This window comes from Taudactylus pleione, unplaced genomic scaffold, assembly GCF_031769625.1.
Source record: "Taudactylus pleione unplaced genomic scaffold, aTauple2 ptg001477l, whole genome shotgun sequence".
In the NCBI taxonomy this organism is placed as follows: domain Eukaryota; kingdom Metazoa; phylum Chordata; class Amphibia; order Anura; family Myobatrachidae; genus Taudactylus; species Taudactylus pleione.
Genome location: NW_028285875.1, coordinates 1,026,867 through 1,098,955, shown reverse-complemented (window position 1 = coordinate 1,098,955; position 72,089 = coordinate 1,026,867).

Here is a 72,089-nt window from a genome sequence, read left to right as displayed (position 1 = left end):
TCTTGCCCAGGTATCTCCGGCGTTTAGGTGTAGGTTGTGAGACCTCACTACCATCTGCCTCAGTTGCACTTTGGGAGGGATTTTGGTTCGGTGTTGGAGGAAAGACAGAATTGATTAATGTCAGGCTTTACAAATGTTTAATTACATTTTGACTTTATTCTAGTTCCCGACAATGGTGGAGGAGTGGAATACCATTGCAGAGGAATTTAAACGTGGATGGAACTTCCCGAACTATGGTGGAGCAATAGACGGGAAACTGCAAGCGCTAAAGAGGTCAGGGAGCAATATATGACCTACTGTACTTCAACGTTGTGGGGGCAGTACCGTGGAAGGACAGTATGCGTTAATGAACTATGGTTGGCAGTTGAACTTGTTAATTAATGTAGTGTATCAAAAACTAAATTGTACTTACTACTTCTTACTACTTCGCTGGAGGATGCTTGATCGTTTTCTAGGTTGTCCCCACCAGCGTCCTCAGTAACACTGTTAATCAGTAAGGCCTGTTACGGTCGCTGTGGCTCCTGCTCGTGCAGGAATTTAATGAGATCAAAATACCACAGTGTACTGAAGATTATATCAGCTGTCCCTGCTGCGGATGCCTGAGATTCGATTATTTTCTGATTTTCATGGACATAGACTGTTAAATTTTGTATTTTTCTCTTGACCCAATCTTGATCCGCCTATTCATGATAGCTCTTGCTTATTTTGAGAAGCGCCTGGACTACAACAGCTCTCTTGTGCTTGTTTCGATTATCAGCGCTTTTGATAGACCACAAACATTCATGCTGGTGCTACAGCTCAATAAATTCCGTAAGGAATTTCTTTTCAGATGAACTTGTCATTCCTGTTGAAAAAAACAAATTGATTGAAATATATTTGCAAATATTTGTACCCTTTTAATGTTTTAAAGTTTAGAATTAGTTTATATGTTTTATTTGTTTCAATAAAAATAATTCACTAAATGTACTATGTTTCATCATTTTTAATTTGAATTAAAAAAACTTTGCAGTTTATAATTATTTGTAAAGGGGGAATACAAGATTTGATTATATTCAGCTTTAAGCCCAGAGGTACAATGATGAACTTTTGTATTATAAACAATGATGGGCGTCTATGTTTTGGTCTAGACACATTGGTGCAGTGGCATGCATAGGTGGGTCAGGGATATAGACACATTGGTGGCACAGTGGCATAAGGGGCTGGCTGGCAACCTTTAGCCTGGGGGGCAAATGCGGCCCTGGCAGAGGAGTAGCGTGTAGCTAGGGTGCCCAAAGAACGTGCGTGCTACGGCACCCCCCCCTCAAGCGTTCCAGGGAGGAGGTGGGTCCATATGGGATTAATGTAAAGCAAAAATAAATATTAGGGGCAGCTCCCTGTCGTAGTGCCCATATGCAGTGCCCCCTGTGCCCCAGGAGAGGATCCCCTTATGCAGGCCTCCAGTAGTGCCCCCAGTAGTGATCCCCCTATGCAGTGCCCCTTATACAGTGCCCCCAGTAGTAGTCCCCCCTGTGCAGTGCCCCTTGTGTCCCCAGTAGTAAGCCCCTTATATAGTGTCCCCAATAGTGGTACCCCCTATGCAGTGCCCCTTATATAGTGCCCCCAGTAGCAGTCCACCCCCATGCAGTGCCCCCAATAGTGGTAACCCTTATGCAGTGCTCCTTAAATAGTGGCCCCAGCTGTAGTCTCCCCCCTATGCAGTACCCCCAGTATTGCCCTTTATATAGAGCCCCCAGCAGTGGTCCCTTGATGCAGTGCCCCCAGTGGTAGTCCCCTCTCCCCTATGTAGTGCCCCTAGTAGTAGTTCCCTCCCCCTATGCAGTGCCCCTAGTAATAGTCCCCTCCCCTTGTAGTGCCCCTATTAGTAGTCCCCCCTTGTAGTGCTCCCAGTAGTAGTAGCCCCCCCTTGTTGTGCCCCCAGTAGTAGTAGCCCCCCCTTGTTGTGCCCCCAGTAGCAGTAGTCCCCAGTAGTAGTCCCCCCCTTGTAGTGCCCCCAGTAGTAGTAGTCCCCCCTTGTAGTGCCCCCAGTAGTAGTAGTCTCCCCCTTGTAGTGCCCCCAGTAGTAGTAGTAGTCCCTAGTAGTATTCCTCCTCCTTGTAGTCCCCCCCTTGTAGAGCCCCCAGTAGTAGTAGTCCCCCCTTGTAGTGCCCCCAGTAGTAGTAGTAGTCCCTAGTAGTAGTATTCCTCCTCCTTGTAGTGCCCCCAGTAGTAGTAGTCCCCCCCTTGTAGTGCCCACAGTAGTAGTAGTCCCCCCCCTTCTAGTGCCCCCAGTAGTGGTCTCCCCCTCGTAGTGCCAGCCCCCCCCAGTAGACACACGTTATAAAAAATTTTTAAAAAACCCGCTTACCCGAATCCCCACTCCTGCTGCCGCCATCTGCTCCTCCGTCTGTCCTCCCGGGCCGTTTTATGTTAGAGACGTCATGATGTAATGACGCCTCTCCCATTACCCACTGTGGGAGCCGGAAGATGGAGCGGCTCCTGCAGTGGGCGCAGCAGCAGCTAATGAGAGTCTGTCAGACTCTAATTGGCTGCTGATCAAAACAAACACACAGCTGTCAGTGTAGCGCTGACCGAACTCGTCCGGTCAGTGCTACACACACGGCGCAGACTGTGTCAGAGACACAGACTGCCCGTGGCCAGCGGCCCGCATGGCTCTGCGGCCCGGGGGGCACATGGCACCCTGCCCCCCGGCCCAGCCCGCCACTGAGTGGCATGCATAGGTGGGTCAGGAGTATAGACACATGGGTGGCACAGTGGTATGCATATGTGGGTCAGGGGTATTGACACATGGGTGGCACAGTGGCATGCATAGACGGGTCGGGGGTATAGACACATTGGTGGCGCAGCAGCATGCAAAGGTAGGTCAGGGATATAGACACATTGGTGGCACAGTGGCATGCATAGGTGGGTCAGGGGTATAGACACATGGGTGGCATGCATAGATGGGTCAGGGGTATAGACACATTGGTGGTGCAGCAGCATGTGAAGCAGGGATGATGGTGTAGGGATGTACAGTATATACTCACCGCGATCACGTCAACTCCGGACAGAGGATCAAAAGAATGCTGCTTGTTCTCTTCTCCACGTCATGTGAAACAAAATGGCGGCGGGGAGTGCCCAAGGACATCCCAGATTGGAATCGGTATGAATTACCGCCGGACACAAGACCCCATGGTAAGTATCAACTAACCTAACCTAACCCCCCTAACCCTCCTTAGGGGTGCCTAACCCTAACCTTCCCCCCAGTGCCTAACCCTAATCTTCCCTCTAAGTGCCTAAACCTAACCCCCCCTTCCTGCTGCCTAACCCTAAGTCCCCCGGGGGGGTGCCTAACCCTAAGTCCCCCCCGGGGGTGCCTAACCCTAAATCCCTCCCGGGAGCCCTAACCCTCCCGCCCCCACGGCTGTCCACAGCAGCGCCTGGCATCACTTCGATCGGGATGCCGGGCACCAGTCTCCCAGCATCTGTAAAATGACAGGCGTCTAGATTTAGACGCCTGTCATTTAACCCTCGCCGGGCTAAAGCAGTCAGGAAGCTGGCTGTCGGGATTACGTCCACCATCTTCCCAACTGCATACCCCCAGATCTTACATCGGATTGCAGATGTACAAAGGCACATACAATGTGTGTCACATCGTACATGATTGGTTAGGATCTCTCTGCAAAACCATCTGATCTGCGATCCAACTAGACGGTGGGGACGCGCATTGGGGTCGCAGAACACACAAAAACCACCTTTTTTCATACAATTGGTCAGGATCACCTACAAACTGCATATTATGCAGGCAGGAGCGTAGCAAGATTTATATAGGCTCTATAGCAATATTTTTCCACAGCTCTCAAACTTGTAATCACACACAGCCATGCCTCCTCCCAGTAAGAAGAAACGGAGCCAGCTGGGCCAGTGACAGCAGCACACTGGTAAGAATAGAAATGCCGTACCTGGGTGCAGGGGAGGGCCAGCCCCCGGAGGCGGCCCGCGCCGTGTAGCACCCGCACCATGCATCCTAGTATGCTGACATACCATGCCTTTTATTGAAGTCAAATGGTCCTGTTCATATAACCAGTTGCACACTCACTTCCCATTTTGCTACATAACCAAATAGAGAAAATGTCTGGGGTGGGATTCATGAAGGATCGCAATGCATCCTGCCACTGTTCGCATGCATGCCGGCGTTAATTACGTCTGCAAAATCCCTCTGGCATCCTTCTGTGCACGAGCAGATGGACCGTGCGCTGAAGGGGGTGCTGGGAGGGATCCAATTGGAACCCCCTCTCAAATCACTCTGCGATTAGAAGCCCATAGGCTTCTATAAGATAATACCATCTGGAGATGGCATTACCCACCGCATCCAAGCCCCAGAAAACTGCATTTTCGGGGGTTTGCCTGCATTTCTTGCTTTGCTACATCCTGCCCCCTCAGCTGTTCTTAGGCCATACTAGTACATCAAGCATTACAGCTTGTACTGTATGCTGGCAGCTCACATTTCAGTTTAAAAATAACACAAAGAGTAAGCAAGTATCTTTCTTCAGGCTATGATTGCAGGTGATGATGTAATGAGGCAGCACCCACCGTGACAACAGGGAAAAGATAATACGATACACTTACACAACCAATGACGCATCGCTAGCTAAATAAATATCCCACAGTCTTGTATCCCGATGTAACACAAACACAGGATTTGACAACGATCAGCTGTGGGTACAGGCCAGAGTTTGGTCATTGAGTAGATTCCACCTAGATGTCTCATCATTATCAAAATAAACAAAAACATCAAAAGTCTAGTTATGTTTTGTAAGAGTGACACAATATGCTCCACAATGCTTAACTCTGTGGTTGCCGGACACCTACTGTACACACTCTGTATTCATGGCTGGTCTAACAGTATCAAGGGAAAAATCAAAGTCATTATTACATTTAAAATCAATGACATTTACACGACTCTTTGAAAGCAGATTTTTTTTACTTACATAGGCAACTTGAGGCTTACCGTTTAGAACTACAAGACCCAGCATACCTTTAGTGTTACACTGTATACAATTTTATGCTGTACAGTACACAGAACAGCAAGCAAGTTTCTTCTTCAGGGTCCATAGAGCTCCACAGGGAGACATTGGGGTGTAGGTGGGACCTGGAGGACCGGACACCAACAGCAAAGCTTTTCAATCCCAGGATGCTTCGGTCCTTCTCCCTATACCCAGTCCACAGCCTGAGGGCACTTCAGTTTCGTTGGTGTCCAACAAGGAGCTGGACCACCATTATAACAGGGGGCTGCCTTATGCAGCCCAAGCGTTTACTTTCATTTATTTAATTTTTATTTCTACCAGAAGGGTGAGCAGCACCAGACTGTCCTGCGGACGTCTGTGCTGCCACCCCATCACCCCTCCGTGGTGCCGTGACTCCAAGCCTGTGCTAGGTACTCCCGGCGGGGCTCCGAAGGGGACCCGCAGACTTCAGTCCGATATCCAGGGGACAGGTAAGGCGGAACCCCATTTGTGGGACCTGCATAATAGTGCAGTCTTGCCTCCGGTCTCCGGAGACATACCAGAGGCGCTGATGTGGACACTGGGGAGGCAGCGCACCACTCCACTAAACCACTGGGGCATAAACAAACTGGCGCAGAGGCATAATTAAGGCCAGGGGACCCGGTGGTTAACGTCATCCAGGGGAAAAAGGTGCTCTCCCTGCAGCCCCTCCTCCAGCTCAGGGCGCCGTTCCAATATCCTGGTATTCCCTGGACTGCTCCTCCTCCACCCTCCGCCTCCTCAGAGACACACGGCAGCCAATTTATGCAAGTAGATCTCCGGGAATTGCTGGGTCCAGTCTCCCTGTATACCTCTCCCAAGGGCCAGGTCATACAGCACTATTTCCTAGCAGCCCCTGTGGTCAGTGTAGTTTGTATTAGTGCCCATTGCAGAAAATTTGATTTTTCTTTCTGATTTGTATGATATGACGTCTTTAGCACTAACTTCTCCTTTTCTATACTGCCAGTTATAACTATCCCTTTCTTCTACTGTACCCTGTCATACTAAGGTATAGAGGGTCATTGTACCTCACATTTGTGAGGGCTATCACATACTTGACACCGCGTTGTACACTACATGGTGCCATATCTAACGTGGTTGCATGCGCCCTGGTATCTGATGTAGCGCTTTTGCGTATGCTTTGTTGCATACTACATGCTGTCATTTTTAACACTGTTGCTGTCTACCTCAGTACAAAGTTTGGCTACTACTTCTACAGCCTTGCAGCAACTGCTACACAAGGAGAAGCCTTTACTTACCAAACCCTCTGAACGGGTTCCTATTTTCCTCCCAGTCCACTCAGTGATCTGATTCTGACATATTATCTAGGGAGGCGAAGATGCAGACCTCTCTCACTCTGACTCAGTCTCCGGAGAAGAGGAGCAATCTTCTAAGCTAGATATACCTGCTCTTGTTAGAGATGTAAAATCCATTTTACAAATTGAAGAGGATGAACCCGCTCCTAAGAAAAAGAATGCACTTTGTAAACGACAAAATGTAGTTTTACCAGAGTTCCCTCAATCAGACCAGCTATCTGATCACATGAGTGAAGCAAGGATCATGTCTGGTAAAAGGTTTCAAATCCCAAAACTATTCAGTTCCTTTTACCCGGTGGATTCTCATGTAACTCGTGTGGTTAAAAATGCCACATTGCCCATTCACACTGACCTCCTTGAAGGAGACTACAGATAGATTTATGACAAGCTTCTATATGTCTATCTACTCTCTTACAGGAGCTATTATTTGTCCTGCTAGGGCTATGGCCTGGGTGGCAAAAGCCATTGAGAGTTTGGCAGAAGCCCTAAAAGAAACACTTCCCTCTGATGCTTCTCGGGAACAACTCTCCTATGCATCTCACATTAGGCATGCAGCCTCCAACTTAAGTGAGGCAGCTATGGATATGGCTCTCCTGGCCTCCAGGGTTTCTGCCACTTCGGTAGTGGCCCATCGTATCGTTTGGCTCTGTTCCTGGAAAGCAGATTCAGTTTCAAAACGGGCTCTGGAGTCTCTTCCCTATTCGGGAGACATCCTATTTGGTCCAGAGCTAGATAAAATAGTGACTACCTTGGCAGCTAACAAGACAGCGTCCTGCCCTCTGCATATAATACAAAGCCTCAGACATCATCCATTCGGTCAGAAACCAAAGGTCAGTCTTTTCCACAGCACCAGACATCAACCAAGGCCTCCAAGCCTAGGGCCAAACAGGCTTGGGCTCCTAGACATCCACCAGCCAAGTCTACGGACAAGCCTGCAACTTGACGAGGCGGGCCTCTCACTGGGGGCTCCCAGGGTGGGAGGCCGACTTCTTCAATTCATCCAGGTTTGGCATCAGACCATGTCAGATGCCTGGGTAAGAGAAGTGGTCTCCCACAGATACACGCTCTCTTTCCTGAGGTGATCCCCCAACAGTTATTTTGCACAGGACCTCCATCGGACACTACCAAGGCCCTTCTGCTCCACAAAGCCATTCAGTCCTTACTAAATTCAGGAGTAATAATTCGGGTCCCCTCCTCACAATGGGGCAAGTGCTATTATTCTAACCTTTTCTTAGTTCAGAAGCCCAATGGGTCTCATCTGCCTATCCTCAATCTCAGATTTCTGCACAAGTTTATCAGGGTGTCCAAGTTTTGAATGGAAACTCTCCATTCTATTATCCTAGCTCTGAAGCCTGGAGATTTTATGGTTTCCCTGGACATTCAGGAAGCTTACCTACATGTGCCTATAGCGCCTTCTCATCATCAATATCTGGACTCGCAAGTTCAGATAATCTTCCTGACGGCAGACAAGATTTCAGTGATACAGTAAAGGCTACGCAGACTGCTTCACAGTCGCAGAGTGTTGATTCACTCAGCAATGCAGGCCTTGGGATCAATGGTATCCACCTTCAACATGGTGGAGTTTGTCCAGTTTCACTCCAGGCCCCTGCAACACCTGATCCTCTCCAGGTGGAATGGACTACCTCATCTGCTCAGATCCCAGATGATGAGCGTCCCCCCAGAGGTTCACCTGTCCCTAGCCTGTTGGCTACAGACTCCCCATTTGAACCAGGGTCATCCCTTTTGGATCCCGGATTGGCTCTCCTCACCACGGATGCAAGGCTCTGAGGTTGAGGTGCAGTAACCGGCCAACACTCTTTCCAGGGCCGGTGGTCCCCAATCGAGGCAATGTTGCCAATCAAAATCTTGGAATTTTGAGCCATATACAGAGCTCTCACACTGGCTCAGAATATTCTGAAAAACAGGCCAGTACAAGTACAGTCCGACAATGCCACAGCTGTGGCCAACCTCAATCATCAAGGGTGCACTTAAAGTCAGTCAGCAATGATGTAGGGTGCCCCATTCTCACATGGGCTGAACGCAATCTCCCAGTGATCTCTGCAAGGTTCATCCTGGGGATTCTCAATGGGGAAGCGGATTTCCTCAGCCATCATGACGTGCATGCAGGAGAATGGTCTCTACACCCAAAGGTCTTTCAGCTTCTGGTGGACAAATGGGGTCTTTCAGAAGTGGATCTCATGGCCTCAAGACACAACAACAAACTTCCAGTTTACGGAGCAAGAACAAAGGACTCCGATGCCGCCTTCATAGATGCCTTGTTGGTGACATGGACTTTCCAGTCTCTAACCTCCAATATCCCTACTTCCTCGAGTGCTTTGAAAATTCAGATAGGAAGGAGGCACAGTTCATTAAATAGCTCTGGCTTGGCCCAGATGTCATTGGTACTCGGATCTTCAAAGACTCTCCATAGACGTTCCTCTTCAACTTCCTCTATGAGTAGACCTGTCGTCTCAGGGTTCCTGTCTACATCCGGACCTAGCCCATCTGTCTTTAATGGCTTGGCATCCCTCCTAACGGCTATGGGATTTTCTAGCTCTGTGGTCCAGACCATGCTTAGATCACGTAAACCGGCCTCAACTAGGATTTACCACAGAATTTGGCATTCAAATTCTTGCCTTTCTTCAGGCTGGACTGGATCTAGGCCTCTGTCTAGCATCTCTCAAAGTGCAAGTTTCTGCTTTGTCTATCTGGTTTCAAAGCAAGATTTCCTCTATGCCAGATGTCCACACCTTCATGGAAGGTGTTCTATGGATATAACCTCCCTTTGTCCCTCTTGTGGCTCCATGGGATTTGTCAGTGTTACTCAAAGCACTTCAGGAACCTCCATTTGAACCTCTGAAATTGGTGGTTATCAAATGGCTCACTACGAAGACTGTTTCTTCTGGCTATAACATTTGCCTCTAGGGTATCAGTGTTAGGGGTGCTTTCATGCTGCTCCCCGTTTTTGATATTTTATCAGGATAGGGCTGTTCTTCGAATTTGTCCAAGCTTCCTTCCTAAGGTAGTTCTCACTTCCACCTGGATAAAGTAATTGTGGTTCTGGTTTTTAATTCACCAGACCTCTCAGCAAGTGAGGCCTCTATGGATGTAGTCCGTTCTCTAAAGATCTTTGTGGACTGTACTACTTCCTTCAGAAAATCAGACTCCCTCTTTGTCCTATATGGATTCCACAAGAAGGGATGGTCAGTTAACTTTTCATTATATATCACATCAGTTTGATGCGATATATAGCTTTTTTAAGTAGCAATTCATGTATACTTACCTTTCCGGAGATGTGATCTCTTATCCAGGGCTCTGGCGGTCCTGTCTTCAGCTGTGGTCCTCTCTGTGAAGAGTGGAGGTAAAGGCAGGTCCTTCCTGTGCATGTGCCAGTGGCTGAGCCTATGGGAGGCTGCTGGGATATCAATGGGGGAGTCAAACGGGGGACGGAATTGTAGTACAGATTATGCCATCATGAGATGGAGAATCTGTAAACAGCACTTTTACGTTCTTTATGAATCACACTCACCATACAATAGTATGGCGAGTGCGTTTAAGCCACGGAGTAATGAACCTTCTCCATGGTACCTGCTCCTTGAATAGCACCAAGCAGAGAAAAGCCCTGTTTACCGCAAATCAGGGCTTTTCTCTGCTTTATGAATAGACCCCAAAGTACCACCCAATTAGCTAACTGTCATTTTTCAAATACAGCCTGTAAAATGACAGTTAGTACTTTATCTGTCTCCAAAGCTTAGTACATCTCTCCCTAACAGTGGGTCTGATTCAGAGTTGCACGCTATTGCACAGCTGCTGCAACTTTGTACACAGCGGCTGTGCAGTAATATGCTAATGCCACAGTAGGCATCTTGTGTAAATAGACGCCTCTTGTCAGTTTCTGTGATCCACTGCGGTTTCCGAAGATGCAGCATTGGATCATTCTGCATGAACATTGGTCATCTAAGTAACTTTCCAACCAAAGCTAGTGAAGCAACATACAAAGACACAGCCACTGGCGTCAGCACACATCCCAAATGGCCGCAGCCTGTAATTTGATTGCGGTGTCGGGGTGCTGCGAGCGAGCAGAATGAGATCTGCACCTGCGCAGTACAGATCCTGCTCATGCACAGATCTTCAAATATCGGAGTTGTTCGCACACCATCGGGTTTGCATACAACTTAACAATTTATGTATCTATACATGTGCTCAGGGTGACCTGTTCTTCTGGAACACATGAACAAGATCTTTTCCACTCATTTTCCTTTAACTTCCCATTGCTCCTTCTTCTAAACCTTCAGCCACCTGATCCTATTTTTTCTCTGCTCATGCTAAACATCATCTGCTATTCTCCTAGGGACCAATCCCTACTCTGCTGCCCTGCGGCTCAGTAACATACTGTACATACTGTACTCTGCTATCCTATGTATTTCCTGCATGAAAACTCACTGTGTACAAAGTTGTTTGTACTATAAAACATACCATGGGGGGTCTAAACAGACCACTGTGTACCAGTGAACCTACAGGCCATCACAACTATATGAAACACATCATATAAATAAGGTACAGTTCAATAAACTATATTATTGTGTTATAATATATTATTATTATATATTCAGCACTTGTTATTTGCAATTATGTTATTATAATCAACAAATACAATATAGGCTTAGAGTCCGTTTAACATTAAATTGGATAAATCAGTTACAATAGTTAAAATCATTGAGATCGATGACTTATTTGCCCTAACAAAGCCATGGCCATCTAGACAGGAGACGTGTGAATTTTCTTCACATTTATCCAAACTGTTACTACAGTATGTCCCATTGCTGCAAATTTTCACAAAATAACAAATCAATGTTTTCAGACTGTACCATTTCCCAGAGAATATTAGTTACATATTATAGAAAGTGACAGAGTGATTTCCCAGTATACAATAAGTTTCAGTCCTATCTGAAACTTGCACTTTTGTGTGTTAAATTTATCAAAATGTTTGGATCATGGAAACCGCAGTATCTATATGAAATCCCAAAATACCTGACAAAGGGGCTGATACACCATAGGACAGAATGCAAAGCAGCTTTGCAATTCCATCCTTGCAAATATGCAAATAAAGCAGTGTCTGACACTCCCTGCTGCATTTGAGATCACAGCACTGCGACCAGGAAACTGCATCCGTGGACGCAGCCCTGGTCTTGCCACTCCCAGAAAACGGGGAGGACACACCACCATTTCTGGGAACACCGGCCGTCCCCACCCCCGCACTGCCCCTTAAATGTCTCTGCCTGTTAATCAGGCTGGGATAACCATTGCTGCCATCGGTTGTGATGGTGGATGGCACCGGCCAGCTGAGTAAGCTTACGCAGTCTGGTCAGTTTGTTGCGAGGACAGGAAACACACCCTGGTTTCCAGGAATGCCAGCCATCTCCACCCCACCCCACCCCGTAAATGCCCCTGCCTGTCAAATCAGGCAAAGGCATAACAGGGGCTGTGTGTTATCACACAGGACCCGTTCTGCATATGCGCACGTGCAGATTCCCGATAAGTGGGAATCTGCGTTCAGCATTGAACTTATATGCAATGCTGAATCAGGGCCAATGTACAATAATTTTAGTTACTAGACATTGCTCATTATCCATATTGTACATATAATGTACTGTATGACCAACAGCATCATTATTTTTATTAACTTTGATGGGGCCTAAGGGTACAGTTGAAAGCACCTGTCTTTCTTAAATGGAACAGTGTGAAATAATATTCACATGTTAGATAACAAGCAACATCAATTTGTTTTTATTGATCTTATGAAAATGTTATTTATATGAGTTTTGTCAAGTTTTTGTGAGGAGGCAGCAATCTGCTCAGACTTCTGGCATCTAACAATATGGTACATAGTATGTAAGACCTCAGGGATTTGAAGGAAAAAAAGAATTACCTCGGGAAAAGTTTTCTAAGAAATTCTCCCAGTTCTTGAGTTTGCTTGCTAAGGACTCTGAGGAAACTAAATTTGGTTGAGCTTGCAATTATTATTTTTTTTAACCACTTAACTGGCTAATATTTTTTCAAAAAAATGTCCCCAACTTTGTTGCTTTTTTATTAGCAAAATGATGTCAATAAAAGCTATTTAAACCTGATTCAATGTAATTTTTTAACAAAAATGTAGAAACGAGTTTAAATAGCTATTATTTACATAATGTGATAATAAAAAAACTACCATTTTGGGGATGTTTTTGAAAAAATAGTAACAAGTGTACGTAATAGTAGTAGCATCACAATCCCATTGCACCCTAGGTAGATGATAGTGGAAATCTCCATTTTAGATGGTTACTGAAGAGATGCTATATATTCCTCATATCAGCACATCATCGATGGTAAGGATTCCGACCTATATTTGATAACCATTAAATCTGCTGTCAGCCACAGGACTTGTATGTTCATATTGTAATCACATTTTATTATGTTTGTATTACAGTTTTACCATCATATTTCTCCTATTAATACAATAAACACATTCTTCAGATCTTCACATCTAGATTGTCTTTTTTTTGTGCGGCCTCCTAGCTGCTCGCTTAGCTGTGGGTGACCATCGGGCTTGCGATGAGTCCCTTGTAGTAGGGTCTCGTTCCCGCAAGCCCCAGTGAGCTTCTGGCTCTTAATAGAGCCAGAAGCTCACCACTGACATCACTCGTGACGTCAGTGGGGCCGCCCCCAAACGGCAGGCGTTCCGTCGGGAACACTTCCGTTTGGCCAGCCACCCCCCTGCTCGCCTCCAAAACGGGGTGAGCTGTCGATCAACATCAACAGCCGCCCCCCTTTTGGCGCGAGACCTGGAGCGACGGAGCGCCCGTCGCTAGCCGGGTCTCGCGCATGTGCACGTCGGAGCCGGCTCCGGCATGTGCTTGCGCAGTGGCCAAACATCGACCCGCTCGCAAGCGCATAGTGCTCGCGAGCGGGTCTGAATCAGGCCCTTTATCTGGTCTTAAATATAAAATCATCGATCACATTCCTGCATCGATTCGTGGTGGAGATAGGAATAAACTACTTTCCCAATGTGAATCAAAATGGATCTTTAGACTGGACACACTAGCGCCCCGTGGTTTGAATGAAAAAATTGCGTGAAATGTCTTTTTATGATTATCAACTGGACAATTTTATTGAGTACAAAATAAATCCTTTAATGCTATTAATTTCCATTTTTTGCTTACATTTTATTTATACATAGGGCCTAATTCAGACCCACTCGCGAGCGGCTGTCCGCTCGCAAGTGGGTCGATGGTCTGCACTGAGCATGCGCACGACGGAGGGAGCTCCGTCGTGCGCATGCGCCAGACACGACGAGCGAAGGACTTTCCTTCGCTCGTTGTGTCCGATCAAAGGGGGCGTGCTGTCAATGTTGATTGACAGCACGCCCCCTTTGGTGGGCGTGCCTCCCTGACGGGGGCGTTCCCACGGGAACGCCTCCCGTCAGAAGCCGGCCCACTGACATCACTAGTGATGTCAGTGGGAGTGATTTTGGCTCTGATAGAGCCAAAATCACTCCGGAGCTTGCGGTTGAAAACCTCAACCGCAGGCTCCGGCTCGCAATTTCGATGGTCGCGATGGTCACGACCATCGCGGCCATCAAAATGCACGCTCGTATAGCCTGTGGGTGGTGACCCACAGCTATACGAGCGTCCAGGAGGACGCTCCATGAAAATGGAGCCCGGCCCTCATCAGAGCGTGCGCTCTGCTCAGAGCGTACGGCTCTGAATGAGGGCCATAGTTTTGATCGGATCCTCTTCTCAGAGATAGGACATTACTGTGGTGGTATCATTTGTCTCCCCGGATCCATTATATATTAGTCACATTGATTGCAGTATCTTAATTATGTCACCGATATGGAACAACAGTGTTTATTTATCGTTATGATTTAATAATTGATTTATTCACATGGTAATGATCTTAAGAGAGTTTAGAGTTTCTATAACACTGCTTATTTTTTATACATAGTTGTCTTTTATTACATGACACACAGAAGTTATTGGTTTGTTACATATATATTTCTATTGATACTTTCAGTGCACTTTGTATCCTGCATACAAGTTTTTATGATATACCTAGACATGCTTTTTTCACATATTCATTCACTTTTCATGCACTTTATATTTGATCTCCCCAATACAGAAGGACGGCGCTGTTGATTCGGGTTGCAATGGAGACACATAACGTCATCGAGGATGGCCGAGTCCATGCTTCCCCATCTGACGCGCCTGCCACTGGTCGGGTGAGTCCAGCGTGGTCACACGTGTCTATCCATTATGTACACTATTTAGGTAAGACACTTACACTGTTCACTTGTGATACACTGGTCCTGATGATAAGGTCCACCGAGACCTTGAAACGTTGACACATATGGTGTATTATGTTATTTATCTAATATAAATTAATTTTCTACAAACGGAGTGCCACCTATTTCTTTTTTATGGGGCTTGCCTTGCTCCTAAGGAAACACCTGGTCTGTATGCTAACAGAAGGAAGGCACCCAGCCAACTATATATTTATACTGCGAGTGCCAAACTACAAGCACCATATATTATAATTTATATATATATATATATATATATATTTATATACATACACACACACACACACACACACAGTAAATATATGGGAAACAAGGTGCGGCACTCGGCTTAATCATAAATAATGATAGCGGAACAGTAGCTGAGTTTCAACGTTTCAATATATTAATCCATATTGTCATCCTGATGACAATAAGGATTAATATATTGAAACGTTGAAAACTCAGTTACTGTTCCGCTATCATTGTTTCTGATTAAGCCGAGTGCCGCACCTTGTTTCCCATATACCAGTGTATTTGTGAGGGCACCGGCTAGAGCTGAAAGTTAGTGGGGAGTGCCAGACCCAGGACATATTTATATATATATATATATATATATATATATATATATATGTATATATGTATGCGCTACCCCTACAACACATGTAAGTGTAGGTGTGGTGTAGTAGCTATTTTGCTTACCAAATACAGTTCCTGGTTCGTCTGTTAAGTCTTCCATATTATTCAATACAAATATCAACAAGAAATTGAACAATGAGGTGGATTTATTCACACATTACCATTTCATAGAAGAGTGAACTTGTGCAAAAGAAGGTTACTTTAACAATGCACAGTACAGTAAATGCATACAAATGTAGGACATTTACAGTAAATGTACTCGGGTCCTGCGGCAACTTTATTTAACTGGAACACTTCGTTCTTGTGCTATGAACAAAATAGTTTTATGCTTACACTCTACTCAAAATAACCACACTCTAGTAATGCAATAATACTACTAACCAATTATGCATAACCATATGTGAACTCAGGGCCTGATTCAGACCTGCTCGCGAGCGCATAGCACTCGCAAGCAGGTCGATGGTGGCCCAGTGCGCATGCGTGACCACCGGAGCAAGCGAGACGTTCACTCGCTCCGTAGCTCGCAGCAAAATGGGGCAGCTGTCGATGTTGATCGACAGTTAGCCCCGTTTTGTAAGCGGGTAGGGGGGGTGGCTGAACAAACGTAGGCGTTCCCGAAGGAACGGCTGCCGTTTGTGGGTGGCCCTACTGACATCACTTGTGATGTCAGTAATGGACTTCCGGCTCTGTTAGAGCTGGAAGTCCACTTGGCATTGCGAGTGCTGAGACCCTACCACAAGGGTCTCCTCACAATGCCGATGGTCGCGATAATCGCAACCATCGTCAGGCCGCTCGCACAAGCTGTGGGTGGTCACCCACAGCTGTGCAAGCAGCCTGGAGGCCAGAATTAAAACAAATAGGGACGCCCTGATTCAGAGTGAGCGCACGCAAATAGCATGCGCCTCTGAATCAGGCCCTCAGTCCCCAAAGTCTGGCTTTAACACCTTTTTTTTCGTTGGTGCACTTTTGATCACGCAGTAGATTTTTCTACATTGACACTTCCTGATGAGTAACAATGCTTGTAACTACTCCGCTGCCACATTAAGTTGTCCCTTACACTGGTTCTGATACTGGCTCTTGGATGTTGCAAGCCCGGGCCTGTGCTTTCTTGCTGCTCTGAATATTATAACTATCCCTGCAGGTTAGTGAGTTTTGTTATAATCCAAATCTACTGATCTTGGGGAAAGGTGTTTGCAAATCCCAATTTGAGGTGAATTATAGTTGAAACTGCAGTGTAGCATTAACTTTCAGTATATATATATACCCTGTTAGACAACGGTTCTGGCTACTCTGAGTAACTCTACTGGCTTTGCTGATTACTGCGGACTTCTGCATCAGCTGGTGAGGTTGCTGAGGTATAAATTAACACCACTGCACTTTGTTACGCTGGATGGCTGTGCTTGACTTAGGTACAGTACTTTGCTCTAAAGTCCACTAATGCTGACAGGCTGGGACAAATTAAGCTGCTTCTCTGGCTCATCGATTATGTTAGAGAAGTCCACTATCTCTCTTATTGCTATGAACAGTTAATCAACTGCAATTGCTGCTCCCTCTACTTTACACTAGGCTGATTGTATAGTGAAGTGTTAAGGTGTAAATAATGCAGCTTCCAGACCTGTTCTCAATATTTCACCCAGGACAGCGTTCTCTATTCCAGCCTCCGGTTGTCAGTCATCTCAGAGGGGGAGGCTTAGAGATGGCCCCCGGCTGACGCTGCTTCCTTCCCCAACCGCAGCAGCTTCCTCCCTAGCCTCCGGTCAACAGCACCTCTTCCCCGATGGCAGCAGCTCCTCACAGGCACGCTCCGGTAAGTCTGCCCACCTCTTTTTAAACAGTCTCTCCTCAGCGACTCCCACTGGGTACTTCCCCAGAGCTCAGGGTACGCGCGCAGGTCCAGCGCCGGCAGTCCTTCTCATGCGCCAGCTTTTTTCCCGCCGGCTGCGCGTGCTGCCAAACAGTTACTCAAGATGCCCAATCCAAACGAGGGCAAACTTGGCTCCCCTGTAAAGGTCCAGTGGATCAGTCCTGGCCTCACGGCCTCCTCCCATCAGTAGTCCATGACAGGGGTAGTGCATTAGTTCAGAGAGGGACATGGGGACAGTCTTTTGAACACAAAAGGAGGCATGTGAATGCCAGTACTGGGCACGGTACAACACAGAACACCATTTGCTGATATCAACAATATAAACATATATATCGGTACTTTTACACAGAGAGGACACCCATCAGTGAGACTGCCAGAACTAGGGATATCACATTATATATATATATAAAGAAAAAATATGGTGCACTAACTGTTCAAATACTGTCTACTGTAAACACCTGCAGCTGACACCAGATGTATTCCTGCAATAAACCCCTCACACAAGAGTGGAGAAATGAAAGGTGTTTATTATACATATAATATGAGCTGCAGTTCAAGAATAATAAAACTGACACACACACATAGCAACATGAACATTGAGCAATTAGCAAGCTTATAACCAAATAAGGCAAATGAATATAATCGAATTGCATTGGTAACTGAATTGGAATGGTGTATCCAAAAATTCCCAACAACACACTAAATGTGAATAGAGACAGTCTAAATGGATAAGCTGATCAGTCTGATCATCTAAGATCAGATGTGAAATGAATATGCTGATATGAATGACAATCCAAATGAAGTTCCAATATCACATAAACCAAAGCATTAAAAATTAATAGTCACCATACGTTGATGTTGAAATAAGCCCCTCAGCAGAAATGTGAAGTGAATGGATATAAAACTTGTTCAGTGGCATGGAGGCTCTCTGATCCCAAAGCTGTAGAAACGGACTTCTCAACTCCTTATCCCGTCGTGGGTTCCCAGAGAATAATCGCACCAGCAGTGATGTGAAGCTGGGTCGCGCCGCTCCAACGGCTCATGACCACACTGAGGGTAGAAGAGGCAGGGGTCCGTGTATGGAGCGCTCACCGCGGCATGCGGGCTCCAGGGGGAGAAGGCGGACACTGGTTTGGCTGCACACGTCTGACCTGTGGAGTGCAGAGGCATAGCCACTCGTGAATGAGGAGGCACTCAGCCGCTGGGAGCCATGTGAGCAAATAGTCCCGGGCTATACACAGTTGTGCAAGATATTCAGCAGGTGTGTGGAAATGACGGCAGTTCACTAAATCCTTGACGCATTTCTCCCCTGTACAGGGGGTTTTTCAAAAGGCAAATGGTATGTCCATCCTCCACAAGGACCACCTTTTTAAGCTCTGACTAATTACTCAATTAGTAATAATCAGAAACATCGGTGTAGCTGACATTGTACAGCATATCATTAAATAAATGCATATTAAATTCACCGCAAAGGAAAAAATCTATATCATATTATGCAGACACAAAAGAAGACAAATAAAAATAAACAATTAATTCTAAATATATTAAGAAATAATTAATTATTTAAAAACACATCAAAGAATAAATGCACGTGCATAGAAATCTCTCCATACAGTCATGTGATTACCAAACAGCAGTATATATAGAACTATAAATAAATCCTAAATAACAAAATCAATAATTCCCGCTAGATGAATAAAATTAAAAATATGAATGCATGTATTGATGTGTAAATGCAACAACAACAAACATTATATATATATTAGGGGTGAGCGGGTTCGGATTTCTGAAATCCGAACCCCCCCGATCCGAGTCAGGCTCGACTTTTCCCGCCTGACTCGGATCTGAAATCGAGGCAAAACGTCATCATCCCACCTTCCGAGTCTCGCGGGTTTTGGATCCTATATAAGGTACCCGCGTCGGCGCCATTTTCTCACTCGGCTGTGGACAGTGAAGAGGGAGGGTGGGAGTTAGGGCTGGCTGGGCTGTGTAGTGTAGTGTAGTGCTGCTGTTGTCCACTACTTCAAAGTCCATAGGGGCTGGCTGTGTTGTGCTGTGCTGCTGTTGTTAATAGGGGCTGTGTCCACTACTTCAAAGTCCATAGGGGCTGGCTGGACTGTGTTGTGCAGTCAGTTCTCCATAGGGGCTGTGTCCACTCCAAAGTCCTGTGCAGTGTCCCAGTCCTAAAGGGGTGCTGTAGTGTTGTCCAGGGGGTGCTCTGTCCATCAGGGGTGCTCCCCCCAAGTGCTAAAAAAATAATATATTTTCTGTGTTTGTGAATTGTGTGCGCAGTAGCTGCACGTGAATCAACAAAGTAGTGCCAAACGTGCGCCTGTGTCATAAGTAAAGGGCCGGCTGGCTTGACCGTTAAAGGGTGCTGTAACCCCCAAAGTACACTCCAAACCAAAAAATTATATATTTTCTGTTTGTGACTTGTGTGCACTGTGGCTGCACGTGCATCAACAAAGGAGCAGCGCGAAGCGTGCGCCTGTGTCCCATAAGTAAAGAGCCGGCTGGCTCATTTCTTAAAGGGTGGTGTAACCCACAAAGTGCACTACTCTCCAGCAAAAATAAAACAATATTTTCTGTGTTTGTGTGCGCTTTAGCCGCACGTATATATCAATATAACATAAATGGAGGACCAAACTTTCTCCGATAAAAATAAAATAGGGAAAGATCAAGAACCACTTCCTCCTAGTGCTGTTGCTGCTGCTGGGAGTTGTTCATCATCCCAGAGAGGAAGTAGGAACATCACTACTTTTACTAAACAATTGACCCTCCAACAGTCCCTAGCGATGAGGATGAAGTACGACAGCCGTCATCCTGAAGCAAAACGTATAACTGAGGCCTTGACTGCTATGTTGGTGTTAGACGTGCGTCCGGTATCCGCCATTAGTGCAGTGGGATTTAGACAATTGATGGAGGTAGTGTGTCCCCGGTTCCAAATCACGTCTAGATTCCACCTGCATCCTCAAAGCAGCAGCGACAAGCGTGCGTCTGTCTGTTAAAGGGTGGTGACACCCTCAAAGTGTGCTACACAAACAATAAAAATATTCTTCTTTTTTTTCTGTCTTTGTGAATTGTGTGGGCTGTAGCCGCACTTGCATCCTCAAAGCAGCAGTGACAAGCGTGCGTCTGTCTGTTAAAGGGTGGTGTAACTCTCAAAGTGCTCCAAAAAATAAAAACTATTTTTTTAATGTGTTTGTGACTTGTGTGCGATGTAGCCGCACTTGCATCTTCAAAGCAGCAGCGACAAGCGTGCGTCTGTCTGTTAAAGGGTGGTGACACCCTCAAAGTGTGCTACACAAACAATAAAAATATTCTTCTTTTTTCTGTCTTTGTGAATTGTGTGGGCTGTAGCCGCACTTGCATCCTCAAAGCAGCAGCGACAAGCGTGCGTCTGTCTGTTAAAGGGTGGTGTAACCCTCAAAGTGCGCTTCACAAACAATAAAAATATTCTTCTTTTTTTTTCTGTCTTTGTGAATTGTGTAGGCTGTAGCCGCACTTGCATCCTTAAAGCAGCAGCGACAAGCGTGCGTCTGTCTGTTAAAGGATTACATCGGTGACAGCATCCAAGTAGGCATGTCAGACAGTCCGTACCTGTACTGGCAGGAAAAAGAAGCAATTTGGAGGTCCCTGTACAAACTGGCTCTATTTTACCTGAGTTGCCCCCCCTCCAGTGTGTACTCCGAAAGAGTGTTTAGTGCAGCCGGGAACCTTGTCAGCGAAAGGCGTAGGAGGTTGCTTCCACAAAATGTGGAGAAGATGATGTTCATAAAATGAATTATCAACTCTTCCAGGGAGACCAGCCTCCAGAACGTACAGAGGGACCTGTGGTTGTGGATTCCAGCGGGGACGAATTAATACTCTGTGAGGATGAGGATGTACACAACACTGAAGAGGGTGAGGAATCGGTGGATGAGGAGGATGAGGACGACATCTTGCCTCCGTAGAGCCAGTTTGTGCAGGGACAGATTAATTGCCAGCTTGTTTTGTGGGGGCCCAAACAAACCAATCATTTCAGCCACAGTCGTGTGGCAGACCCTGGCGCTGAAATGTTTGGTTTGTTAAAGTGTGCATGTCCTGTTTATACAACAAGGGTGGGTGGGAGGGCCCAAGGACAATTCCATCTTGCACCTCTTTTTTTTCTTTGCATTATGTATAGTTTGGGGCCTAGTTTTTCAAACTGCCATCCTGTCTGCCACTGCAGTGCCACTACTAGATGGACCACGTGTTTGTGCCGCCCACTCGTATCTCTTAGCATAGTCATCCAGCTACCTCGATGCAACCTTTTGGACATAAAAACACTATTGTGAGGTGTGAGGTGTTCAGAATAGACTGGAAATGAGTGGAAATTAAGGTTATTGAGGTTAATAATAGCATAGGAGCAGAAAAACCCACAAATTCTGTGATTTTAGCTGTTTTTATGCTTTTTTTCAAAAAAATACAGATCCAAAACACAAAACCCAGAACCCAAAACACGGAAGGGTGGTTTTGGCAAAACCAATCCAGATCCAAAACACGAAGAAAGATCCAGATCCAAAACCAAAACACGAAAAGTGGCCGGTGCACACCCCTAATATATATAATATATATATATATATATATATATATATATATATATATGTAAAAGGAAACGCCTGTTGAGGATGCCAACCTAACCACACGCACCCCCATACACATAATCCTAATAATCTGAAGAAAATTAGATAAATCTAAATAGTGATGTTATTATAATATTAAAACACTTGTAAAATAAACCATGACAATAAACCATGAAAATAAAAATAAAACCCCACCAAAATGTATATAACCCAAATACAAAAAGACCCCACATAGTGACCTTAGAAATATTAATTAAACACATTAATACTAATCAAAATCCATATCTATTGTCTCATTAAGACCATCCGGAATCATGGTGTGTATCCAAAAAGACTCTCGCATGCACAATTTACGATACCCATCACCCCCTCTTGGTGTGGGCACTATATGTTCAATACCCACAATGGTTAACGACCTTGGATCTTTAGCATGAACTGTGCTAAAATGTCTGGAAACACTATGTTTCTCATAGCATTAATGATGTTCCTCCTTTGTTCACAGAACCTAATAAGGGACCTAGTAGTACGGCCTATATAATGTAATCGGCATGAACACTCTAATAAATAATGTATGTGCTGTTACAATTAATAAAGGATTTAATAGGAAAAATCCTGTCCACATCTTTAGCCGTAAATGTAAAAGTCCTATGTCTAATAGAGTTGCATGTAATGCAAGCCGCATTTATAACACCCGATTATTATGGACGATGGGTCAAATAAATTAGGACCAACATGTTTTTTATTTTTATTTTTTTTCCATTTATATTTTTGCTCCCAAAGAAACTAGGAGCTAGTATATTCTTTAAATTATTAGCTCTTTTAAAAATAACCATAGGACCTGAATCAACCTGTGATTTCAAAAAGGGATCCATCTGTAAGATCTTAGAGTTTTGTTTAACAATGTTTTTAATTTTATGTGCACAGCAGTTAAATTTGGAAATAAAAAATGTTCGATTTATCAAAAAATGTTCTAGTCTTTTTGGTCCCTCTATCGGGTCTAGTAAATCAGTTCTATTAACGTTTGACACTGACTCCATTGCATTTTGTAATATTCTTTCGGGGTAATTAATTTCCTTAAATGCTTCCACCAACATAGCAGCTTGTTCATCATAAGATGTGTTACTTGAACAATTACGACGAATTTGTCGCAATTGTCCAGAAGGAACATTATCCAACCATTTCTTATTATGATTACTATGGTAATCTATATAATTATAAGAGTCAACTTCTTTCCGATACGTACAAGTATTTACACAATTATATATTAGTGTAGACAGATATTCATGGTTACTTGTTCCCCTCGGGTAATAGCCTGCATAAAAGGTCATGGTCAACCATAACAAAAGCAAGACTAGTTAAGTATATGCTGTACTTATATTGTGTACAGTATGCCGATCACCATGTATACACAGCTTTCTTTTAGATATCACAAGAGACAGTGATTACTCCCCTGCAAAACATCTTCCCTTTATGAGATAATAAGTGTAGGTAATTAATTTCAAAATACAACACCTACAAACTAAAGAATCATAAATCTAATTGTACCAAACTTTGGTCACCATCTTTTTTAAAAAAAATTAAGTAAAATAAACTATTGTATTCTAATGTCTGAAACAAAGAAAATAACCTGTATTTTTTAATTTTGTAAAATAAACACAAATCACATTAACTTTAAGTATTATTGAGAACTCTTTGGAGATCGCTGTCCCATTAATCTGGATTTGATGTGTGAAATGACCAGCAATGACCTTTGCATCTAAAATTTACTGCCTGCTAATGTTTCTTATCCAGACTCTGGGGCCAAACACCTGTGATTGAAATACAGCTGGACGTCCACATGTTCAGGAATCTGCTGGATACAGTATACAACAGTATAAACTTCTCTCGCTCCAACACAATCTGCTTTCTCTTTGCTTAGACATTCCCACTACTCAAATCACTGAGAATTTGTGTTCATTGCAATTTGGGAACCCACCAGATATTGAGAAATACAGCAATTCCATATGTATACTTGCAGGAAAAGTATCTGGCAATGTAGAGATAGTGTTACTTTAATGTACACAAGAGATTTATGAACACATAATAATCTATTACATTAATTTGTTTCTGAATGCTTGGCAAGTGTACATGGTATTTGTGTTGCCAATATTCCATTCACACTATAGTCACTTTATTTAGTTATACAGTAGAGACAGCTTTTTGCCTACTGACCCAATATTCATGTAAATCCGGGCTACCAATTCAGTGAACCAGCCCAGGAACCATCTGTCTCTGTTCGGGCTGCTGCAGAGATGAATGCAAGTTAGCAGAACCTGCATCTGCATTACGTGGCCAGAACTAGGGGGTCTATTCATGAAGATTTGCGGTTCAGAATTGATACTTATTACTAAGATCGCACCAGTTCGATGCGATCTATAGCTTAGATAAGTAGCCTGACATGTACCCTCACCTGTTTTGCAAAGTGATGTGGTATATGCCGGTTGTGCGGTCCGATCTCTTTTTTGAATGTGTTTTCGTTTTTTGTTCCCCTTTTCTGTTCTGCGCATGCAGTATTTTGAAGTCTTAACTGTGCATGAGCCTGGCTGCTTGCCTGAATCTTTGACACAGTGAGCAGACAAGGGTGGGGGGGGGAGAGGGGGAGACACAGTGTGCAGATCAAGCACACGTGCGCGCGGGGGGGAGGGGGGACTCAGCAGAGACTCAGCATAGGTCATAGGTAAACTTTAAAATTAATTGATTTTGGAAAATGGGATTTAGTCAGATTAGAAAGTTAGCATCTGAAATGACTCAGTCTACTTGATTTGATTGATGAAACATATCAGTAACACACTACGGTTACCACCTGTTTAGACATTTGTATAATATAGCTATTGCACTGCATGGTAGCATAACATAATTACTATGGAAAAGTATGACAAGAGCTGATTTTTGTTGCTGCTGCAAATTCATAATTTTTATGAGAAAAAAAAGATCTGGTCAACTTTGCTTACACAGTACCTTGCTTTCTTTACTTATTATAATGTTACTTAATCTGATGATATATACTGTACATTTAAAGTACTCAGGTTGATTGAGGTACTTATTAAGCTAAGTGAGGAGATAGTAACCTACAGGGCACTCTTCACATTTTTCTGTGGAACCCCCCAAAGTTATAGAAACAGTTAACACTGAGAGCTATTTCACACATTCCGGTTCTTGCCGGCAAGGCAAGAACTGGCCGGTAGCCGGACGGCTTTTTTCTGGCACTCCGTGCCAATCATAAGCAGCGGCTTTGAGCCGCTTTTTGTGTCAGGTTTTTTTTTTTAACATATAGGGCATGCGCAGCAGCGGCAGCAGCTGCACAAGCCCGGCCGGCAGAAGCCAGTGTGTGTGAAAGGAAGCATTGGTTTCTTCACACTACTGGCGTGCAGGGACGGCATGGCACCGTCCTGCATAGTAGTTTTTTCCGGCTATATCACGGCGACTGTGCCGTGACCGTGCCATGTGAATGGAGCCTGTCCTTTCCCTGCAGCACTACATTTCATAGCTGGTTAAATACCATGTGTGAAATAGCTCTAAAGGTGGGCAACAGAGAAGGAGACCTGGGCCCTGATAATACAAGTTGGAGAGGTTGTGCAATATCACGTTTGAATAATAAGATTGTCGGAAATATATCTCACAAATCCGCATTATTTAAGCAGTTGTGAAGTGATATTTTAGCTTAAATACACATTGCAAAAATGATTGTTTTTACAATAAATTATCTTTCTGTAGGTGCTGGGACAGTGCTTGCAAGAAAGCCCTTTCCCGGTGAAGAATTGGAAGCAAAGTGATAGTTACTGCTATCACTTTGCTTCCAGATATAGACCCAGATAGCAGAATGCACATGCCTTGTGGAGAGGGAGTTTACGGGTCGGGGCATGTGACACAGGACATATGGGGCTCCAGCTCCAGGCAATAACAAGTGTCTTTCCTCACCTGCCCATCTCTATATCCCTGTCTATCTCTCTCATATATGTCCCTCCTTTGCCTACTCCCCCTGTATCTTTCTATCTTTCATTTCTGTTGCCCACTCTCTCTGTCACCTGTTTACCTTATTGCTCCTGTCTTTCTCTCTCTCTTATCTCTAACCTCCTCCCCCCTATTCATCTCATCTATGTCTCCTTCGCCCCTCCCTCTGTTCCCCCTTCCCCTTTGAGAGTGGTATCATGGCTGGGGTGCCCATAAGGGTGTCGTGGGGACAAGGTTCAGTGAATAGTCCTGGTCATCTAAACAAGACTAAGTAGAGAAGAAAGGCTATGTCTACCAGGCAGCCGGAGAGAGCTGTGAGGGAAGGGAAGAGAAGGGATGGGATCTCCCTCCTGCTTCTTACTGCTACACTGACACATTAAATCATTATATAATAATGTCAAATACCCAGAAGTTTTTGTAGGGGCACATGGAAAACATTAGGTATATTCAAAGATGAGGGTAGTTTACAGTAAGTATATTAGAAGTATAATTAACTGTCTTAATTATTTTATAATGGCCAATAAATTATAGTGCCCATTTCATACAGGGTACTTTTAATCTAATTAGTAGAGAATACAGAGCTTGTTTCCATAGCTGAGAAACACATCTTCAATTCCTATTGGCCATTTTCTTTTGAGAAGTTGCTTTGTCTATTGCTAATGAACTTTAGACTATTGGGCTGATGAAGAGTTGGATGCATGTTGTATATACGCCCATATGCAGAGTTGTACACATATCTGTGACTGCACTGCCCCATCTGTACACTTGGTGTCATAGCCATCATTATTATCAGTGCGCACTTACTCCTACTCCAATCCCTGGAAACAGATATAAGTGAAAACAGGTGTATCTTCAAACGCACAGCTCTGCACAGCCTGTAGTTGCATCAACATCACCCTGATCCGTCATCACTAAACCTAGCCTATGTGTGAATGCTCCATTGCCACCCTTCTACGCCTTTTCAGATGCAAGTGGAGACAATTGCATGAAGCATATAAATGAAAGAATTATTTGGTGAAGAGATCAGGGAGAGGACGAAGACATTGCTAAACCCTCCACAGGGACAAATTAGTAATCTGCAAAAAAAACAAAAATTTTTACTACGACCCAATGACTGAGCATCCCCTTGGAACTGACAATCTGTGTTACAATGATGTCTTTACAGAGACCAAACCACCACTAACTTTAATGTAGAAGTTAACTAGACATAAATATGTGAAGGTAAGAATTTGAGCAGGATCAGTTATATAGAGTAATTTCAATAAAGTGATCGAGAGAGGGCTTCTTTTTACCATTTTGTAAACCAGGGTGAAAAGTCAACAATTAATCAAAAAGACAAAAGAAAAGGGCCCAGTGGAACTGATGGGTGATGAGCAGTTTTCAAATACTGCAGACTCTTTGGATCAGTAGATATGATTTTTGCAGAGTACTTTGGGCAGATGCGTACAGTCACATCACAGCTAGGAGTTCTCAGTCATTATTTTCTACAGGAAAATATTTTAGGAGTGGAATTCATAGTAATAATGTTAATCACATTTTACACTGGGTTATTACTGCTCTTACATCAGCTGATGAGGCACTCTTCTCTATAAAGAATGGTTGAAGAAGAAGGGATAAATTTACAGTTTACAGTTCAAGATGGAACTGCTCTAAGATAACAGACTATGACAAACAAAGTGCGACACTAAAATCACAATTTATGGAAAAAAAACTGTGACAAAGGCCTAGTCCAAAAAGCATATGAGGAGGTAAGGGAACAGGACAAAGATCCACTTTTTAGAGTACAAACCCAAGACTGAACACAACAAACACAACAAAGTCCTCTTCATTACACAATACAACAGACAAGGAAGACAACTCAAACATGTGTTAAAGAAACACTGGCACATATTACTACAAGACGAAACCTTGGGAGACATTTTACCACCCATACCAAGGATAATGTTTAGAAAAGCCCCAGATGTGAGAGCAAATTGGTCAAAAATCATATACCACCGGCAAACACCATTCAAACAACACTGACACCCAAGCCCAACACAGGAGGATTTTACTACTGCGGGACATGTCCTGTATACCATGTACAACAACGAAACAAAGGAGCACAGTACCCGTATACACTATAACATCTACTAGTAATGGTCAAGAACTAAAAATAAAGGGTACACTATCATGTCACACGAAAGGCATAATATACATCTTACAATGCCAATGGCCCAAACAGTACATTGGAAGAACTATACGACCATTGAAGCAGAGGTTAAGGGAACACATAAGGAATATTACTATAGGCTGTGAGGAACACCCATTCTCGAAACATTACAAAGAAGTGCACAATTGCTATCCAAAAGCACTGAAATTTGTAGGCGTAAAAGAAGTACAAAAAAACTGGAGGTGGGGGAGGACTATATCTTGCAGATATGCAAAGAACAATTGAAACACATGATCACTTTGGAAACCCTTCATCCAAAAGGTCTGAATATAGACAACGCCATTAAATCAATCATATGTCAGTAACAGACAACAACCTATAGAAATGAGTAACTGCTTTAAACTAGGGGTGAGCGGGTTCGGTTTTACCCGGATCTTTTTATTGGCTATCGCTGAACATGTGTTTTGGATAGCGAATAAAATCGAGCCAAATTTGCGGTAAAGAGGCGATAAGAACAGAGTAAAACTGAGTAAAACCGAACCCGCTCACCCCTACTTTAAACACAAAAAGTATATGCCACCACCAAGAAGATGATCTTCATGTGAAGACATATAATACACAAGGAAAGTACAGAGTCAAGATGCATACCACCATAGCTACAAAATCTACATGACAATAGCCTTCATAACAAACTTTGGGCCTGATTCAGACCCACTCGCGAGCGGCTGTCCGCTCGCAAGTGGGTCGATGTTCTTCACTGAGCATGCGCACGACGGAGGGAGCTCCGTCGTGCGCATGCGCCAGACGCGACGAGCGAAGGAAAGTCCTTTGCTCGTTGTGTCTGATCACAGGGGGCGTGCTGTCGATGTTGATTGACAGCACACCCCCTTTGGTGGGCGTGCCGGGGGCGTGCCTCCCTGACGGGGGCGTTCCTACGGGAACGCCTCCCGTCAGAAGCCGGCCCACTGACATCACTAGTGATGTCAGTGGGAGTGATTTTGGCTCTGATAGAGCCAAAATCACTCCGGAGCTTGCGGTTGAAAACCTCAACCGCAGGCTCCGGCTCGCAGTTTCGATGGTCGCGATGGTCACGACCATCGCGGCCATCAAAATGCACGCTCGTATAGGCTGTGGGTGGTGACCCACAGCTATACGAGCGTCCAGGAGGACGCTCCATTTTCATGGAGGGCGGCCCTCATTCAGAGCGTGCGCTCTGCTCAGAGCGTACGGCTCTGAATGAGGGCCTTTGTATAGAGAGTAATACCGACTGCATAATAATGTGATTATAGATGTTTAGACATCTACATATACGTTAACAATTTTACAGGATACGTATACCACTTATACAGACCGACTGCATAATAATGAGGTTATAGATGTTTGATGATGATTACCCGTTTAGTCGACATTGACTTTTGGACACTTCATGGATCAGTGAACGCCACGCTTCTCTTTCTCTGACCGCTTACTTCAGGTAATTTATGGGCATTTATGTGACCACATATGCCGCTAATCGGCTCCTGACTGAGTGACCAGTCCACGTGGGAATTGACAAGAGCCGGAGCCAATCAGCAGCTGCTCTACAGTTAGCGCCCACTGATTGGCTGCCGGCTCCTGACAGTTCACATGTGTGCTGAGCAGTCAGGAGCCGGTTAGCAGTGTATGTGGTCACACTCATACATCGCTAATGTAAATGTATGGTCCGGGTGCCGGATTGTGTTTTTGCCAAGACCCGGGGATGCTACAGAGACTGGCGCCAGGATGGAGGTGAGTATAGGATCTTTTTTCACAGGTACTCCCATTGGATTTCTACTTGGAGAAGGGGACCGATCGTCAGGCAGCAGGTAAGTATGTGTGAGTGTAGTAGGTGGAAGTATAAAGTTATACTTTCTACGGTGTGTGTTGTGGTTTTTTTAACTATTTTTTTTTACAGAGGGGGTACGGTGCTTGTAATTCCACAAGTGCCAAAGGACAGACATGCTGGCGCTCACCTACGCAGATACACTGCGATCACCTATGCAGATACAAAGCCATCGCAGACCGAGGGATGGTATGCCAGCGTTTGGAGTTGGTGACAGGGGAGTGGTCGGAGAAATGCAGATGTGCCTGTCCGTTTGAACGCCTTGCATGGGCGTGCATAAATTAGCTACTGCGACGGCATACACAGCTTAAGTACTCACTGTGTGCGACCAGGTCAGCAATTTCTGAGTAAAGTCAGACCTGTTGTAATTGTTTGTGAGGGGCCGATGTATATGCAACACTGCAAAGTATTACGGATGCGAGATAGCGGTAGTGGATGTCTCTATGATGGCTGTGGAAGACTTTGTTATTGTATTCATTAGCATATTTTCACAGCAGACCTGCGTGCGTAATCGCAGCTGTGATCGCAATAGCGATCCATAGTGAATCAAGCTCTAAGATACAATCTTTATTTATTTTAAGTTTTATCTACACTAAGGGGCATATGTATCAAAGTTTGATGTGAGATAAATTTGTGAGCTATACATCACCAACCAATCAGCTTCTAACTTACATTTTGCAGGCTGTGTTTAAGAAATGATTGGTTGGTGATAAGGGTGTGCACTGGCCACTTTTCGTGTTTTGTGTTTTGGATCTGGATCTTTCTTCGTGTTTTGGATCTGGATTGGTTTTGCCAAAACCACCCTTCCGTGTTTTGGGTTCTGGGTTTTGGATCTGTATTTTTTTGAAGAAAAGCATAAACACAGCTAAAATCACAGAATTTGTAGGTTTTTCTGCTCCTATGCTATTATTAACCTCAATAACCTTAATTACCGCTCATTTCCAGTCTATTCTGAACACCTCACAATAGTGTTTTTATGTCCAAAAGGTTGCACCGAGGTAGCTGGATGACTATGCTAAGCGACACGAGTGGGCGGCACAAACACGTGGCCCATCTAGACGTGAAACTGCAGTGGCAGACAGGATGGCAGTTTGAAAAACTAGGCCCCAAACTGTACATAATGCAAAGAAAAAAAAGAGGTGCAAGATGGAATTGTCCTTGGGCCCTCCCACCCACCCTTATGTTGTATAAACAGGACATGCACACTTTAACAAACCAATCATTTCAGCGCCAGGGTCTGCCACACAACTGTGGCTGAAATGATTGGTTCGTTTGGGCCCCCACAAAACAAGCTGGCAATTAATCTGTCCCTGCACAAACTGGCTCTACGGAGGCAAGAAGTCATCCTCATCCTCCTCATCCACCGATTCCTCACCCTCTTCAGTGTGTACATCCTCATCCTCACAGAGTATTAATTCGTCCCCGCTGGAACCACAGGTCCCTCTGTACGTTCTGGAGGCTGGTCTCCCTGGAAGAGTTGATAATTCATTTTATGAACATCATCTTCTCCACATTTTGTGGAAGCAACCTCCTACGCCTTTCGCTGACAAGGTTCCCGGCTGCACTAAACACTCTTTCGGAGTACACACTGGAGGGGGGGCAACTCAGGTAAAATAGAGCCAGTTTGTACAGGGACCTCCAAATTGCTTCTTTTTCCTGCCAGTACAGGTACGGACTGTCTGACATACCTACTTGGATGCTGTCACCGATGTAATCCTTTAACAGACAGACGCACGCTTGTCGCTGCTGCTATGAGGATGCAAGTGCGGCTACATTGCACACAAGTCACAAACACATTAAAAAAATTGTTTTTTATTTTTTGGAGCACTCTGAGAGTTACACCACCCTTTAACAGACAGACGCACGCTTGTCACTGCTGCTTTGAGGATGCAAGTGCGGCTACAGCCCACACAATTCACAAAGACAGAAAAAAAAAGAACAATATTGTAATTGTTTGTGTAGCACACTTTGCACCACCCTTTAACAGACAGACGCACGCTTGTCGCTGCTGCTTTAAGGATGCAGGTGCAGCTACAGCCCACACAATTCACAAAGACAGAAAAAAGAAGAAGAATATTTTTATTGTTTGTGCAGCACACTTTGAGGGTGTCACCACCCTTTAACAGACAGACGCACGCTTGTCGCTGCTGCTTTGAGGATGCAGGTGGAATCTAGATGGGATTTGGAACCGGGGACACACTACCTCCATCAATTGTCTAAATCCCACTGCACTAATGGCGGATACCGGACGCACGTCTAACACCAACATAGCAGTCAAGGCCTCAGTTATACGTTTTGCTTCAGGATGACTGCTGTCGTACTTCATCCTCAAAGCTAGGGACTGTTGGAGGGTCAATTGTTTAGTAAAAGTAGTGATGGTCCTACTTCCTCTCTGGGATGATGAACAACTCCCAGCAGCAGCAACAGCACTAGGAGGAAGTGGTTCTTGATCTTTCCCTATTTTATTTTTATCGGAGAAAGTTTGGTCCTCCATTTATGTTATATTGATATATACGTGCGGCTAAAGCGCACACAAACACAGAAAATATTTTTTTATTTTTGCTGGAGAGTAGTGCACTTTGTGGGTTACACCACCCTTTAAGAAATGAGCCAGCCGGCTCTTTACTTATGGGACACAGGCGCACGCTTGGCGCTGCTCCTTTGTTGATGCACGTGCAGCCACAGTGCACACAAGTCAGAAACACAGAAAATATATTTTTTTTTGGTTTGGACTGGAGTGTACTTTGGGGGTTACAGCACCCTTTAACAGTCAAGCCAGCCGGCCCTTTACTTATGACACAGGCGCACACTTGGCACTACTTTGTTGATGCACGTGCGGCTACTGCGCACACAATTCACAAACACAGAAAATAATTTTTTTTTGGTTTGGACTGGAGTGTACTTTGGGGGTTACAGCACCCTTTAACGGTCAAGCCAGCCGGACCTTTACTTATGATACAGGCGCACGCTTGGCACTACTTTGTTGATGCACGTGCGGCTACTGCGCACACAATTCACAAACACAGAAAATAATTTTTTTTTTGGTTTGGACTGGCGTGTACTTTGGGGGTTACAGCACCCTTTAACGGTCAAGCCAGCCGGCCCTTTACTTATGACACAGGCGCACGCTTGGCACTACTTTGTTGATGCACGTGCGGCTACTGCGCACACAATTCACAAACACAGAAAATATATATTTTTTTGGTTTGGACTGGAGTGTACTTTGGGGGTTACAGCACCCTTTAACGGTCAAGCCAGCCGGCCCTTTACTTATGACACAGGCGCACGCTTGGCACTACTTTGTTGATGCACGTGCGGCTACTGCGCACACAATTCACAAACACAGAAAATATATTATTTTTTTAGCACTTGGGGGGAGCACCCCTGATGGACAGAGCACCCCCTGGACAACACTACAGCACCCCTTTAGGACTGGGACACTGCACAGGACTTTGGAGTGGACACAGCCCCTATGGAGAACTGACTGCACAACACTGTCCAGCCAGCCCCTATGGACTTTGAAGTAGTGGACACAGCCCCTATTAACAACAGCAGCACAGCACAACACAGCCAGCCCCTATGGACTTTGAAGTAGTGGACAACAGCAGCACTACACTACACTACACTACACTGCCCAGCCAGCCCTAACTCCCACCCTCCCTCTTCACTGTCCACAGCCGAGTGAGAAAATGGCGGCGACGCGGGTACCTTATATAGGATCCAAAACCCGCGAGACTCGGAAGGCGGGATGATGACGTTTTGCCTCGATTTCAGATCCGAGTCAGGCGGGAAAAGTCGAGCCTGACTCGGATCGGACTCGGATCGGGGGGGCTCGGGGGGGGGTTCGGATTTCAGAAATCCGAACCCGCTCACCCCTAGTTGGTGATATATATCTCACAATTTTACCTCACATCAAGCTTTGATACATATGCCCCTAAAGCTCCTTGAAGACGATTAAATAGCTTTGATATTAAAGGTAAGGGATATACATTTTTAATGTTGATTTAATCAATACAGGTTCCAAGTGAGTGATCCTTGTTTTACATGCACAAATAAAACATCTGTCCAGGTTCTAGTTGACATATATGGACATGACCATGGTTCTATGAATAGATAGATAGATAGATAGATAGATAGATAGATACAGGGGTTAAAGTGGGCAGGAACGGGGTGGTACTGAGTTCCGTCACCTCTAATGGTAGGTGGAACTAGTTCCACCTCCACCATGTCCCTGCACAGAAGTCCCACAGACAGAGAGCCGCTCACTGTCTGCCTAGGGAGTCTCAATTTCTTCAGAGGTCCCTCATTTCAGAGAAACCAGCATATAGGTAAGGAAAGAATTAAGCAAAGGCAATACATAGGGGTTGGAAGAAACCATTGGGCATCCAAGTGACATAGACTAGTTTGAGGACACCCCATATAAAAAACTCAGAGGCAGAGCAGAAAAATAACACTGATGATACAGAACTTTTTTTTTTCTTTTTAAGTGATCTAACATTGTAGTCTTAGCTGATGGCAGGAGTGCTAAAAAAAAAGCATCTAAAATGTATTTCACACTGTCATAGCCCCAAAAGCTTCTGGGCCTAAGCGGCCCCCAGGCTCCCCACCATTCACTTTAACACTTCCTATACACAGTGTGTGTGTAAAGAATAGTTTTCACACTTGTTTTGGCCTGTCAGACTAGCGTGGCTGGGGGGGGAGAGGGGGTGTAGACGGCGCGGGAGATGAGGTCCACCACCTCACCAGGACCATTTTAAGCCCTAGATAGATAGCTAGACAGACAGACACAGGACAGACAGATAGATAGATAGATAGAGGGTAGGTCTAAAAGCAACAGATTAGAATTCTTAAAAGCTGGGCATACACGTGCAGATAGGCAGATAAAATGCCTGTCAGACCGACAGACATTTTATCTGGCAGAATGCCATCCGCAGATGTCCGCGACATACACAGCCCGATGCGGCCGACAGTTTACCTGTTAAATATCGCATCGGATGGGCATGCTGGACAATCTGGCATGCCCGACCGAACAATATTTAACCCTCGGTCGCCCGCACACACACCAATTATCGGGGCGAACCGCGGATATCGGGCAGATCGCCCCAATAATTGTAGCGTGTATGGCCAGCTTTAGATATGACAAGAAAGAAAATATATAAAACTGAAGGATAATAGAAACTGTCCAAAGCTGAATGGAACCTACAGGAATTAAGGGCCTCATTCAGAGGCAGTCGGAGGATGCAGGCGGTCGCTCAGAAACTGGGCGGCCACTTGCATCCTGACCGCCCGCCTCTGTTGCGGTTGTTAGGCTGTGGGTTAACACCCACAGCTCTAACGACCGCTCGGGTGATGGTCGCGATGGTCAGAGACCATCGCGACCATCGGGGCTTACGACGAGACCCTAGGGTAGGGTCTCACTTGTCATAAGCCCCGGAGAGCTTCTGGCTCTGTCTGAGCCGGAAGCTCTCCACAGACATCACTAGTGATGTCAGTGGGGCCTCCCCCAAAAAGCAGGCATTCCCATAGGAACGCCTCCGTTTGGGCTGCCACCCCCCTGGCCCGCCTTCCAAACGGGGCGAGCTGTCAATCAACATCGACAGCTCGCCCCCTTTGGAAAGAGACCCGCTACGACCAGCGCTGTTGGTCATAGCGGGTCTCACGCATGCGCACGAGGGAGCCCGCTCCCTCATGCGCATGCGCACTGGCAAAACATTGAGGCGGCCGTGCAGTCGTAGACCGTACGGCCGCCTCTGAATAAGCTCCTAAGTTCCATGAATATTACCGAGAGCCAGCAGTTTGCCCAGGAGAAATGTGAGGATTCCATATTTGTGTACAATATTGCATTCAATTATAATTGCAGCAGTCCCAAAATCCAGGAAGACAGAGCTAAGGAAGGTTGTTTTATTTAAGACATTAGCATCGAATCAAAATAAATAAATGTTTATTTCCAGCTAACTCGACTTTTCCAACTCCAGTTAACCCAATTCCTGTTCCAAGGCAATGGTCTTGATTTGTATTGGCTCATGGTGCTCTAAGACATATGAAAATGGCAGAAGCAGAAGACACATGATCAAAATTATGAAATGAAAATGCAGGTGCACACTCTGGGCCTGATTCAGAGCCGCTCGTAAGCGGCCGCTCGTTCGCTCTGAGCGATGTTCGCACAACTGCGCATGCGTACGGCTCGTAATACGCATGCGCGAACCAGTCAGTGTGGTCGAAATTCATGTGCTCGCAAAATAGCGAATGCCTGATAATTTGAGTGACAGAATGAGGCGTTTGTGGGTGGTAACAGGGGAAGGTGCTTGAAAACGGGAAGTGGTGATCCGAACGCAGGCGTGCCAAAAGGTCAAAACGGGCGTTTTAAGGGTGTGCATAATTAACAAAGCAGCGTCATCGACCACGTCACTTGGTTGTTTCTTAGCCTGAACTGTTCGCATGATTGCGGTAGGAAAATCCAACCACAAGCACTGCGAGCAGTTCAGACGCCTTTCAATGTACTCGATTAATCAAATAAATAGCGGAGATGACGTAGGATGCGAGCGGCCAGGGGGCGTTTTTATCAAAATAGCGGCCGCAGGTTTTGTTCGCTCGTTCAGACTTAGAGGCGTCAACAGATCGCAAAGAGCGAGCACTTCATTTAAATAGCCAGCCCTTTTTTCAGAACGACCATTCGCAAATAGCGTCCGGTTCTGAATCAGGCCCTCTAAGCACTAAGAATACTGATAATCAAAACATTAAACTCTAGCAATTAACATGGAGTTTAAATATGTTTTTTAGTACATGTTTGGCCAAAAATGTATGCCTACCTACCACGTCAAGGTGAACCTCATCAGGTGGGTTACTAATGTTCCTAATACTGACACATTATATAATTTATCCAGGACTTACCTATAATAGTGCCCATTCCAATGTGTAGACTGCAATGCAAGGACCTATTGTATACTAATTAAATTCACCTAGAGGCAGGTGGGAAAGGTGTTAATCCATCATAAGGAGTTGCACCTTCAATTGTACATTCTATACACATAGAAGAAAAGGAGGGGGCCCTACACTGTACACCCTAATTGTAAACACAATAAGACATGCAATCATGCTGAGACTTGTAGTGCTATGCAGAAACAAGAAAGGAAATTGCAGGTGCACACTGTAAGCACTAAGAATACTGATAATCAAAACATTTAGAATAAACTATAACAATGAACATGGAGTTTAAATATGATTCTTAGTACTTGTTTGAGAAAAAATGTGTACCGACCTACCATGTCAAGGTGAACCTTATCAGGTGGGTCCCTAACATTTCTAATACTGACACATTATATAAATTTATCCAGGTGTTAGAAGGAATCTCAACTTCAAGTTTACATTCTATAGACACTGTTACGATCCTGACTAATTTTTCCCATATTCTATTAGTTTCTCCAATGCGTTACCTCCAGCTAGCACTGAGGTATTCTCGCACTGTGACCACACATCACTCCTGGATGATGCAGAGGTCCATCTGCACTGCACATCGTATCCAGCTGGTCTGTCCACACTGTTCCTGCTCTGTGCTCTCAGTGTGTTTACTCAGCATGCTAGCACTCAGGCTGCATGTCAGAGTTCCCTCCAAACTTAGTATGGGTGCAGCCATGTTGGCTTCAGTCACCTGACTCACAGCATCAAATCCCTGCGGTTCCACCCCTATAAATTCCATTTCCTGACTGGCCCACATTGCCAGTACAACGTCATTTCTGCTGAAGTTACTGCTCTGTGCTGAGCTCCCAGGAACTGTGTATCTGAATGGTTCCAGTCCGTATCATTCTAATTCCAAGTCTGGTTATCAAGTCTCCAATTCCATCTAGTACTCCAGTCTGGGTTTACCACAGAAATTTGCTAATCCCTACCACCATTGGGCCCAGCTGATAGCTCCAATCATCAGTCCCAGCCTATATGTCCAATCATTGTTCCCAGACGATATCTCCAATCATCGGACCCAGCCGATATCTCCAATCATCCATCCCAGCCGATATATTGAAACATCGGTCTCAAATCGATCCAGTACTTTAATTTATCAACATCGGTCTCAAACCGATCCAGTTCTTTGATTCATCAACATCGGTCTCAATCCGATTATTCCCAAACATCAGTTCTAACCTGACTGTCTACAAACATCGGTTCCAATCTGATTGTCTCCAAACATCGGTTCCAAGCCACTCCTGCTTCATCAATTACATATAATCAATTCTGTTTCATCAATTCTACAATGGTTCCAATTAGATCCTGCTTCATCAATTCCATATCATCGATTCTGCAACATCAGTTCCTATCCAATTTTACATTTACAGTTCCAATTCAATTTCCAGTCTGATAAAGTTGTTCCCTAATGTCCTCGCCTTTGGGCTCATCGCCTCCAGCAGTTCCACTTCCTCCAATCTTCCCTTGCATGAGGAAGTCCTGGCTCAAGTCACCCAGATTCAATCACGCCTTCCTAGTCTCCACTTCAGCCTCCCACGCCTGTTCCAACCAACTCCAAACCTCAGGCGTGACACACATATAGAGAGAAAAAGGAGGAGTGCCTGGACTGCACACCCTAATATTTAACATAATAAGAGGTGCTACCATGCTGAGACTTGTAGTGTCATGCAGAAAAAGAAAGAAACATGCAGGTGCACACTCTAAGCACTAAGGGCTTGATTCAGCAGTTCATGCAAGTGCACTGCTGAATGGGTTCCGGACTGTTGATAGACATTAATTAAATAGACAATGTCTAGGTAGACACCAGATGTTAGACAGTCAATAGATCAACAGGGACAAGTAGTCGACAGGGACAAAAGGTCCACACACTAAAAGTCAACAGTTAGAAGGTCCACAGGTACAAATGGTCGACAGGGACAAAAGGTCAACACAGAAATGGTCGACACTTGCTTTTTTTGTTTTTTAGGGTTAGGTTTAAGTTTAGGGTTGGGGTTAAACACTTACCGGAAAGTTAGGGTTAGGTACTAGAAGGGACGGTTAAGGTCAGGCATCTACCCCGACGGTTAGGGTTAGGCACCAGGAGGGAGGGTTAGGCACCAAGGGTAGGGTTAGGGTGAAGATTAGGGCTAGAAAATGTAAAAAAATCATATGTCGACCATTTTTGTGTCGACCATTAGACCATGTCGACCATTTGTACCTGTCAACCTTCTTACATGTCAACCTGTAGTGTGTCGATATTTTGTGCCTGTCGATCTATTGCCTGTCTAACATCTGGTATCTACCTAGACATTGTCTATCTAATTACTGTCTATCTCTTATACCAGACCCCTGCTGAACGCATATTGCCGATTATCTGGAATCTGCGCCTTCGCAGGACCCATTCTGCGAGTGTGCAGAATGGATCCTGCTCAATTGCACGCAAGCCCTTGATGTTCTGCCTGATTGACAAGCAGAGGCATTTAAGGGGCGGTGCGGGGGTGGCCGGCGTTTCGAAAAACGAGGCGTGCCCGCTCCACTTTCCGGAATTTTCCAGCTCAGAGACTGCGTGGACGTACGCAGTTGTCTGGGCTCACAAGCCGGCCAGCCTGAGTAAGTTGAGGCTGCCCGGCACCATCCACCATCGCAACCATCAACCACCGATGGTCGCGATGGTGATTTCAGCCTCATACACTTCCTGCTACATTTGCATTATTGCAAGGATCACAATTGCAAAGTTGCCTGCGTGCAGCTTTGCAATTGCGATCCTTGCTGAATCAGGCCCTAAGAACACTGATAATCAAAACATGTCTAATAAACTATAATAATTAACATGGAGTAATATGGTTCTTAGTAACTGGCTAAAATTGTATGCCCACCTACCACATCAAGATGAAACTCATCAGGTGGGTCCCTAACATCCCTAATACCAGGGCAGTTTCTAGGGTCTGAGGCTCCCAGTGCAAGCAGTCAAAATGCGCCCCCCCCTTCCCTCAAGAAGCAGTAATATTGTGGGCGTGGCCTAATCATGGGGGGTGTGGTACCACAGTAAGGGAGCGTTGTCTTGAAAGACCACAGAATGTCAGCTGCTGTGACTACTGAGCCCAGGGGTGGCTAACCTGTCAGAGGCAAAGCGCTGAAAAATATATGTAGTTAAAAGAAAGACAGACATCATGCGCGCACTCAAAAATTGGGGTGTGGCCTAGCTGTCACAAACCCACGCCGCACTTGTGTGTGCATGCCTTTGGTGTGACATTTGCAGAAGTATGACCTTGTATCACACCCGTTTTTAGTAAGGTTGGGGGTCGAGCCCAGCACATTGAAGATACAAGCCAGATCCACATAAAATACACTGTAATAAGCCAGGTCCACATAAAATACACTGAAAAGGCCACTTAGGGATTACACTGCAACAAACCACTTCCACATAAAATATATTGGAAAAGCCAGAACCACAAACTATGTTTTAAAACCACAGGTGCCCCCTGTATTTATGCCCCTTATGCAGTGCCCACAGTGGTAGTGCAGTGCACCCAGTAGTAGTGCCCCCCGGAGTGGTGACCCCTATGCCATGACCCCATTAGTAGTGCCCCCTATAGTCTTGTGCCCCCTGTAGTCATGTCCACATTAGTAATGTCCCCAACAGTGATGTCCCCAGTAGTAGTACCCAGGTGCCCCCAGTGGTAGTGTTTCCCCCAGCAGAAGTGCCCCCAGAGTAATGTCCCCAGTAGTAGTGCCCGGGTGCCCCCAGTAGTAGTGCCTCCCCCAGCAGACATGCCCCCCCCTCCAAGTATTGTCCCTAGTAAAAGCCGCGTGCACACACAAAAAAAAAAAAACTAATACTTACCATAAGCCCCGCTCCGGCGTCCGCTCCGATTGGCTGCTCCTCTGCACTATGGGAAAGACGTCATGAGTCATGACGTCTTTCCCATAGTGCACACTGGGGGAGCCGGAAGCCGGAGCTTCCGTCTCCGGCTGCTGCTCTGCTCTGCCCTGCCCTGCCGGGCGCCCGCTGGTAACTGAATCTCAGCAGGCGCCCGGCAGTTCACAGGCTTTCTACAGCAGGGGTCGGAGGAGGCGCGCCCCGTGCGATTGCACGGGTCGCCCGGCCCTAGAAACGGCCCTGCCTAATACTGACACATTATATAAATGTATCCAGCACTTACCTATAATTATGTCTATTCTAATGTGTAGACTGCAATGCAAGGACTTATACTAATTAAAATCAACTAGAGGCAGATGGGATGGGTGCTGGTCCAGTCAGAAGGATTCTCACCTTCAAATGTACATTAAACACACACATACAGACAAAAAAAAAGAGGGGGGCTGGACTGCACACCCTAATTTGAAACATAATATGAGGCTTGCCTACCCCCCAGATTTGGCCGAGTGCCACTCCCGGCCCCTCGGAAAGGCAGGTAAGCCTCCCGGCGGCCGCCGTCTCTCCCAACCCCCCCAGAGTATACAGAGAAACCCCCGCAGTAGGGGGGCCCGGTGACGCAATTCGCGCTGAATTGCGTCATTGTGGCCCTGCCCCCTGCTTTACAACGCCGTTTATTCCGGCATTGTGAAGAGGGGGCGGGGCCGCGATGACGTGATCACGCAGTCACACCACTGACCCCGCCCCCAAAACGGCACACTATCGTCCGGCCACGCCCCCACGCTGTAAGCTGATATTCAGCTCCCTTCCGGGAGGGAGCTGAATGTCGGCAAGTATGTGTTATCATGCTGAGACATGTAGTGCCATGCAGAAACAATAAAAGAAAATGCAGGTGCATGCTCTAAACATCAAGAATACTGATAATCAAAACATTAAGGGGCCTAATCATCAACACTAAAATAACGTTTTTAAGGACATTTTCGTTAATTAATGTTATTTTAGTATTCATGAAGCCAATTAACACAGGAGATATCAATGATATTTCTGGTTAAGAACCCCTACGTTAATTTCCACACTCCCCATACATTAGTATGGAATGTGGAAATTATGGTATTCATCAAATTCCAAAAATTATGTATTTTCGGAATTTGATGGAGTTACTATTCGCCACTGTGAGGTGGCGAATAGCAGGTGACACTTACCTGCTTCCAGCTGGACAGGTCCTCCGGCGCTCTGTTCCCTCCTCTGGCTCCGGTGGTTGCTCGGACAACTGTGTTCTCCCAGCAGAACACAATAAAGTTTACAAAAAAAACCAACTTTTTTTTTCTTCTCTATACTGTACTGTGGTCTGCAGGGAGACCACGTGTCAGACCAGCAGGACGGAGCTAGAGGCTGCTGCGCGGGCAGGTAAGTGCAGGAGGAGGGGGTGGAGAGGGGGTTGGGGGCACACAAAATGACCGCAGCTGTAAGTAGTGCTGCGCATGCGCTGGTTTTACGAATGTAACAGCGCATGTGCAGCACGGATTCCAGCGGCGGTAAGTTAGTGTAGACAGGGAAAACTAACTATTTCCTGATAAGCTGTCATCGCAAAAATGACAGCTTTTCGGAATAGATAGTTAGTATGATGAATAGGCCCCTAAGTAAAAATAGTATGAAAGATATTGCAGAATACACAGAAAAAGGCAAATAAAAAGTTTATTTATTTTTTCCTAAAAAATGGAGAATCTCAGGCAGGAAAATGCAGCTTGGCCTCAAATATTCTGGGCTGAACATTAGAGGTACAGAAGCTGGAGTAGCACTTGAAACTGAAAAAACGGTCAAGAAACAAAAAAGTCCCAAGTGCCTCCATATGGGTGGGGTGACTGAATAGTGGGTATCTCACAGGTCGTGACCCTCAGGCCAGTGATGCTAGGCAGCTGCTTACAGATTGGAGAGTGATGAAATGCATACCAAGGTGATGGCTTGCAGCTATATATAAGGATACTTATAATTTAGGTTTCGCAGTCTGTTATCCACCAGCAATTAAGTCAAGAACTCAAGTTGCTGGAATAGAACGATTAAAGTTAGGCACATTTCCTCAAATGGGAGCGGGCAGTTTCCTGCAAGAGATTAATTGGTTATTTCTGGCAAGTTTGCTTCTCTGGCTCCTCCAGGAGGGGATCCTGTCCAGAAATCAGGTATATCTCAAAGGGATTGAGGACGCTTAGTAAAAGGAGAAAAATGAAGGTGAGAAATTGATAAATAAAGAACAATTGATGCTTCTTTGCAATTATATTGATGTCATTATCATTTTTGCCATGATTAGTCATCTAGGGGTCTATTTAATAAGCAGTGTTAGGAGACAGAGTGAAAAGTGATAAGGTGCCAGCCAATCAGCTCCCAACTGTCATTTTTCAAACACAGCCTGTGAGATGGCAGTTAAGAAAGTGATAATGTGCCAGGAAATCAGTTCCTATCACTTTTCACTCTGTCTCCTAACACTGCTTAGTAAGTAGACCCCTTAGTCAAAAAGCAGCATATGCAGCAGAAGTTATCACAGGCTATGGATTTTCCTGCTGTTCAAGCTGTGACTGCTGCATAGAGTTACCAAAACTTTTAAAAATATAAAGAGGAAATGATACCCATAGTAACCAATAAGATCATAGCTATAAGTTATCTACATTCTAGTGCATTCTGGAAAATGATTCCTAGAATCTGAGTTACCCACTTTTCCTTTTTATCAGTTTTAATAAATCTACCTCTGTATGCTACATTTATCACATTTGGTTAAGCAGAAAGGGTCCCTGAATGCTCACATGCAACTAATGGGTTTGAAACACAGGTCTATGGGCCTGATTCAGCAAGGAACGCAAAGGAGAGAACACACGCACTCGGCTGATGTTTTTGAACTTCATATGTATCGCACTGCACGTGCGCGAACTAGCCAGTTTGATCGGGTTATGGAACGCAGACTACACGCAGTGTGTACGCAGACCCCTCCAGTATTGATTGACAGGAAGTGCTGTTTGTGGGTGGTGATGGGGGGGTGGTCAGGCGAACACAGGTGTTATAACGCCGTTATAGGGGCATGCATAATTAAGGCAGTGCGGCGGCATACGCAGCCATACCATAAGCTGTACACGGAAAGAAGCCAAAATCTTGCGGCAGGTAAGGTTAACCACTATTGTGCATATGGGTCCAATGGTTCTCGATGTTACCGATGTTTACACTATCTTGCGTACTGATCAGGATGTGAGTATAGGGAGATGGGCAGCTTAGTAAGGGGCTGGGCATCTGCATCTTGTGCTGAGGTCTCCGTGCGTATGCACTGATTAGCATATTCTCGCAGTGGACGGGTGCGTGCGTCTGCTAGCGTGCGTTCCTTGCTGAATCAGGACCTATATACACAAATGCAAATTTCACCATTAGAGTTTTGTATATTGGCCTTACTTCCACCCTACACACAGCTAATCTGCCAAATCTCCATTTTGATGACTATGTAGCTAGTTGTGGTAAGTGTTTGACTCATGAAAACACACCTCGCTCCACCATAACTTGCAACTATTCTTAGCACAAGTGATAAATGAGAGAAAAGCACCTCTGACCGCACTCTTCGTTGTATGTTTGCATTACTCATATCCTGGAAACAAAGAATCCCAGGGCCAACGTAGTATTCACACCTGTCACTTTGCACCAGATGGTAACAGGCCTGGAAGCATTTCAGTCACTGCCTCCTGCATTATCCAAGTAGTCCCGGCCTCCCCTCTCCTCGTAGTGTTTATCCCTCTTTTCATGCTTGTTTTTTCTGGGACAGCTAGATGACAGTGCCTCTCACAGCAGCTCATTTTCACATCACCAACACCCTGTTTATAAGGCAGAGTTTCCTGTCACCTGTAACCATTTGTTTCATTCTTTGCTATCTGCTCCAGATGTCGCTTCATTACAACTCCCAGAGGTGTAAAACGTTCAGCGAGTAGCCCTAAGTGCGTCTGCAAAACTTCTGATTTTCTCCTTCCGACTAGAGCGGATAAAACTGTGTAGCCAGATGCACAGATATGTTATTGCCGGCAGGCAATGTTGGCTCTTTTTATTGGGCTGTGTTCCTCTTTACACTTGCTACACAAAATACAGATATGTCCAGTCGAATCCTTGCCACTTGTGTGGCGAAATCGCGCCACTCATGGCACGAGTTGCGCGTCCACGAATGGATACACGTGCTGCGTTTGCAACCGCGACCTCATAGGATTGCATGGTGCAAACGCAGCACGCAGCATGGCATACCATAGCTCACGCAACCGTGTCTAATCACATGGTGCGATGCATGTGCGCATTTGCAGCGTGAGAGGCAAGGATGCAAGAGGACACATTTGTATGTCTACGATTGATAGGAGGTGAATTAGTGACTTTACTTAGCAGCTTTTCAGAAGTGTATTTTTAGGCTTTGGAAAATAATGAGATGTATTGAGCTAATTCAGCCTCAAGATGTAGATTCTGATTAAGGGCCTGATTCAGGCTGGATCGCAAGGCTGAGTTCGCACGCAGCCAGCCGATGTTTGCATTCTGACCATATAAGATGCAGTGTGCATGCGGGAACCAGGCACTGCAAGCGGGAATGTGATTGCAGGTAGTACGCAGAACCCGTACTCAGTGATTGACAGGAAGGGCCGTTTGTGCATGGTGACAGGCGGTGGTCGTGCGAACGCAGGCGTCAGTGGATTCGAACTCTGTTGCAGGGGAGTGCATAAATTATAGCGAACCCATACGCAGCCAGTACTCACTGCGTGTAGGAAGTTTAGCAATTCCCGCGGGAGGGTCAGTCATCCACTATTCTGCGTCTTGGTTCGATGGTTCTCGATTGTACCGATGTTTTTGCAATCTTGCATATTATTATGGATGTTAGTGATTGTAAGGGGGTGTCTTTATAAAGTGCTGGGCATCTTCATTATATGGTGCTTAGTGTATACATTCATTAGCATATTTTCGCAGCTAGCGGGTGCGTGCGAACGCAGCCTTGCAATCCAACCTGAATCAGGCCCTATGTGATGAAATGAGTAATTACACCACTTTGCGTAGTATGAATTGCACAAAATCACATGGCAAATACCCACAAAATGAACACAGGCATATGCGCCAGCAAAAACGTGTGTATCTAGACTTAAAGGGGGAAAGAAGGAGCATGCAAACACAAGCGAAGTATAATAAAGGCATGTCCACCCATACTGTATGGGGCTCATGTACACCTGCAAAACATGCAAATATGCCAGTTAGGAGAAATATCTTTTGCATCTGCTCAGGGCTGTAACTAGGGGTGTGATAGTACTGCCACCACACAGACAGCAGGGCTCTGTAGGCAGCACTGTCGCTTCTCCACGCACTTTACTTCTGACTAGCAGCATGCACCCTACAGCCAGGATCATAGCTGCAGTGCCTTTGGATGCTCCGGACATGCACACTGCAGCCTGTAACGCCACCAGGGCATCATGATGTCATCCGGTCAGTGGCTGTGGCTGGCACATAGGGCACAGTGCTGGCTAGTTATGGCACTGCACCTGCTACAAACCATGTGCAAATACGCTATGATGGTAATAATTTGGCAAAAGCCAGTCGCATATGTTGTCAGTTTAGACCTTGTCGCTCCCGAGATTTGTATGGTTCTGCATACAGTCTACGGCCCTAACTGTGTGGAGTTTGTATATTATCGCTGTGCTTGCATGGATTTCCTCCGGGTACTCTGGAATCCTCCCACAGTCCAAAAATATACCGGTAGGTTAATCGGCTACCGAAAAAAATTAACCCTAGTGTGTAAGTATGTGCCCGTGCATGTGGTAGGGAACATTGGCCCTCATTCAGAGCCACTCGCAAACAGCAGTACGCTCGTTGCATTCCGATGTTGAATAACCGCGCATGCGTCGGTGTAACAGTGCGCATGTGCGTACGGCAGATTGCGAGCTTTTTTGGTCTCGTTCGTCAAATAGCGTACAGGAAGTGACATGTCAAATGTGATTGACAGAACAGGGCGTTTTTGGGTGTTGACGGGGGTGGAGATGGAAAAACGCAGGCGTGGCGAGGCGTTTTTGGGGTGTACATACATTAGCAAATGCGAGCGAAAAATGTGTTCGGACCGACTCATACGTCACTGGATGATCCTCTTTCCCTTCAAAATGCTCGCACAGCTTAGGGTCTGGATTACTCGACCACATTGGCGATGGCCTTCTCCTCCGTCCCGGGACTCCACGATGTTGTTGCGATTAATCGCGGGAGGGCTGAAAAGCAATTAGTGTTGGATTGAAAACTGGCTTGGTATGTGTTTTGAAATCAGTTTTTTGGGATAGCACAAAACCGTACGCAGGTGGAAATCAGAGCTGCTAATGTCAGGATGACACAATCAATTTGCGTACATTTGTGGGGGTTTATTTTGCCCTCAATTTGGTGGTTAGGGCCTATTGTAACAATAATGTCATCATGTTTTAATTTTCGCACCATTTTATTTTTGCCTCTTGAATTTGCCTCGTTATATGATTTTTTAAACGTTCCTTAAAGAGCCCATTTTTTTTTTTTGTTTTTGTTTTTTCCCAGTTTTTGCCTTTTGGTCCAGGATTAAATTTAACCCATTTGTACAATAATTTCACAATCCAATGTCAGATTTTTTGTTTCAATTTATTGCTCAAACAAAATAAAAAAAAAAAAAAAATTTGGGAACATCTTTTTTTGCCAAAGATATGTCCCGAAATCAAACAAATTGGCCCAACATAACTGTTGACATAAACATACAAAAAAAATTTTAAAACATTTCACAAGAAAGGAGAGGGAAGTTTTGACCAGAAAGGAATATGAGCCAAGCACAGAAGGATTGTGGGAAAAGTCACCATTGCTGTCATCGTTTTTTCACCCGTTTGGATGGGGGAGGGAGGGCGCCAGACCGGGTCCGGGATGTCATCGGGCTGGCCTGTCCAGAGGCAGATGTTGTGGCCTCTGGACTAGGCACAGGGCTAGGCACATTTGGAGGATTGGCTGATGTTGTGCCAGAGGTGGAGGATCCTGATGTTCCGGCAGGAAGGGAGGTCGGCTCCACCATGTGCTGGCGAATGAGCTGCTCCAGGGCATTGGCGATGCGGATGTTGGCCCTGGTATTTTCCGCCAGGGCCTGACCAATGGTCACGTTGGCCGCAGCATTTTGCTCCAGGGCCTCAGCCACCCGTAGCAGACTGGCGTCCATCCTCTGCAGAATCTCCGTATGGAAATCCGATTTGAAATTGAGTTCTGTGAGGAGGGACACTGCCTGCGAGGGGGATTGCCCTGGACTGGCTTCTGCAGGGTCCTCAGCCGGATGTACTGGTTCCTCCCCTGCCGAGCCAGCAGAAATTCGGCGGCCAAGGCTCCCCTCTGGAGCAGACTCATCCGCCTGTGTCTCTGTTAGGAAAAAAGAGAAAAGCCTCACATTAGAATCTACATATTGGCACAATAACATTTCAGAGTTGATGACATCCAAAGATTTACCTGGGACAACATGAGGAGCCGCAAAGTCTGGCATGTCCGTATCCATGTTGGACACGCCAAAAACACCTCCACAGGCTGCACACACCCCTGTGCCAGCTCTTCTAAATCGGTCAACTCCAATGACACAGGGGTGGGACCCCCACCTGTCCCCCTTGCATGCCTAGCCCTGTCCGCGAGTTTTTGCTTTAGGCGATATTTGAAGTCGCCCCATCTGTGGGAAAAAATGGAAGCCATTATCCTTTTGTTTAAAATGGTGTTTGTTTTTAGGGGGGGCAAGTGTTTACTTACCGCCGTTTGACATCCCGGGCTAGACGGACATAATCACCCACCCTATTGACAGCAACGGCTACCTCTTCCCACATTCTCCCCTTCTGGCTTAGACTCATATTCCTGTCTGCCTGTGGCAGGATGTCCACACACTTCTGTATCAAAATCTCCATCTCCTTTCTTGTGAAATGTGGCTGCCTTTTTTTTTTGGCAGCTTTGGCCGGAATACTGGGCCCGGCAGCCTCTTCCATGTCATCCTCCTCACCTATTTGTGTAAATATTCAGATTTCACAAAATCACAACTTGCCCAATCTTATGTTTCAAATAAATCATTGATACAAAATGCATGAAAGACTTACCGCCTGACTCTTGGGCATTGTTTCCCTGGTCTGTCGCCATGTCTGAGGTCCAATCAAGAAATACCCCAGAATTTTAATGTGTTTTCGTGACGTATTTATACATGCGTCCTTATTTTGCGGCCGCATCATTGATTGCGCGTTCCTATGATCCCTCCTTAATTTGTGCGGGAAACGAAACACTATTTATGGCTTGGTGTGTCTCGAGTCGAGGTGGCGTTTTTGGATTGTTGGAGGTTACCTTGGCTGGAGTTTATTGTTTGCGTATAAAGGAGTTGGCGGTTGGAGATTATTTTGTTTGGTAGATTTGCATTTTTATTTTCCGTTCTCTTTTTTGTTTTTTATTTTTTTTACCTCGTTTCTTGATTTGGTAAGTTTTGTGAAGTCTAACTTTTGATCAATTGTTGTTTCATTGTGTCTCTTCATTTTTGTAAATTTTGGATCCATAATTTCATATATTTTAGCTTTTGATTAATTTCGGACCCAAAGACCTTTTGATTTGGACTCTTATATATATGCTCTTGGTAAGTCCATTTTTTATCTTGTATTTGTGAACTAATTAGCGCATTTTTCACAGTTTGTATAGTGACTTGTATTTGCGAACTAATTAGCGCATTTTTACTACTTACTATTGGGACTTGTATTTGCGAACTAACTAGCGCATTTTTACTACTTACTATTGGGACTTGTATTTGCGAACTAATTAGCGCATTTTTACTACTTACTATTGGGACTTGTATTTGCGAACTAATTAGCACATTTTTAAATGCTTATTAATCATTTTAATTTTTTTGAGGTTGCCCTTTCGCTTTTTGGGCAAACATTTCAACCCATTTTGATGTACTGTGTGCAATGTCGTTTTGCTCTTTTGCCAAATGTGTGTTTCGCATATTTTAAGTTTGGTCTAGCACAAAATTTAGAAACAAAAATGCACAGAGTGAAATTTTTCTAATAATTTTTGTGATTAATTTCAGTTTGGACGTATCATGACAATACCCCGGCATGTAAGCAGCAATGGATGGTATCATCAAGCTAAGTTGTTTTGAATTTTCTTTTGGGGTGGGTCCAAAGCCTTACATTCCAATCTTGCCATTTCAGGTTGATCTAGGGCGGATTGTTCTGGCCATGCTCCCGGAAGCCGACCAACCTCAATCTCGTCCCAGGCGTAGGCATCGTAGGCGTGCAAGGCCCCAGATATTTCAAACACGTGTCACCCTTTTTGGAATGCCCGATGATGAGGTTTTAAGACGCTACCGTCTTCCTCCCAAAATCATCATAGACACTCTCTCATTAATAGAGAGTGATCTTGAGCGGCAAATTGACAGTCCTACAGCAATACCACCACTTACGCAATTTATGGCGGTGTTACATTTCTGTGCCTCAGGATCGTTTCAAACAACGGTGGGAATAGTGGCAGGCATCTCACAATCCTCCTTTTCCCGGATACTGAGGGCAGTGATGGAGGCACTTTTCAAGCACCTCCATCATTTTATTCAAATGCCTTTGGATATGGGTGCCCTTAGTGTGGCCAAGGCCAATTTTTACCAAATAGCTGGCTTCCCACACATCATAGGGGTTGTGGATGGTACTCACATACCACTTCAGCCTCCAGCCCGGCTGGAGGCCATATTTCGAAACAGGAAACACTATCACTCCCTGAATGTAATGGTGGTATGTGATGCCTCCCTCCAGATCCTGTCCCTGAATGCAAAATTACCAGGAAGTGCACATGACTCCTTCATCATCCGGCAATCAGGGATATGACACAAATTAAACAACCTACAAGCTGGTGATGCGTGGCTTCTGGGTAAGTGTAGACCTTTAGTACATAACAATGTTAAGCTTGATACACAGTGATCCTGATGTTGTCTATTCTTTTTCACAGGAGACAGTGGATACCCTTGCATGCCCTGGCTGCTCACTCCTTACTTGGCTCCCACACCAGGTCCACAAAGTGAGTTTAATACCGCACTTACAGCCACCAGGCAAGTGGTGGAGCACTGTATCGGCCTTTTAAAAGGCCGATTCAGATGCCTCCACCGCTCTGGTGGCGAGCTCATGTATTTGACGGATATGGTTTCGAAAATTGTGGTCCTGTGTGGGATCTTTCACAACATCGCCATAAGGAGTGGTGTTCCAATGCAGCCAGAGGATGCCTTACCTGAGGATGGCCCCCCCGAGGTTGGTCGGAGGTCAGTATGTGGGGGGGCCATACGCGATGATGTGGTGGCCCGATATTTTAGGTAATTATTGATCAAACAACAGTGTGTATACCCAATGTGTTACGGTTTTTTAACGTTCATCTTTTTTTATATTAATTCTTGCACCATCTTCTGTTTGTTTGCATAATCTTTGGCACTCCCACGATGACTACTTCCTGCTACCCTTCAAAAACCTTTCTGTGGAAACTTCGGGAATATATTCTGACACCAATATTGCAACGCCATATTTGTGAAATCATGTGGGCATGGACCTTCGTCAACCAGTTCTTGATTTGTTGTGTGTTTGTTTAGTGTTTTTGGTATGTGGAGTTTTTCTGATTATCACTGTGTGTTTTGTTTGTGAGTGACCACTTTGTATTTTGATTTCTGTTGTGAATAAATATTTGGAGAGTGTAATTTGTTTCCTTTTTGGGCACGTTAGAAGCAAGTGTAAACAAAATCCCAAACGTTAATTTTACCTAAGGGGTAACCCAGTAATGAAGCAAGTGGAGCTAAAATTTAATATGTTTTCGGGGTACTAACCAACACAACAAGGAATCGTGTACAATCAGTTGCCTTCGTAAGATTGTCCTAAGCAGTTTGGCCACCAAATAGGAACCTGAAAAATGGTGTAAACTATCATGTTGACCACCACAAAAAAGGAAAATGACATTGGTACTAGGAGGTGTTTCTTGTGCCTGTTTGCATTCAAAATACAACACACAATCTGTAGTGAGTTTCTGGGGCAAACCTTGCTTGAAGAGTCTACTTATGTCTGTGTAAAGAATCTTGGATTTACTCCAAACGCATGAGACAGAGCTTGATTTTAAACAGATTTATTAAGAAACAATTTAAAAAAAAAAAAAATTAATTCCGAAGGAGGACCAACAGATGGTCAAGGCCCTGCATTAGCCCGGTGACCTGCTCCCGCATACGGCCCACACAATTCACAATCTGTTCCCGACGCCTCTGTTCCTCTGTGGGTGACAAAAGTTTGGGGATTAATAAATCGATAATGAAGCAACATTGTAAAAAAACAAAAAACAAGCAAACACAAACTTACAAGCTTGTGGGCCAAAAATAAATTACACGGATAAAACCCAGAACCCCACAATGTCGTATGCCAAAAATACAAGGGCCCTAAAAAAAGGCACACAGGTGTGATATGTGTATGGTGACATCAGCAGGAACAGGTAAAGACAACCCCCAAAAATACCCTAAGGCGAAAAAAAGAAAAAAAAAATGGGGACGACACATGATTACATACAAACAGTTTGTGGTGTCCAAAATAAACTTTAAAAACATACCGTTCTCCAAAACGAGAGAGCCAGAAGCCACTCCCTGGACCACCTCGGAGGTGGCTACATTCCCCAACCCGAGGGGCAAGGTGTTTTCGCCATCCTGGGAGGGGGTATTTGGAGGAGGGATGGATGGAGGAGAGGGGGAATTGGGCTGGAGGGGAAGTAGGCCAGAAATTTCGGCCACAGGGTCTGGGGAGGAGGGGGGAATAGAGGAATTGGGGGTTGGAGAGAGGGGCCGGGACCGGCGTCTTGTGTGGCGATGCCGCCGTAGTGTTTGCTGTGCCCCTAAAAAATGACCAAAAAATTGTTGTTAGTTTCAACAGGAAACAAAAAAACAAAAAAAAAACACAATAGGACAGACATGAAAACATGCACATGCAGATATGACTACAATGACTCAATAGGACAGACATGAAAACATGCACATGCAGATATGACTACAATGACTCAATAGGACAGACATGAAAACATGCACATGCAGATATGACTACAATGACACAATAGGACGGACATGAAAACATGCACATGTAGATATGACTACAATGACTCAATAGGACAGACATGAAAACATGCACATGCAGATATGACTACAATGACTCAATAGGACAGACATGAAAACATGCACATGCAGATATGACTACAATGACTCAATAGGACAGACATGAAAACATGCACACGCAGTTAGGGCCCACAAGATAAACTTGAAAACCACAGTCCAGAACACTTATTTTCCGCAATCTGCATGCGAAAGCATGCCAGCAAGCGGGGCGTCCGCCGGTGCAGGTCCGACCACCTGCGCTCCAGCTGGCCAATATGTCGGCGTGAGCCGAAGGAGCGCAGGCGTCGACGTACCTCCGCATATGCGGAACGCTTGCGCCTGTTGGAGATGGGTGGAGGCTGACTGGTGATCCTCCTGTCCATCACCTCCGTCAGCAACAGCAGTTCGCGCCTGGTGAATGCGGCGGATCTCATGATGGCAATGGTGTTTTTTTGACAAAATATTTTTAATAAAGCACCACAAAAAAATTTGATTGGCTAATGTATTTGGGAAATTAACAGGACAAATTCTATTGGTTAGTGTATGAGTCATGTGTTCGACAGGGCCACAAATCTCTTGAGAGTTATGATAGGCTTGATGCAGTGACATGCGTAAGCAAATTTAAATAAAGAAATGAACCACAGAAAAATTGTGGGGAGACAAACAAATAGAACAATTGTTTAATTGGGGCTAACATGTCTTTGGAGCAATAAAAGCGAAGGTTTCAGCCGTACGTATTCTGTGAGCAAATACAAACACGGACAAGATTAAAGTTTATTGCATTGTGTTGAAAAAAAAAAAAAATTAAGCTAATTGATACATTGATTGGCATGATACGATTGAGGGAGGTAGGCCGAAAAAACGAGCAGGTAATCGGAATCTGACAGTCCCACTTCCGGTTTGTACTTGTGCGTGCGTTCCCTTCAAGCCATTTCGGGGATGTACGCTCGCTATTTGGCACGCTCGTTAGTCAGAGGAGGGGTCGCCTGAGTTTGGGGCGGATTTTTAGCTGCGTAGGAAAAAACGAGCGAGTGCTTGAATTTAAATATTTTTTTACGTACGGCGAACGTGCGTACGCCCACTTGCGAGTGGGTCTGAATGAGGGCCATAGATTGTAAGCTCCACTGGGGTAGGGACTGATGTGAATGGACAAATATTCTCTGTAAAGCGCTGCGGAATATGTGCGCTATATAAATAACTGGTAATAAATAAATGAATAAATGTTTGAGTGTGCTTTTTTCTAGAGTAATTTACCCCCATTTTGCAACCAACTCAGCATGGGGCCCATAATATTGAAACTGGTCTTATTACAAAAATATCTATTGAGGGCCGAATTAAAGGCCACATTAGGCTGGGTCCAAAAATGATCAAGGGCCTATTGTGAGAAGTGGAGGAGCTGTGATCAGTGCTGTGTGAGCATGTACATCTGCTACAGTATCAGCCCCAATGTCTCCCTAAATACGTAAAAGTAGACAAATTTCATCATTAATAGAAATCCAATGTTATTACTTATCATATATGGCTGTGCAAGTGCCCAAATGAGCCTAATTGCTTAACTAAACAAGGATACTAAATGTCTAAAACATACGACCCATATGATTACACTCATACTAAAGTGTAGCAGACCAATTGTGTACAAACCATGGAGACAGTCATTTTGCTGACAATACCAATATTGATGAAAATTTAGCCTATCAATTTACTAGATACGGGCTATAAATACAAGTAAACAGAAGCAGAACAGCTGCTGGCGATAACTGTATATTGTATCCAAATAATAACAAAAAATATATGTCCTCCCCTCTATTGGTCAAGGGTGTGTCTGTAGCTATAGTTTGTAGAACTGGTTTATGTAGCACAAACAATGCATATCCTTGTTATTAATTGTAGATTTAGGCGTAAAATTGTCTTGTACATGTCTAGTGCAAGTTATACAATATTATAAAGTGTCTGTTTCGGTGTTATACAATACAGTGCGAAGGGATTTCAAATTATTTTGCATAAAAAAGATCTGGCGATCACTGATGCTTTCTATATTATATGGTGGTCACTGGTGGTCTCTATTATATGGCAGTAACTAATGCTCTCTGTATTATATGGTGGTCACTGATGCTCTCTGTATTGTATGGCAGTCACTATGATGTTCTCTGCATTATCTGGTGGTTACTAATGCTCTATATATTATATGGCAGTTGCAATGCTCTCTGTATAGTATGTAGTCACTGCCATACCTCCCAACTTTTTGCAAATGATAGCTGTGACCTAAGCATGCATGCCCGAAAAAATGGGACCTCTTGTCAGGGGGCGTGGCTTCACAGTAAATGCCATCCCTTTGGGCCATGCCCCCTGTTTTAGTCTTGCTGAGAGCATGTCCAGTTCTCCGGGAGCTACTGCACTGCCCACAGTTTCTCTTTCCATGGAATAGATGCAATGTGCATGCACATGGCATTTATTCATCACTGCTCTACTAAGCAGAGCAGCATGTGAAAGGGGGTCTCCCAACCTCCCACCATCGGACACTGTGGTCCACGGGTCGGGCAGAGGGACAATATCCAAAACAGGGACTGTTTTACCATAATCAGGATGGTTGGGAGGTACTATATGGTTACTATGATGCTGGGTGAGATAGTGTAATACAGACCATGAGACTTACCTTAGGGTCTTGAGACAGTGGAGCCTGCAAATGAAGACATTCAAGAACCACAGAATAAATGCAGTAGGTGCTGGCACCTTAATGTAATGGGTTTTGTCCTCACCATACAAACATTTTAGTCTTTGCAAAACATGAGAATCTTTGCCCTTTGTGATTTACTGTTTACTTCGGTGGTTGTCTTTCATGTTAGTGTGCTTTGTCTCTGCTTTGTTGTACTAATGTGGTATTGTACCGTGGGGTGTTAGTGTCGGCACAGATAAGTCAGGTATAGATGGTAACTTACAGTAGAGATGGCAGCTTCCGTGGATCTTCTTCCTTTTTCCTGGCAATGACTCAAATGGCTTCGCCTTCTCATACTGCAACAGAAAGGTTAGGCCCGTAGACAGTAAAATAACTTAACATGACAATCTTGATAAGTAGGATAATCAGGTGCATTTATTATAGGGGATAAGAGTACTTATGTCCAGGGAAAAATTATGCATAAAAAAAATTATCAGCATAGAAATGACAGGGGACTTCACATAATAAAGAATAAACAGGTAGAAAACAATTACCACTATGCAAATGGCATTCAATATGACACAAATGTGATAATACAAATATGCAGTATTTTCTTATAAATATTACAGTATGATAACCAATAAACTACAAAAATACCCCAGACTGATCAGTCAATTACTTGTATGGGATCACAGAATTCTTTTGTTGCAGTACTACCTTGCTAGGTGGACACTGTCCTTTTACATACATTGATTTGTAATCCACAATAGGCAAAGTTAGCATCTAATGCCTGAATCCACATAAAAAATGTTAGCTTTAGCTCTCCAGTATTATTTATAGTCCTCGGAGCACAACTATCTTCCATATTCTAGCAGTAATCATATATCAGTCCTGAGTGCACAATAAATGCATTAACGGTTCATATGAACACGGGTATACCCTTTAAAGATATACAACCTACTTATAACCTACTTATTTCTCTAACTGAGAAATAACTGATAACTCATCTAAATAGCCGTACTTACCGCCACCACAACCAGAAATAACATCCAAAAAGGGGAGAGGGGGAGAGTTTCCCGGCAGGCAAAAGAAGGAATGACTGAAAGGGATCGTTAATATGACCCTGAAAAATCCATGTCCTCACCTGTGTTAGGCTGCCAGACCACAACCTCATCACCAAATGAACATATGAAATGGAAATCACTAACTTCTTAAAGGGGCCCCGCACTAACAGCTTCATGGTTTTTTTTGGGGTCTAGCTTATTCAGCCCTATGCATCAATTATCCAGCACTTAGCAGTATACATTTGTATGCATGGGTCTCCTTCAATAGATTATCAAACTCAGGGGCATATGTATCAAAGCTTTATGTGAGATAAAATTGTGAGATATATATCACCAACCAATCAGCTTCTAACTTACATTTTGCAGGCTGTGTTTATGAAATTATAGCTTGGAACTGATTGGTTGGTGATATATATTTCACAATTTTATCTCACATCAAGCTTTGATACATATGCCCCTCAGTCTCTTTATATAGTGTATAACTCAGTCTCTCTATATACAGCAATAGTAGAATATACTGTAGCTCAACTTACAGCTGCATGTCTCTTTTCTCAGCTCAATACACTGTCAGCATCCACGGATTCTCTACGGTCCCCAACGCTGCCACGCTGTCTGCACACTGACTCCCTTTTAAACTGCTGGAACTCAGCTGCAATCCCCAGCACTGTACACAACAGGTACCCAGTGGCCCCATCTCTCGGCACCACTTCGGCATCATTTGCCCAGTCTCCTCAGATTTTTTCCATCTCATGTCCTCACCAGCTCCGCTCCTCTGAATCTCTCAACTGCACATGTGCAAGCAACAAGTATCTTTTCACTAGTCTGAAGCAGGCCCAGCTCCTGACACGTTCTATCAGTGCAGCCACACAGGGGCTGAAGAAAATCCCCACCTTCCACCGACCTGCTGTAGGTATAATTTTATGGTCAGGGGGATGACGCAGGGAAGGAGCAGGCGGAGGGGAAGCTCGGGATGGCGCTGGGTGCAGAGACACCTAACGCCAGCCCTGGTCTGAGGGTCCTCCTTGAGTGACATTCAGACTGGCACATTAAGGGGAAGTGGGGTTTCTCCACATTCCAGTCTGAGTTTGTGTCAGATATACCACACTTGTATGTGTACAGTACATTAGGCTGTGTTGATTGTCTGCAGTGCTTTCTCAGTCACCCATTAATCTGATTTAATAATTCAATCAATAAAAAATCAGTGACCTTTATCACTAACTACTTTGTTCGGGGGTAGGAAGGGAATGTAATTTTAGTGGTTTAACTATTCCTGTTTTGAGCCCAAATCATAAAATGTCTATATATATTTTCTTTATAATGTTCACTGCTTGTGCTAACATATGTATGGCAGGTTATGTAAGGTATGCAGATAGAGATATGTCATGTAGGCACCATGAGACTACCATCTGGCATTCTTGCTCCTAGTACTCTGATGGGACAGGAATTTTTGTTGGTTGTATGCATTAGTCCTGAAAGCTATACTGTGCTGTGCATTAAAAGGATCCTCCAGACCTCAGTAATCCTTCAGCCTTTGACCCAGTAACATGTTGTCAAGACACTGAAAAGACATGCCAGCACGTAATCATTGCCAGTGATACAAACACATTCATCTCACACAAAATGTCCTTAAACGTCTTTAAATTTATCTACTAGTTAATTATTTTTTTCTTTTATTTGTTTTAATATTATGTGAAGACATTTCTTGTTTGAATTGTGTCTGACTGTAGGCGGTAAATTTTCTAAGATGGGAGTTATATTAAGAAATGAAGTTGCCCATAGCAACCAATAAGATTCCAGGTATTATCTTCTAGAAGGTGCTAGATTAATGAGAAGTAGAATCTGATTGGTTGCTATGGGCAACATCACTTCTTAAATAGAACTCCCATCTTAGTAAATTTACCCCTAAGACTGGAGCAGCTATTATGGGGTCTATTTATCAATAATCGCAGCAGTGCCAGTTATTTTCTGCAATTTAATTTTTACCTGCTTTTTCCTTTAATGTGCCTATCAATTAAATATATATAAATTTTTCCATCTGTCCAATAAACAATCATCATAATCATCATCATTATATATACACATTCATTCTCTGCAATAAGACATTATTAAAGCTATACTTTATTCTACTCTATTTCAATACTTGTTAAGATAACAAACAATCGTGAGAGTGAGTTGGTCACGTTACTATGTATTGCACTACTGTTTGTAGAGCTAACAGTGAATAATACAGAGTACAGCTTTATGTAACTCAGTGGCGTATATATAAATTTTGCTCCCCCTGCCAAAAAAGTTTTTGACACCCCCCCCCAATTACTACTGTTACTTAGAACTACAATGCTTTGATTTGCTATTTGAGCTTTTTGACACATAAAAGCAAGCTGTTGGTTTATAAGCTACAGCATAAAACTATACTGTGTTGTTTATTATGGAGGGCAGGGGAAGACATTTCATTACATTTTACTTTTTACAATGTATTTTAAGGTACATTTGCTAATTATTTCACATTAACATTTGTAACCCCCCTTTTTACCACTAAAGGGTTACTAACTGCTTTGTTACTCCTAATGTACCCACCCTTAGCATTCCTCTTAGTGGTGTACATCCCCATTGTCAGTGCCTCCACCCAGGTTAATTATTTTAAATGTCAAAAGGGCTCACCTGGGAAAACCCAGTGATAGAATATATAGTGTGGTGTATAGATAATGCGTAATCACAATACAATACTGTATCATTTTACTTCACATTTACCACCAATGTCTTCTCCTTCCACGGATTCCGCAGTAATGGATCTCCCACTATAATCACTCCAGGTAAGTAAACACACAGTAGTTAAAAAAACATTAAAGTTACTTTTATAAGGAATATAAGTAAAGGATCTTCACTTGTACTTTGCATATAAACTGCTGTTAATATACAGAGGATAAACACAACTCCATCTATTACATCAATACAATGCTTAATATACAAAACCCTTAAACTTAAACAATGTTATAACATTAGGTAGGAGACTATATTTATAAATAGTTCCAATCCAGAGTTTATAGTCCCGGTTCAGTTTCTGAAGTGTAGATATTGTCTTTGTTAATTATCCTTATGGGGCTTTTCCTCTAGCAAGCCTTCACTTTTCCTTGGTCGTATTATAGACTTTGTCATGCCATAGATTAGTATAACTGGACTCCCCTCCACAATATATCTAAGTCCATATAATGTGCTTATGCTGATACCTTGGTAAGTATATAAGCCTTGCAATATCAACAAATATAGTCCTGTGGGGTTATTCCATCACAGTCACAATGAACATAACTATTCATACTCCAAAATAATTATATTTATACAGCCGTCCTGCCAATGCAACAACCCGAGTTTGGTGCTGTGGATTATAAGTGTAACTGGCACTATTTTAGATAGTAGATGCATAAACCAGCTCCCCCTGACTTATATCTGCCTCAGGCTGCAAATTCTTCCTGTATTCCCTGAGGGAATAGCTTTTTTTTCCTGTCCCAGGGGCCTATTCATCAACACTAAAATAACGTTTTTAAGGACATTTTCCTTAAATAACGTTATTTTGGTATTCATGAACAGACTTAACACAGGAGATATCTGTGATATCTCCTGTGTTAAGTCCCCCTGCGTTAATTTCCACACTCCCCATACATTAGTATGGGGATGTGGTAATTATGGTATTCATCAAATTCCGAAAATTATATATTTTCGGAATTTGATGCAGTTACTATTCGCCACTGTGAGGTGGCGAATAGCAGAATCCACTTACCTGTATCAGCGTGTGCAGGTCCCCCGACGAGTCCCTCCGGCGCTCTGCTCCATCCTGAGGCTCCGGAGGCTGGTCGGACATTTGTGCTCCCCAGCACAGCACAAGAAAGTTTAGAAAAAGAAAAAAAATGTTTTATTTTTTTTCTAATCTGTCATGTGGTCTGCTGGGAAACCACATGACAGACCAGCAGGACGGAGCCGGAGGCTGCTGCGCGGACAGGTAAGTCGGGGGTGGGGGAAGGTGAGCGGAGGGGGGTGGGGGGGATCGGGTGGGGGTACGAAACTAAGCGCATCTGTAGGCAGTGCTGCGCATGCGCTGGTTTTACAGATGTACCAGCGCATGCGCAGCACTGTTTCCTGATGCGATAAGGTAGTGTAGGCAGGGAAAAGTATCTATTTCCCGAAAAGCTGTCATCGCAAAAATGACAGCTTTTCGGAATAGATACTTATGGAGAGGTGGAATGATGAATTCCACCTATAATTAGCTAGAACTCCATGAGAGTTCTAAAGCTAATTATCTCCATTGAATTTTTAGGTTTAATGAATAGGCCCCCCAGTCTGTAATAGATATTGAGTTATCTATCCCTTTTGGTCCCTCCTCTTTGCAGCCTCAGCTTGCTAGTAAGTGGGTTATATGATTAGGCAGAAATTAAGCCTTTGAGTAATGTTTGAAGGGCAGCTGGTGATTATTGTGAGTGTGGTGCTTGTATTTGTACTCACACCCCTGCGGTATAAAGATACAGCCTCCGGGCTGTCCTTTGTAGTGGGAGCTGCTGCTTGCTTCAGCCTCTGCAGTCAGCCTGAATTCAGGCTGATTTGCCTGCCCAGGACCCGCCTCTCAGACCTCCATCACAGGAGGACTCCCCACAGCCACCTCCTGGCCAACCCTAGCCGGCGCCTGCTCCATGACGCCGGCAGTCCCACTGCGACCATTGGCCTGCTGTCTGAGCCAGCCGCCTCCTCTCACCAGGGAACGCCCCGATCGGTGTGGGTCAACCTCTCGCGATGCCGCCTCTCTGGCATCATCGGCAAGACAGGGTGGGTGCCGCTGTCCCACCTTCTTCCCCAGCTCCAGCTGGGCTCCCTCTCCGGCTCTGCCCCCCTGCTTCAGGCAGAATATCGCTTCCCGGGTCACAGGAGGGCAGACATTGGAGGAAGGGATCAGGAGACTAGCTATCAGCTGCTGCTAACAGCTGTTATATATCCTCCCTCTCACCGGATCCTCTTTTCCTGTCAGGAACCAATTCACTCCCATCTATATTACTCCGCCCCCTTCTGCAACTATCACCAATGTCTGTGAAATGTATATTTGCAGCATGAAGCACTAAAGTCCACTGACATCATAGATATCTAACATGCACAGGGTACATATATTTCCACATATTTACATCACATCACATATATCCCTACAGTATATTTAACATTTACCTCATAAATGGCATTTTGCTGTAAATAGATGAATGAAATATATTTTTACCTCATATACTATATGAATTTCACGGTATACAATCGGGAAACCGGCTGCCTTAATACCGACAGCCGGCTTCCCGACTGTCATATCCCGGTGAGGGTGAAATGCCGGGCGTCTAGATGTAGACGCCTGACATTTCCTCGACGCCGGGAGACTGGCGCCCGTCTCCCGATCGAAGGGATGCTGGGCACCGCGAGCGGAAAACCGCGGGGGGAGGGTTAGGTTTAGGGCACCCGGGGGGAACTTAGGGTTAGGCACCCCCCGGGGGACTTAGGTTTAGGCAGCAGGGAAGGGGGGGTTAGGGTTAGGCACTTGGGGGGAGGTTAGGGTTATGCACCCCTAAGGAGGGTTAGGGTTAGGGGGTTAGGTTAGGTTAGTTTATACTTACCTTAGGGACGATCGGGATTTCCAGCTCTGTCGGGCTTCCGCTGCCGGAAACTCTGCTTTTGTCGGCCGAGTTTCACATACATTTTTCTGTTATAACAATTAATGTAGATTATAACACTCATTTCACCATACCATACCGTATTTATGGATATAGTTATTATTAACTCATTCTTAGACATCTATTTTCTCTTTTATACATCACTTTAACCCTTACCCAGGGTTACACATTACTATATCATGTTGGGCAATAAGGAGCACTGGGGAAATATGCCACCTTTAGAGCGGTCACATGCATCCAGTGGCGTATCTACAATGGGTGCAGTGTGTGCGGGGTACACGGGCCCTGGGTCCAGGGGGGCCCCCGTATCGCACACCCTGCACCCATATTATTTTAAACTCACCTGTCCGTGGTCCCATGGCGGGTGTCAGCGCTGCTCAGAACACCAGAGAAATGGCTGCCACACCATTTTTCCGGTGTTCTGCCCATGCGCAGTAGACTCCGGGCACTAGAGTGTGCCCGGAGTTTACTGTGCATGCACAGAATACCGAAAAATGGCTGCTGCTTCCATTTTCACTGCGTTCTGCGCATGCGCAGTAGACTCCAGGCACACTCTAGTGCTTGGAGTCTACTAATGCTCTACTGGCTGTCCAGTCGCGTCAGCCGGCTGCCGGCCACCAGGGAGAGAGGAGGGGACCCCACACGGGGAGTGGACATGGGCCCCCTCCTCTCTTAAGACGCCCCTGCATGCATCACTCCTTATAGGCTCCAGTCTAGGGCCCAATGGTATATGGTACCGATGGCAGGGCTCACACAAGTATCATGATCCTGTAAATTAAGAACTACAGTAGGTTTTATGTACTGCTAATTGAATGATTGTTAATTGATTTTCTTCCCACATGAAGTCATAAGTTCCCAGTACTTTCTTTAACCCCAGCTAATCAAAAGCAACCACTCTGGCTATCTGGAAAAGTCACTTAAGTTGGCTATAGAACTAAAGGAGAGTCACATGGATGCCCTGCTTAATGATTTAGGAGTAGACAGCAGGCAGCCATTTTGAAATTGGATTTCTCATTTGATTTTATTGACCTCAGCCCTTTTCACAGCCTCTTCCCAGCCCTTTTCACAGCCTCTCCCCAGCCTTTTCACAGCCTCTCCCCAGCCTTTTCACAGCCTCTCCCCAGCCTTTTCACAGCCTCTGCCCAGCCTTTTCACAGCCTCTGCCCCGCCTTTTCACAGCCTCTGCCCAGCCTTTTCACAGCCTCTGCCCAGCCTCTCCCCATCCTTTTCACAGCCTCTGCCCAGCCTTTTCACAGCCTCTCCCCATCCTTTTCACAGCCTCTCCCCAGCTCTTTTCACAGCCACTCCCCAGCCCTTTTCACAGCTTCTCCCCAGCCCTTTTCACAGCCTCTCCCCAGCCCTTTTAACAGCCTCTCCTCAGCCCTTTTCACAGCCTTTCCCCAGCCTTTTCATAACCTCTGCCCAGCCTTTTCACAGCCGCTCCCCAGCCCTTTTCACAGCCTCTCCCCAGCCCCTTTCACAGCCGCTGCCAAGCCCTGTATCAGAGCCGCTGCCCAGCCCAGCCCTGATTGAAGACTGGGCAGCGGCTGTGATACTGTGGTGGGCAGCGGCTGTGATACAGGGCTGGGCAGCGGCTGTGATACAGGCTGTATCACAGCCGCTGTCCAGCCCTATATCACCGCTGGTGATTAACCGTCTCGCGGGTCCCATGCCCCCGCAGGCAACCCGCGGCCCTCACCTTGTCAACAGCACTGCACTGAATGTCTTCACAGTCACACAATGTGACTGACACACAGCCAGGAGCAGCCCCTGTATCACCGCCGGCCGGCTTGAGGCTCCCAAGCCTGACAGTGACTCCACTCCAGCGCAGGTACAGTAACACATAGCATTCAGTGCGGCTGCCTCTCTCCCCTCACTTCTTTGACACCGGTGCTGACCTCATTCGGCGCCGCCCCCAAGCCACCTTGGGGGCTGCAGGGACAGTAGTTACGCCACTGATATAACTATAATATCATTAATAGCATGTTTTGAGAATACAGGGGATCAATGTCATGGGTCACACCCTGCTTGCACCTCAGTTTTCATTCCATGTCATTATATAAAATACTTGTGGTAAAGCGCAATACTGTAAATGATATGTAAAATGTTTCTTTCATGTTTCGCCTTGCATTTTCTCAGGAAAATCTTCTACAATGCTCCTTGTTGGCTGTCTCTAGAAAGGAGGAGGTTAATAAAACTGTTAAGATGAAGACTCTGTTAAAAGATGTTCCAGTGAGAATGTTATTTAAATGCAGTTTCACTCACCCTGTGACTAAACAGGAGCAGCTGTATTCCACTGCCAGCAGCAGTATCACTGTTTGACATTTTATGGAAATTACCCTTGTTTTGGACGAGAGAAGCTTTTTCTTTTCCTTCATGTGGGCCCGGAATTTTGAACAAATTGGATTTTGCATGACAAGTTATGCCCAGATAAATGATTGCTCTTTCCTTTAAAAAAGATGGAAATCGGGTTGCGCGGAAAATTCTTGAATAAAATAAGGAAAGTGCCATGTGGAGAGAGACAAAAATCGAATCAGCCTCAATGTTCTGCAGATTAAATTATAATCCACAACTGCTCAGTCTCAAGAATAAATATGTATAAATCATGGTTGTGGGTTTATAATGGGAAGCAGGAAGAATGTACTGTACATGCATGTCCTCCTACTCGCACTATAGAAATCTGTAACACAAAACACTTTGGTGGCATGATGGAACTACAGTACATTTATGGTATCACATGATGGAGCTCTGTATGGTGGCATGATGGGGCTATACAGTGCATCTGGAAAGTATTCACAGCGCTTCACTTTTTCAACATTTTGTTATGTTATAGCCTTATTCCAATATGGAATAAATTATTTTTGTCTTCAAAATTCTACACACAATACCCCATAATGACAATGTGTAAATGTTTTTTTTAGATTTTTGCAAATTTAATAAAAAAAATAAATAAGAAATCACATGTGCATAAGTATTCACAGCCTTTGCCATGAAGTTCAAAATTGAGCTCGGGTGCATCATGTTGCCACTGATCATCCTTGAGATGTTACAGCTTAATTGGAGTCCACCTGTGGTAAATTCAGTGGATTGAACATGATTTTGAAAGGCATACACCTGTCTATATAAGGTTCCACACTTGACAGTGCATGTCAGAGCGCAAACCAAGCATGAAGTCCAGGAAATTGTCTGTAGACCTCCGAGACAGGATTGTCTCGAGGCACAAATCTGGGGAAGGGTACAGAAAAATATCTGCTGCTTTGAAGTTTCCAATGAGCACAGTGGCCTCCATTATCCGTAAATGGAAGAAGTTCGGAACCACCAGGACTCTTCCTAGAGTTGGCTGCCCGTCTAAAATGAGCGATCATGGGAGAAGGGCGCTAGTCAGGGAGGTGACCAAGAACCCGATGGTCACTCTGTCAGAGCTACAGCATTCCTCTATGGAGAGAGGAGAACCTTCCAGAAGGACAACCATCTCTGCAGCAATCCACCAATCAGGCCTGTATGGTAGAGTGGCCAGACGGAAGCCACGCCTTAGTAAACAGCACATGGCAGCCAGCCTGGAGTTTGCCAAAATGCACCTGAAGGACTCTCAGACCATGAGAAACAAAATTCTCTGGTCTGATGAGACAAAGATTGAACCAATTGGTGTGAAAGCCAGGTGTTATGTTTGGAGGAAACCAGGCACCGCTCATCACCAGGCCAATACCATCCCTACAGTGAAGCATGGTGGTGGCAGCATCATGCTGTGGGGATGTTTTTCAGCAGCAGGAACAGGGAGACTAGTCAGGATAGAGGGAAAGATGAATGCAGCAATGTACAGAAACATCCTGGATGAAAACTTCCAGAATGCTCATGACCTCAGACTGGGGTGATGGTTCATCTTTCAGCAGGATAACAACCCTAAGCACACAGCCAAGATATCAAAGGAGTGGCTTCAGGACAACTCTGTGAATGTTCTTGAGTGGCCCAGCCAGAGCCCATACTTGAATTGAACATCTCAGGAGAGATCTGAAAATGGCTGTGCACCAACGCTTCCCATCCAAACTGCTGGAGTTGAGAGGTGCTGCAAAGAGGAATGGGTGAAACTGCCTAAAGATAGGTGTGCCAAGCAAGCTTGTGGCATCATATTCAAAAATACTTGAGGCTGTAACTGCTGCCAAAGGTGCATCAACAAAATATTGAGCAAAGGCTGTGAATACTTATGTACATGTGATTTCTTAGGTTTTTTTTTTTAATTAAATATGCAAAAATCTCAAAAAAACTTTGAATGTGAAGGTGCAGAACAATAAAATATAAAAACAAACAGTGTCTGGGTTTTTTCATAATATTTTTTTTACAGGGGTACTATAGGTACCAGCGGGACCTTAATATCCCGCTTGCTGGTACTTGTCGTTCTTCAAGTACCAGCATGTGGGGGCTTGCTGGGGCCTGTAGTGATACTGCAAAAGACAATATTTTAACTCTTAATTTAAATCAATCCGGCACCCACCGGCCGGGCTATCAGCCTGGGCCTTGAGTGCCCTGGAGAGGGGGACACCTTTATTGGGGGGTCCCTAGCTCCCCAGGGATCCCTGGCCTGGGCTGACTAGCGTCAGGGTTGATGCTTCAGCCAGGGGGGCCAGTGAAAGGGCTCCCTTGGCTCTGGCATTAGCCCCCAGCTAGAAAAAGTCTGGTGCTGGTTCTTGTAAATACAGTGGACCCTATGCATTTTTCCCCCTGTATTTTAAGAACCATTATCGGCTCAGAGCAAAGTGCTGGTTGCTCTGAATACGGGGGACCCCTACATCATTTGTCCCCCATATTTTGGCAACCAGGACTGGTTCTGAAAAGCCTGGTGCTGCTTGTGCTTTATACAGGGGACCCCTACGTCATTTGGTAATTTGTCCCCTGTATTTAGCACAACCAGTACTGAGTTTCCAAAGCCCAGTGCTGGTTGGTGTTTTTTTTTGGGGGGGGCACACCAATTTTTTGTTTTTTTTCACACAAGTTTCCTTATTTTTTCAAACAGAAGAACAGATCCCATCCCTGCTTCTGTGTTTGTTTATTTATATACAGATGCAGGTATCATGGATCTTCCAGATTCGAGCCTGCATCTGTCTGCTGCTACCTCCCCCAGGTCCTGCAGCCCGCACCATTGCCCCGCCCACACTGCTGCTGCCGTCTGCACCATCACTGCTAGTGCCTTCTACCTTCCACAGGTACCAGCCGCAGCTAACACTCACTACCCCCCTTTTCCCCGGGTCTCGGCCACAGCTAACTGTCGTTTCCTTACCCTAAGCCCAACTCTGCTACTGCCCACACTGGCCAGCCATCTTGGTGCACCCAAGTGAAGCCACAATGAGTACACCTGCTGGAGGCTCCTACTGAGGCTGCGCAACAATTTGAAACTTTCTATCTCTATAATGGCGGATTCATGAGGTAATAGCTTAAAAACTAAATTTCTCAATTACCTAAACCCCCAAAGCACCTACCCTGGAACAATAGCAACTGTACATAATAAAACAAACCCCAAGTCTAAATTCGCCCCCTACCCTGAGTTATGCCTTCCCAAAAATCCACCATAGAGAACAGCAAAAAAGTTGTTCTAAGTATCAGGAAAAACTGACAGTTGGAACTTTAGATTAGTCCCAAATCCACATTCTTTATGTTTTTGCCCTGAAATGTGGCATGCAGCACCAACCATGTCAAATTTCAGTTTGGTACCTCCAATAGCTTTTGAGGTGTAGCCCCTTAAACACCATGCCCCCCCTTGGGAGTTCTCTATGGTAGAAATAATTTTTTTTCAAGGGGACCTCTACATTGTTTGCCCCTGGATTTTTGCAACCAGGACTGGCTCTGATTAGCCTGGTGATGGTTGTGCTTAATACAGGGGACCCCTACATCATTTGTCCCCTGTATTTAGCACAACCAGTACTGGGGCTCCAAAGCCTGATGCTGGTTGTGCTGTGGGGGCAGATCATTTTTTTTTTTATTACACATTAATTTTTTAACAGATGTATGGATGGATCTCACTGATACATCCATGCATCTGTGTCTTATTGATTTGATTTTCTCAGGTGCATGCCCAGTGCCAGTGAGTCCTTCTGTCACCCACTAATGCTTCTGTGCATGGCGCTGTTGCTGCCACTGTTTCGCACCCCCGCTGCTGCCACACCTGTAGCCTGCCCCCCACAGCCATCTCTCCCTCTGCACCCCCAAAACACCTCCTTTGTGCTGTCCACTCTTCCACCCATGCTAGTGTACCTATTTGTTGTTCTTCTGCCCTGCAGGTGGCCCAGTTTGCTCCTCAAAACCCTGATGGTTAATAAATGATGAAAAAGCAATGAAATTCCATAGACAAAAAACCTTATGGTTTCACATCCCATTATGGCTCTTAGACATGATCTGAAATTTCACAAAACTTACTGAATTTGTGACACACAAACTAAAAAAAGCAATGAAATTCCAATCATTATGGCTGACGCCTTAATGGATGTGTTCTTTGCACAATACAGATATGGTATGCCATCACCCCATGTGGTTAGCTGTAGATTCAGCACTCTCACAGAGTGAGATTACTGTCACTCACAAAATGGTAGAGCTGCTAATTCACAGAATTGTATGCTCATTGAAATACACACATGCAGTCTATGCAACTGGGTCTGAGCAGTTATGTGGCCAACACATCCTACTCAGTGCCTACAATCTTCCCATTTGTTCACCACAACAATCCCAATGGGTTACAATTTACAACATCCTTCTCACTCCATACATCCATCTCATTCAGATTACACATTCAGCTCCCTACTTTCTAAAACTATCATACTTTGGCCCATATTCAATTTGAAGCGTTAAGTCTGGATCCACGTTAAGTTACCGCCGATGACGTCATTATTGCCTGTTTTGGTTTTACCACGTATTCAATTTGAAAGACTTTCCGCCTAGGCGGAAAGTCAATGCAATGTAATAGGCGGTAAAGTATCGCCTATGAATGGCAGGCAGAAAAAAGTGCAGAATTGGGGTTTTGGGGTGCAAAGTTTCGGGAACCCTGTGTAGCCTTCAGACAGTCCTCCAAAGGTACTCTGTGTCAAAAAAAAACGTAACAAAACTTAAGGACACCCCAAAAATTGACTTTGAAAAAGGGGGCGAAAAAAAAAAATGTTGGGGTACAAAAGTAAAAAATAGCGAACTTGACTCTGGGGTGGTCCCCAAGTATGTCACAAGTGTTTTTTTGATTGCAGGTGTTTGCGACAGGTGGATTTTTCTTGATTTTTCAACTTCACTTTAGCAACTTTTAAATATGCTGACCCCCATTTTCAAGTACCCCAAATTTGCTGGGATAAGTTATTTTCTTGAAAAAATACTCCTAAATACTATTCTGCATCAGGTATATAAAAACGCTATTTAGCAGCTATTGAGCCCATTTAAAAACACCAAATACCTTCAGCAAGCCAAATCAGGGTGTACCATAGTGAACCCCCATGTCAGAGCATCATTTGGGGGGTGACAGGCTGATTTCCCCAAAAATGACAGTACTTTCCGCTTGTTACAGTATCGCCGGGTGCCGTTTACGTGTACCTTCAAATTGAATACGGGGTAAAGCATGCACGCGCGCGATACATTAACGCCTACAAAACAGGTGAAGTCGGCGTTAAGTCCGGGCCGCGTTAACTTAACGCGGCTCAGCTCAAATTGAATACGGGCCATTGTCTATACATGTACACTATCTGCGCCTCCATGCTGCACTATTTTCCCCAGTCCCTACAGCTGTGTGGTCTCCTAACTGTGCTAGTTCTGTATTCCTTCATCCGCACCAATCTGTCTTTCCCCATCCACGCTGCCCTGTCTTCCTGCATCCGTGCCACTCTATTTCCTTCTATCTGCACCACCACCTTCCTCCCAGCCACACCACTCTGTTTTCCCGTCATCTGTGCCACTCTTCCTCCATCTGCACCATTCTGCCCGCCCCAACCGTGGTACTGTCTTCCCCCCATCTGCACCAATATGTCTTCCCCAATCTCTACTGATGTGTGTTCTCCCATTTTGCTAGTCTGTATTCCCTCATCCGTATCAATCTGTCTTTACCTATCTGTCTTCACACACCCATGCCACTCTGTTACCCCCCATCCACGTCACTCTTTTCTCCCAAACTGTGCCACTCTGTCTTCCCTGCATCCGCACCACTGTTTTCCACTTATCTGCATCACTTTATTCCCCCATCCGCACCACTGTTTTCCACCCATCTGCATCACTTTGGCTCCTTCCCATCAATGCTACTTAATCTCCCCCTCCTCCATGCCTATCTGTCCCCATCCACCATGCTATGTCTCTTCCCCATCTACTCCACTCTAATCCCATCTGTACAGCTCTATCTTCTGCTCAAATCTCAGTTGCATAGACTGCATGTGTGTATTCCAAAAAGCACACAATTCTGTCAATTAGCAGCTCCACCATTTTGTGAGTGACTCTGTGAGAGTGCTGAATCTGCAGTTAACCACAGGGTGTGATGACATACCATATCTGTATTGCGCAAGGAACATGCCCAATAAGGTGTCAGCCTTAATGATTGGAATTTCATTGCTTTGTTTAGTTTGAGTGTCACAAATTCAGTAAGTTTTGTGAAATTTCAGATCATGTCTAAGAAGCCTTAATGGGACATGTGAAACCGTAAGGCTTATTGTCAATGGAATATATATATATATATATATATATATACTGTAGCTAGGAAAGAAATATAGGAGCGTACACTGTAGTAAAACTGTACATTTTATGCAATAAAATATAAAAAAACATACATTGAAGTAAACATTAATCAGCTCACAAAAAAGCCTGATAGCCTGTGGATTGCCCGTCACTCCAGACACTACCATTCACCGCAATTCAGCTCTAAGCCAAGCCTTGACTCGGATACCTGTCAGGAGTTCTTTTCAGCAGCCGCTGTCAGCACAATAGATGTATTGTATCGCTATAGAGTTTCACGAGTCCTCACACACAGTGCTGATACACGTCTCCGTCCTAGGCACGCCCCAAACGTGTTTCGTCATAGGTAAGACGTCATCAGTGGGTGTGACTGAATGGCAGTGTCTGGAGTGATGGGCAATCCACAGGCTATCAGGTTTTTTCGCCAAAATATGTGGACTGTCTAATTATATTATAAGGACATTTTTCTTTGAATTTTTGCTGCTCTGCAGCACTGCACAGCTTGCACCCATTATAAAGACGCCCCTGACACACATAAACACATACATACACATTAACACATATAAAGTATACACACATTAACAGATATATATATATATATACACTAACATACATACACATATGTACATGCTAACACATCCACAGTATAAACACACTAACACATACTGTATATACAATAACACACACATACAGTATATACACAATAAAACAGTACACATACACTTACATAATCAGGCTACTATGGTGGTGGGGCTTGTCTTATTGCCTCCACCCCCACTTTGGCCGGTGTATGGGGGTATTTGTCCGTCGGGGGGTTTCTAAGTACTCAGAAACCCCCCTTGCATGCGCTAGTGGTGGGGGTCCCTCTGTGTGTGGGGGCCCTTGGACGACCGCCTCTGTGGCCCCACCCTTAATCCGGCCCTGCAAATATCAGTTACATGAGCTCACCACTCCTGTGACAGTTGGAAAGGTTGCAGCGCTGAGATATAACTCCTCTCAATCTTACAGTCAGACTCTGACACTGGATGGACCTTTAACACTGCCCCTCTGGATGATGGACACCTCAGCCTCGCCTCCTGTAGTGCTTCTAAGCAAGACCCTGGTCTTGTAGACCACCTCTCTGTCTGTCTCTGGCTGACTTTCAGTGCTGATGGCACCAGGGGCACCGAGAGGGAGGGGGGGTGGGTACTAATTACCCGGGCCCGGGCTTCTGGAGGGTCCCAGGACCAGCGCCTCCCCCCTTCCCTCTTAAATCACAGCAGCCCAGCATACACTGCTGTGTGCTGGGCTGCAGTG